This window comes from Oncorhynchus mykiss, chromosome 32 (assembly GCF_013265735.2).
Source record: "Oncorhynchus mykiss isolate Arlee chromosome 32, USDA_OmykA_1.1, whole genome shotgun sequence".
NCBI classification, from domain to species: domain Eukaryota; kingdom Metazoa; phylum Chordata; class Actinopteri; order Salmoniformes; family Salmonidae; genus Oncorhynchus; species Oncorhynchus mykiss.
Genome location: NC_050572.1, coordinates 39,393,407 through 39,449,431, shown reverse-complemented (window position 1 = coordinate 39,449,431; position 56,025 = coordinate 39,393,407). Strand labels below are relative to the sequence as shown.

The following is a 56,025-nucleotide window of genomic DNA, read 5'->3' as shown; positions in this document are numbered from 1 at the left end:
GTCTACGTCCTGAATGGCACTCTGTTCTCTGGTGCACTGCTTTTGACCAGAGCCATATGGGCCCAAATAGGATGTAGGGTACCATTTGGGACGTATCTTTAATCAAGGCAGTCCCCAGGTGGGACCAGGCGAGTACGGGCATCAATCACAGTCCGGAGCAGGTCTCTGCCTCTCACTCTTCTCTTCTCTCTCTTTTCTTTCTGTCTCTCTCACTCTGCTTCACATCAGCTCTATCGACCAGCGCTCCCGGCCGAATGGTAATTAAAAGGTATTGATCATCCGCACATCGGGAATATGGTCCGAGGGAAACAACAGAGCAAACTGTAGGGGTGGGGGGGTTCTGAGAGGCTGTATTTAAAAATAAAATAAAAATAAGGATGTGGACCTACAAGCCTTGTGTATTTATTCGGTGTGTGTAATGGATGTTTTTGTGCTATGTAAATGGTGTGTTTGTTGTGTGTTCAGTATTAACAGGTGTATGTCTGCCGCAGGCATGTGGTTGTCTCAAATCGAGCTGTAGGTTTTCATTCTGCCTTTGCTCTGCAGTAATGTAGATTTTAATGAAAAATTGCAGTGCCCATTCACACATACTCAAACAGTCTGAGGGGTAATGTTTCCAGCCGGGTACTCTTCAATTGGCCGCCTGGAGAAATGTCTCTTGGTGTGGAGAGTGCATTGGCTACGCACTTGCTCATTAACTGAGAGAGAGAGAATGAGCGAGAACTGGTTGATTCGAAGCATGCACATATGCATTCCTCTACACACACAAACAACAGCACGGGACACACACACTCCCCTTATCTACTCTCTTCTTTTTCCATCCGAGTGAACCCAGTAAATTTGAGAGCTGAGAGTGCCAACACTGCACATTGCCAACCCAAGAGCCTCTGAAAGAGGGAAAGTGAGAGGATCGAAAAGAGAGAATTACCCAGTCAGACAGGCCTACAGTACAAGAACAGCTGCTATAAGTATAGCCCCCCATCTGTCTGACACACTGAAGCTCAAACACTGACCACACACCCTGAGAGAGAGGGAGATGTACACACACACACACTACCGGTCAAAAGTTTCAGGACACCTTCTCATTCAGGGTTTTTCTTTATTTTCACTATGTTCTACATTGTAGAATAATACTGACGACATCAAAACTATGAAGTAACACATGGAATCATGTAGTAACCAAAAAAGTGTTAAACAAATCAAAATATATTTTAGATTTGAGATTCTTCAAATAGCCACCCTTTGCTTTGCACACTCTTGGCATTCTCTCAACCAGCTGGAATGCATTTCCAACAATCTTGAAGGTGTTCCCACATATGCTGAGCACTTGTTGGCTGCTTTTCCTTTCCTCTCCTGCAGTCTGACTCATCCCCAAACCATCTCAATTTGGTTGAGGTCGGGGGATTGTGGAGGCCAGGTCATCTGATGCAGCACTCCCTCATTCTCCTTCTTGGTAATATACCCTTACACAGCCGGGAGGTGTGTTAGGTCATTGTCCTGTTGAAGAACAAATGATAGTCCCACTAAGCCCAAACTAGATGGGATGGCTTATCGCTGCAGAATGTTGTGGTAGCCATGCTGGTTAAGTGTGCCTTGAATTCGAAATAAATCACAGACATGTCACCAGCAAAGCACCCCAACAACATAACACCACCACCTCCATGCATTACGGTGGGAACCACACATGCAGAGATCATCCGTTCACCCACACTGCGTCTCACAAAGGCAAGGCGGTAGTAACAAAAAATCTCACATTTGGAGTCACCACCAAAGGACAGATTTAGTCCGGTCTAATGTCCATTACTCCTGTTTCTTGGCCCAAGCAAGTCTCTTCTTATTATTGGTGTCCTTCAGTAGTGGTTTCTTTGCAGCAATCGACCATGAAGGCCTGATTCACAGTCTACTCTGATCAGTTTATGTTGATGTGTCTGTTACTTGAACTCTGAAGCATTTATTTGGGCTGCAATTTCTGAGGCTGGTAACTCTAATGCACTTATTCTCTGCAGCAGAGGTAACTCTGGGTCTTCCTTTCCTGTGGCAGTCCTTATGAGAGCGATTTTCATCATAGTGCTTGATGGTTTTTGCGACTGCACTTGAAGAGACTTTCAAAGTTCTTGAAATTTTCCGTATTGACTGACCTTCATGTCTTAAATTAATGATGGACTGTCGTTTATTTTTGCTTATTTGAGCTGTTCTTGCCATAATATGGATTTAGCCCTATTACTATAAGACCATCTTCCGTATACCCCCCTTGTCACTACACAACTGATTGCCTCAAACTCATTAAGGTAAGAAGTTCCACAAATTAACTTTTAACAAGGCACGCCTGTTAATTGAAATGCATTCCAGGTGACTACCTCATGAAGCTGTTTGAGATAATGCCAAGAGTGTGCAACGCTGTCAAGGCAACGGTTGGCTATTTGAAGAATCTCTAATATAAAATATATTTTGATTTGTTTAACGCTTTGTTGGTTACTACATGATTCTATATGTGTTATGTCATAGTTTTGATGTCTTAACTAATTTTCTACATTGTAGAATAATAGTGAACTGCAAAAAAGGGCTTCACCGGCAAGGATATTGCTGCCAGTAAGATTGCACCTAAATCAACCATTTATCGGATCATCAAGAACTTTAAGGACAGCGGTTCAATTGTTGTGAAGAAGGCTTCAGGGCGCCCAAGAAAGTCCAGCAAGCGCCAGGACCGTCTCCTAAAGTTGTTTCAGCTGCGGGATCGGGGCACCACCAGTACAGAGCTTGCTCAGGAATGGCAGCAGGCAGGTGTGAGTGCATCTGCACGCACAGTGAGGCAAAGACTTTTGGAGGAGGGCCTGGTGTCAAGTAATTTTCTCTGATTAATCCCCTTTCCGATTGTTTGGGGCATCCCGGAAAAAAGCTTGTCCGGGGAAGACAAGGTGAGCGCTACCATCAGTCCTGTGTCATGCCAACAGTAAAGCATCCTGAGACCATTCATGTGTGGGGTTGCCTCTCAGCCAAGGGAGTGGGCTCACTCACAATTTTGCCTAAGAACTCAGCCATGAATAATGAATGGTACCAACACATCCTCCGAGAGCAACTTCTCCCAACCATCCAGGAACAGTTTGGTGACGAACAATGCCTTTTCCAGCTTGGAGCACCTCTTGCCATAAGGCAAAAGTGATAACTAAGTGGCTCGGTACAAAACATCAATATTTTGGGTCCATGGCCAGGAAACTCCCCAGACCTTAATCCCATTGAGAACTTGTGGTCAATCCCCAAGAGGCAGGTGGACAAACAAAAACCCACAAATTCTGACAAACTCCAAGCATTGATTATGCAAGAATGGGCTGCCATCAGTCAGGAGGTGGCCCAGAAGTTAATTGACAGCATGCCAGGGCGGATTGCAGAGGTCTTGAAAAAGAAGGGTAAAACACTGCAAATATTGACTCTTTGCATCAACTTCATGTAATTGTCAATAAAAGCCTTTGACACTTATTAAATGCTTATGATTATACTTCAGTATTCCATAGTAACATCTGACAAAAATATCTAGACACTGAAGTAGCAAAGTTTGTGGAAATTAATATTTGTGTCATTCTCAAAACTTTCGGCCACAACTGTATATACCGAACAAAAATAAAACTGTAACGTGTTAGTCCCATGTTTCATGAGCTGAAATAAAAGACCCCGGAAATGTTCCATACGCAACTGTTTTTACATCCCTGTTTGTGAGCATTTCTCTTTTCCCAAAGATAATCCATCCACCTGACAGGTGTGGAATATCAAGAAGCTGATTGAACAGGTGCACCTTGTGCTGGGGAAATAAAAGGCCACTCTAAAATGTGCAGTTTTGTCACACACCATGCCACAGATTCTTCAAGTTTTGAGGGAGCGTGCAATTGGCATGTTGACAGCAGGATATATTCACCAGAGCTGTTGCCAGAGAATTTAATTTGAATTTCTCTATCATAAGCCACTTCCAACATCGTTTTTGAGATTTTAGCAGAACGGCCTCACAACCGCAGACCACGTGTAACCATGCCCGCCCAGGACCTCCACATCCAGCTTCTTCACCTGTGGGATCATCTGAGACCAGCCACCTGGACAGCTGAATGAACTGAGGAGTATTTCTGTCTGTATTAAAGCCCTTTTGTGGGGAAAAACTAATTCTAATTGGGTGGGCCTATGCCCTCCCCCACCCATGGCTGCGCCGTTGCCCAGTCATGTGAAATCCATAGATTCGGGACCTAATGTATTTATTTAATTGACTGATGTCCTTAAATTAACTGTAACTCAGTAAAATCATTGACATTTTGTTGCATGTTGCGTTTATATTTTTGCTCAGTTTAATTTCCTGCAACAAAATGTATTTTTGACATGGATAATGCTGTTCTTTTGCTCAAACAATAACAAAATGAATACTGCTAAATTAATTGGTTTTGAAATGTTCAATTCTCCCTGACTGTCTAGCTTTTATTTGGGTGATTTATTAGTTCTCAAAGTTTATATTATAAAAAATATATACGTCCCTTATGTTCTTTACATACTTTAAATCTGGTTTTAGTCGTTTTAAGTTTACCCTGTGTGGCATTAGGCGACCCCAAAATAACGCTTAGGTGACCCGCACTGTAATATACCACATATTTTGCATTGTGGTATATTGCAGTGTTTCCCAACCCTGGTCCTCGAGTACCCCCAACAGTACACAGTTTCGTTGTTGCCCTTGACAAACACAGCTCATTCAACTCATTGAGGGCTTGATGATTAGTTGACAAGTTGAATCAGGTGTGTTTGCCCTGGGTTACAATAAACATTTGTACTGTTGGGGGGGGGGGGTTACTCGAGGACCAGGGTTGGGAAGCACTAGTGTATTGTGTGACTTGAGTTATGCTTTGTCGAGCGGCTATCCCCCTGGTCCTTTCTCATAAATTCAGAGAATTACCGAGCATGACCTCTCTCCTCCGTTAACCTTCCTTCCCTTCCCTCTCTTCCTGGACGTGATCAATTAAAACCCTGTCCGCTGCGTGTCAGCACTTTCTCTGCCCCTCTGTCATTTTTCTCTTATGTATTACAGCACCGGTGTCCATTGAGGAAAGGAAGGCAAGGATAGTAATAAAAAAATAAAAATGTTATTTTATTTGGGGATGAGAAATATTTCTATACTTGTGTTTGTGCCGGAGAAAGTCAGTCCGCCTACTCCCAACTTGAAGTTTCCCTGAAGGGAGGAGATCTGTCAGTTTATAGAGAGAAAGAGATGGAGTGAGAGATCTTCCAGGAGCTCTGTGGTCTTAAAAATAACTGTAGGAAATATATTTTAGTAGCTATACGTTGAATTTGGAAAGAATTAAAATATTGAAAATGTTTAACTCCTATAAATGATCAACCATATTGTGTAATATAAAAATGACAATTGTGTCATTTAAATCAAGTCATTTGTGTGTTCATCTTGAGGTTTGAGGCTCACTCTTTCCTTCACGTTCCTCACATACAGTATATTATAGGAAAAATACTCAAACTATATTATGGTATTGTTTTCTACTGTTAATACAGCAACGAATGTTTTTGCATGTCAGCAGTCGACTTTTCAACATATTGGACTTTCAAGAAGCAAAGTGTCACTTGCCACATCATGATGATGTGACATTGCTTCTTGAAAATCCTATATCTTCAAAACTTGACTGCTGACAGTCTCAAAATGTTTTGCATATGTCAACAGTAGACTAATTAAAGATAATACCAAAAGACCACTTAAAAGTTTTTGAGTGGTATTTTCCTTTTAAGCTTTCACTTTGGAGCCAATGAGATGAGCCTTCTCTATTAGGACCTGCCAAATTCTATTAAGTGACTTTTTGATGGGTCATTATTGGATCAACCCTCCACTGTAACACAATTACTGACAATTACACTGATGATTACGCACTAATGCAGTTGCCCAATCACAAGCAGCCCTGCACACTGAAGGAGATTGGTAGACACTGGCAACCCACTGACAGATCAGGCCTGGGGAAGGAAGTGGGGCTTCATTTAGTGCTTCAATCGATCGAAAAATACCCCATGTTATTTAAGACCTTGCAATTTGATGCCCATGAAACAAACGAGACAGAATGAAAGATGAGATTATTTTTATTCCTCTCATCTGATGTGTTCTTCTGTTTTATCCTGGAGATCTAAGTGTTCACATTAACACTGCCCAGTTTAGTTTGTTGGACCTTCCCTCCTTCGCTGTCACCATAGAATACCTCTGTCTGTTCACACACTCATTCCTTGTTGTCTCTCCTTGTAAAAGTCAGTCTCTCCCCCTCCTTCCCGGTCCCCCCTTTCAGTAAATGATGCCGTCTTTCTTTGCCTTTTCTGGGACTTGAGAGTGAAGGGTTATCTTCTCTCTGCCAGTAAATCAAACAGCCCTATATATCTGTATGTTCCTCTCTGTTTCTCTCTGTAGGGACTGCAATCTTCCCAATCTCAGGTTGAATTATCCCATATTCCACTTTTCTTATTGCCCATCCTGCTCACCTTCACTTCTTATAGGTCTTTGAGAAAGCCTTATAGTTCAATACAATTGACTTCACCCTCTACAGTCCTTGAACCATGCCTTTTTTTAGTCTTCTCCCATAAACTCATCCCTCCCCATCCTGTTCCATTTCATCAGAGGTCCTTGATAGACTTCAATAGACCATCTTGAGATGTACTTTAGACATCTCCAAAGAACCCCCCTCATCTTGACACGAGAGTCTGTTGTGCCCGACAATAGCCCTCTTAGACTGAGCCCCAAATCATTCCACATCCTGCTCTTTCTCCCCTACTTCTCCTCTCACTCTTAATATCTCCTCCTCCTCTGCCCCATCCTATTCTTCCTCAGAAGAAGTCCTTGGAGGCGGCCTCCACAAAGTTGGGAGCGGACATGAGGATGGCGATGGTGCAGATGATGTTGAACACACTGAAGGCCACCAGGCAGAGCCGGTCGATGACTGCTGCCGCAAACTTCCACTGGTCGGCCACGCTCTCCGTCTCATCCTGCTCACGGAAGCGGTCCGCCATGTAACGCACTTCCTCCAGAATAGCCTGGAGCTGGGGGTCGCCTATACGCCCTGCTGAGTACTGTCCTCCACCCCCCATTCCGAAAACTCCGCCACTGGAAATGGTGCTAGGGCAGCCCACGGTGTCCGCGTTGGGGGTGGGGGGTGGCGGAGGGCTGCAGAATGGAGGGGGCAGATGGGGAGGGGGACTGCCTGCTACTCGAGGAGGCCCGGCCGAGATGCTGTAATTCTGGATGTGATCTGGGAGCAGTGGGGGGTCGTCCAGATTCTGGAAGCCAATGTAGAGCAGGTTTCCATTGTTGTTGGCGCTGGACTGGGTGTGAAGATGGGGATGACCCAAGTGCTGGGGGCCAGCCTGGAGAGGGACCAGGTTCTGGGGGTGGAGTTGGTGGAGTGTGGGGTCTGGAGGGTTAGCGATGCTACCGCTCTGGGAGCTTGAGGAGCAGCGCCGTAGGTGGGGGGCGCAGGGTGGTCGCTCTGGGTCATCACTCTCCCCTGGGCGCTTCATACGTAGGAACCATGCTACCCACTGCAGTAGGACCACATTAACCTGAAAGGAGAATCAATCAGAGAAGGGTGTTATAATATACACTGAGTGTACAAAACATTGAGAACACCTGCTCTTTCCATGACAGACTGACCAGGTGTAAGCTATGATCCGGTATTGATGTCACTTGTTAAATCCACTTCAACTCAATATTAGGAAGGTGTTCTTAATGTTTTGTACACTCATAGCAAGGGAGGTAAACACATCTAGTGAGGAATACACCTACACCTAAAAAGGGTAGTGCACTTGACAATACACTAGGGGAAAACCTTTCAGCTGGTAAAAGTTTGACTCAGTGGGTGGTGTGTGCAGATGCTGGTATGTTCAACTTGACCTTTTGTATTCAACGCTACTTTCATGAGCACAAGAATGAGAAAATCACCTAAGGCAGGAAACCTTTATATAAAGCTTCATTTAAATTCTAACCATGGAATTAAAGTTAGACACCGCCATTTGTCTCCCCCTTAGGTGTCTTTTATCCCTTTTATATCTAGACAAAAACCTGACTTTATACCGTCTTTTCTTTATATCTGAAAGCAGTAGGGGGTCAAAAATGTTGTACATTAAAACCCGCCAAGAGAAATAGTCATTGTTGAGGTATTTTCTTTAAAAATTCTGCCTACGGCTCTGTGAAAACCGGGACGTTCAACAAGTCCCAGCTTTGGGATGACGCTCACTTGGGTGAACCAATCACAAAACTTCAAAGTAATACTTTGGCATGTAATTCTCTCCATTCACTTGCTCTTCATCGCTTGATCATTTCACTAGCAATTTCTCCTCGCATGTTAAATCAGTTGGTGAAGACGTTTTCTAGCAAGCTATCAATGTGCATATAATACTTCCACAAGTGGAGAGAGGCTAGGGAAAAAAAGACGAAATGACGATCTTCGTTCTGAATGAGTTACAGCAGATCATCTGCCCACTGCAACTTTTGAGGACACAAACACACACAAGTCCACTGCTTCTGGTCTGCACTGCTATCTTGGTTTAACTATCTAAATGTAATAATGATTCAATTGGCTACATTTCTTTAAATTGACAATTCTGTGAATTGTCTGGTGCAAGTTTTAAATTGACACACTACCTGTTAGCAAAAGTGTCGGATTGAGATGATGTGCAGGAGCTTGTTAGAATTTGTAGTATTGCATGATGTCTACAGTGCATTCGGGAAGTATTCAGACCCCTTCACTTTTTCCAAAGTTTGTTACGTTACAGCGTTATTCTAAAATTGATGAGAAAAAACACAATTTAATCAGTATACACACAATACCCCATAATGACAGGGTAAAAACAGGATTTTAGACAATAAAAAACGGTAAATATATGTATTCAGACCCTTTACTCAGTACTTTGTTGAAGCACCTCTGGCAGCGATAACAGCCCAAGTCTTCTTGGGTATGGCGCTACAAGCTTGGCACATCTGTATGTCGGGAATTTCTCCTATTCTTCTCTGCAGATCCTCTCAAGCTCGGTCAGGTTGGATGGGGAGGGTCGCTGCACAGCTTTTTTCAGGTCTCTCCAGAGATGTTCGATCAGGTTCAAGTCCGGACTCTGGCTTGGCCACTCAAGGACATTCAGAGACTTGTCCTGAAGCCACTTGCATTGTCTTAGCTGTGTGCTTAGGGTAGTTCTCCTATTGGAATGTGAACCTTTACCCCAATCTGAGGTCCTAAGCGCTGTGGAGCAGGTTTTCATCAATGATCTCTCTGTACATTGCGATTCATTTTTCCCTCAAACCTGACTAGTCTCCCAGTCCCTGCTGCGGAAAAACATCCACACAGAATGAGTCTGCCACCACCATGCTTCATCATAGGGATGGTGCTAGGTTTCCTCCAGACGTGAAGATTAGCATTCAGGCAAAAGACTTCCATTTTGGTTTCATCAGACCAGAGAATCTTGTTTCTCATGGTCTGAGAGTCCGGTTTTCACTTTGTCATTGTGGGGTATTGTGTGTAGATTGATGATTGATTTTTATTTTAGTCCATTTTAGAATAAGGCTGTAACGTAACAAAATGTGGAAAAAGTGAAGTGGTCTGAATACTTTCCGAATGCACTGTACTTTGACGCTAAATAGCATTTTCGAATCTGAGAGTAAATAGAGCCGTGAATATATTGATAAAAGTCAACTCCGAGAGAGATTTACATGATTATCAAAACGCCAGGGTAAGCCTACATGAAACACAGCCCTTATTTTAAGTGTTTCTAAAATTCCCAATTGGAAAAATGAATGGCGGAAAAATGATTGGAATCATTTCCCCATTTGACCGCTAGGTTTTATGGGTATTATGACACCTCCACTGTGGGCCTCTATAGTGTCTGTTGTTGTTGTGCAATTATTAACATTGCCGTTCGATGCCCTTCTCTGAACCCCCATCATTTATGTTGCTAATTGGCCAGCTGACTACCCAAAGTGGGCCATTTATCAGTGGGAAGACCTTGCAGATTGCACCAATCTATAAAGCATCTTCAACCCATCCATTCTCCTTCACTAAACCCATTCTCTGAGTTGATGACATCAATAAATCTGTAAATGCTGTAGCTGCCAAACAGGGGAAGCTGAGAGATGCATTTGGAAAAGCTTCAAAGTATTGCACAAAGTGAGAGACTGAGATCTAGAATCTACGTCAGGCACAAGCCTACAGACCCAATGTATTATTGGGTCCAACCGAAAGGTATGGTACTGTTGATCTGAACTTGGACAGACTGCAAAGGAGTGAGGAGATGTATAGTGATTTGTTAGTATAAGTAGTTTAGAAGGACAAATACAGAGGGATGTGAAAATTAGAGATTGAAGGATGAAAAGATGGAGAAAACTATAGAAAGAGGCATTGAAAGAATAGTCTACTACAGTTGGAGTGAAGGGCAGATAAAGAGGGTAGCAATTAAGGGGTAGAAGGTAGCATGGCGGCAGGTATTGCATCAGGCATTTTTGATTTGCGCCTTACACCTTTGCGACCATAAAAAGAAAAACGCTTTAAAATGACAAATAGTTGCACATCACATCATTCTGTTTTTTAATTGAACTGTTTATCAATGATAAACCTCACTGCAAGTTCTTTATACTGCATAAAAATGTATGTTTATACATTGTTTGAAGCAAATTGTTTAAAGCAAATTGGCTTGTCCCACTAGTGATGAGTATAGTTGTAGTGACATGTTTTTGAGATTTAGAGATATCTATCGATTATTTAGAATGCTAGAAAGTAAATAAACGTAAAGTTTAAAAATGTTATGTCAATGTTACCTGCTTGTAAAACACTCATTACAAAGATATAAATGGACCTTAAGCATTCCCTCCCTTTAATGTCTTACATTTGAGGACTCCATTGATCATTTGGTGTGTCTAAATACAAAGCGTTATTGGTGTTACTCAATTTAAATGAAGAAAAATTATTAATCATATTACTTTGGTAACAACATTTAAGGGTTAATGACCTTGGATTTGAGCATCTGTGGCCTCCATTTAAGAAAATCCTCAATTACCTCAAATTTGTCAATGGTGTTACATCATCGTTGTTACTACTCCTACTGGTGGTAGTGTTATTATAGTGGTACAAATGATTTAAAGTCATTAAGCTACCACATTAGTTGATTTACAATGGGAAGATGTACCCAAATACATTTGAAATAAAATACAAATCTAGAAAAATTATTCCAAAATGCCATGCCCAAAATGCCACTGCAATTCAAGAACGAACCGTAAGTGTTTTGCTAGCTGCAGCAAAGAGGAAATGGCTATACCAAAGGAGGGTGGCAAACAAAAATAGTTGGCTTGTTAGCATTAACCGTAACGGGAAAAACTGTAGCATTGTGATATACCAGGAGACCAGCCACGGAGGGATTGGCAGGTGAGCGCATAGAGCGAAGCGTGACGTGTTTTCCAACGGGAAATGCTAAATAGTTTGTAATGACTGGTGGTAGGCTAGCGGTTAAGAGCGTTGGGCCAGTAACCAAAAGGTCTCTGGTTCGAATCCCTGAGCCGACTAGGTAAAAAAAATCTGTCTTTGCCCTTGAGCAAGGCACTTAACCCTAATTGCTCCTGTAAGTTTTTCTGGATAAGAGCGTCTGCTAAATGACTAAAATGTAACTGTCTTTGGCTGGAGTAGACTGCATGAGCTCTGGCCTTACCCATTTGGGCATCTGTCCTCCGTTTGGGTCATGGTGATGATACTGCAGCACCACCGTTGTAGCTATGACTGACATCCCAACAATGATCATAGTACTGGCAAAGTACTGTCCTGAAAGGTGGGCAAAAAAGGAGGAACGAGACAAAACAATTAGAGTAGAGAGAGGAAGCCATTTGTAATAACAATGCTAACAGTGGTTCTTGCTGATCATGACTTGGCATTTTTCTTGGGCTTCAGTGGACTGCATTTGTGTTTTAGTAGCCATCTGTCTGGCTACAGGGAGCTCACCGTACATAATTTCCAGCAGCGAATTTTTCAGATTTATTTAGCCAATTACATTTAAGGACAACCAGATGGTTAGATCACCAGGGCCTGACAAACATTTGGGACAATTATTTCAAGTGCACGTACACACACATTCTAGACTCTAACACGCATATAAGAACACACACCTATGAGAGGGATGGAATCTGAAGTGGCTGGCATGATCTCTGCCACCAGCAACATGAAGACAGTGAGAGAGAGCAGCACAGTGATACCTGAAAAGAGAGCGGAAGATATTAAAAATGTATAAAACAGTGAGTGGATGCTGAGCACCATCTCCATAACTGACTAGGCTCTTGGGTTTTGAAATACTCAGTGCAACTATAACACACACTACTTCCCCACGCTTCTCACACATTTATTAACATCAGTGCCTCAGTTTTGATCCCGGACAAGCCTACAGAAATCCACATTTGTAAAGATAAACTTTCTTATAGGCATCTCGTTTGACAAATACTTTATGGTCTCTACCAATCAAGCCAATGGTTATTCATTTCAATTGACTATGATTCGATTTGGTTCGATCTGATGCAAATTGCAAAGTGTGACAGAGTAATGTACCCAAAGTGAAATTACTTTACTACATTCCTATTCTTCAATTGCCCTTAGTAAAGCCTTACTTCTAACCCACACATATGCTTACCCTATATTAGCAATCCATCTGCCCCAGCTGTCTCTGTCCCCCCCCAACTCCCTCCCTTCTCCATCTTCATTCATCAGATTGAATCTTCATCTCCTCCCATTACCTCTGTCCCACTTTTTTTTTAAACCCACATTTTACAAGTGCTTTCTTGGCATAACTGGTACCGTCCAGAAGCAAGCCGATAAAACAAACGTCTGTCAAGTGAGTCAGTCCTGTTCGCTCTATAGATAAAAAAAACGAATGTCCCTTCAAGGGTTGAGAGGAAATCAGAAAATCACTTTTAGGAATGTCAAAGTAAGAAATGGACAGTGGCTTTCATTTAAGCAATATGCTTATCTTGGCTAGCCTGGTTGATACCAAACTCCCAAGTCTTCCTTACGTGAGCGGCTGGGGAGGCTCCTTTGATGTTGTTGGCACAATCAATGCGTTTCAAATGCCACCCTATTCCCCATACAGTGCACTTCTTTTGACCAGAGCCCTGGTCAAAAGTAGTAGACTATAAAGGTAATGAGATGCCATTTGGGATGCAGATAGAGCCTCAATAATGAAGGTTGCTGTGCTTTTACACTGGTTTGTTCCACTCCTACATCTCTCTCGCTGTAACACCCCCACACACAAATAGGCTGTGAGCGCTGACCCCTTGCTTTACAACTGCTCGTTTTCAAATCCAAATAGCAAGAGTTTTTAATGCCCCTCGGGTCATTTTTTGGGGGGTAATAACCAATCGGTGCCAAAGCACAAAACTGGGAGCATTTCTACCCTTATCATGAGACTCGATTTAGAGTTAAGAAAACAGCCTCTCCACACTACGATAGGTATTCGGTACATAGCTTGTGTTGTACAGCCTGGCTGATACCAGGCTATATTGTATCTTGGCACTTAATTCCTTAAAACCTGGTGTCAAGCTGAATTCCTAGAAGGCTGTGTGTATGCTCTCACTCCCTAATCAATTCCTGGGCTTAATTACATCAATATGTTAATTGGCTGTGGTGTGTAATACAATGCAGCGTAATGCAGCCTCAAATTAGGTTAAAATGTTTCACATCCCCAAAGTTCTTCTAGGTCTTCTTTGTTTTCCTCCACTTTTTTAGTTGTTTTTTTCTAGAATCAATCTACTCTCCCTCTCCTGTCATCTTTTCTTCCCCGTCACCATTATTCCCCCACGTCCTTTTCTTATTTCCGCCCTATACTTTCTAATGCATTTCCTCCTCTCCATGCTGCTGTCCACCATCCTCTCATCCTCTCCTCTCTGTGTTCCTTCTAGAAAAAATAAGGTTAGTCTATTCTATCACTCTTGGATCATGTTCTCCTCTCTGCTCACCCAGAGAGATCTTCTCTCCAGAGTCGGCAGGCAGTAGGAAGATGAGCAGGGTCATGGAGGATAGCAGCACACAGGGGATGAGCAAGTTTAGAGCGTAGTAGAGAGTGCGCCGGCGGATGGTTACAACGAACGTCACGTCAGGGTAGGGCTCCTTACAACAGTCATAGAACACCTCGCTACGAGTACCTGGCACTCCTTGAGAGAGTAAAAAAAGAGTAAAGGAGAGAATAAATATTTTTTTTATAAAAGTTGAAGTTGAGTTGACAATGAAGTTGAGAAATTGATAACAGAAATTTAGGAGGGCAATTCCAACCCCACTGACCCACTAGGTCCCACTCCCCGTTGGACATGTACCCGGAGATGTCGGCCTCATTCATTTGTAGGTCCATCAGCCAGCCATCGTACGTCCACGAGCCAAACTTCATCTCACACTTTTGGATGTCGAAGGGGAACCAACGTACGTCCACGTTACATGTGCTCATGAAAATCCCTAACAGACGTGGAAAGAGATTGATTAAAAGGGAGGCAAGAGTGAAGTATAAGAAATATAGACACTTTCCCGTGCACAGGGCGATTTGAAGAGAATGAGAGACATTTTACTTTTTGTCCACATATACTCTTTAAGAAAATATGTACTATGCATATACAGTCGTGGCCAAAAGTTTTGAGAATGGCACAAATTTTAATTTCCACAAAGTTTGCTGCTTCAGTGTCTTTAGATATTTTTGTTAGATGTTAAAATGGAATACTGAAGTATAATTACAAGCATTTCATAAGTGTCAAAGGCTTTTATTGACAATTAAATGAAGTTGATGCAAAGAGTCAATATTTGCAGTGTTGACCCTTCTTCTTCAAGACCTCTGCAATCCGCCCTGGCATGCTGTCAATTAACTTCTGGGCCACACTGATGGGTTTGTCAGAATTTGTGGGTTTTTGTTTGTCCACCCGCCTCTTGAGGATTGACCACAAGTTCTCAATGGGATTAAGGTCTGGGGAGTTTCCTGGCCATGGACCCAAAATATCGAGGTTATGTTCCCCGGCCACTTAGTTATCACTTTTGCCTTATGGCAAAGTGCTCCATTATGCTGGAAAAGTCCCCAAACTGTTCCTGGATGGTTGGGAGAAGTTGCTCTCAGAGGATGTGTTGGTACCATTCTTTATTCATGGCTGTGTTCTTAGGCAAAATTGTGAGTGAGCCCACTCCCTTGGCTGAGAAGCAACCCCACACATGAATGGTCTCAGGATGCTTTACTGTTGGCATGACACAGGACTGATGGTAGCGCTCACCTTGTCTTCTCCGAACAAGCTTTTTTCCGGATGCCCCAAGCAATCGGAAAGGGGATTCATCAGAGAAAATTACTTTACCCCAGTCCTCAGCAGTCCAATCCCTGTACCTTTTGCAGAATATCAGTCTGTCCCTGATGTTTTTCCTGGAGAGAAGTGGCTTCTTTGCTGCCCTTCTTGACACCAGGCCATCCTCCAAAAGACTTTGCCTCACTGTGCGTGCAGAGGCACTCACACCTCCCTGCTGCCATTCCTGAGCAAGCTCTGTACTGGTGGTGCCCCGATCCCGCAGCTGAATCAACTTTAGGAGACGGTCCTGGCTTGCTCGACTTTCTCCACCAATCTAATACTTTAAGATTTTTGGGAAGTAGTGAGGGGGAGAATCTCAATTGCACACTCCTCGGGTCCTCTCTCCTCGCCTCCTTCTCAAAACCCATTGGAGGAGAAGGTCAGATGGGCGGGACCTCTGGCTTTCTCATCCAATGGGTTTTGAAAATTAGGTGAGGAGAGAGGATGTGATATTCTCCCAATGAGTACACTTCAGGAGAACGGAAATATAGTGCGATATAGAGAGTGACACTGATCTCTACTCTGCAGTCAACATTTTCATTATACAGAAACACACACAAAGTACTACATTATTGATGCACACAGGGGGAAACACAGAGATGACACACCAAGTACTACACAGTTTAGATTGCTGGCAAACTTAAGCAAAGCAATTACTGAAATGACAAATCAATCCTATTGAGTTTTCCAGTAGAGCACAAAACCACAATGCCATAGTAGCCAAACAGCACTCAAAAACATTAATTATGAGACACAAGTCATGCAAATAAGGGACAGCCAGGTGGTTAGAAAAGCAATTTGAATGGGTTAGCTGATTTTCCGAAAATGCAACCAGAAGTTGACGATCAAACCAATACTAAATTAAATCCAGTATTGATTATAAAACGTAGTCATCACATAAACATAAAATGTCTAATACAAGATTTATTTGGGGGGGGAAATCACACATAATGTCATCTCCAGGGTAGAGATCAGTATTTTCTCTTTCTATGTTTTTAATAAATGTAATTTAACTAGGCAAGTCAGTTAAGAACAAATTCTTAATGACAATGACGGCCTACCGGGGAACAGTGGGTTAACTGTCTTGTTCAGGGGCAAAATGACAGATTTTTTACCTTGTCAGCTCGGCAATTATATCCAGCAACCTTTGGGTTACTGGCCCAATGCTCTAACCACTAGGCTACCTGTCGCCCCAGGTAACCTAGTGGTTAGATGGCACTCTCTGGGTGCGTACCAATATATATGGCTCTCTCTGGGTGCCTCCCAATATATCCCCTTTCTCCTGAACTATACAGTACTCATTGGGAGAATCTCAATTGCATACTCTGCTTGGTATGGCAACTGTTCAGCATCCGACCGCATCACCGCTTGGTGTGGCAACTGCTCGGCATCCGACCGCAAGGCGCTACAGAGGGTAGTGCGTACGGCAAAGCTTCCTGCCATTCAGGACCTCTATACAAAGCGGTGTCAGAGGAAGGCCCTAAAAATTGTCAAAGACTCTGGCCACCCAAGTCATGGACTGTTCTCTATGCTACCGCACAGAAAGTGGTACTGTAGCACCACATCTAGGTCCAAAAGGCTCCTTAATAGCTTCTATCCCCAAGCCATAAGACAGCTGAACAGTTAATCAATTGGCTATCCAGACTATTTGCATTGACCCCCTTTTTTATTCTGTTGCTGCTACTCGCTGTTTATTATCTATACATAGTCACTTTACCCCTACCTACATGTACATATTACCTCGACTAATCTGCACCCCCGCACATTGACTCGATCCTGTACCCCCTGTTATTGTTAATTATTTTTTTATGTAATTTTGTTTATTTAACTTTTTATTTTTTTAGCAAATATTTTCTTACTTACAAAAAAAACCTCTGCATTGTTGGTTCAGGGCTTGTAAGTAAGCATTTCACGGTAAGGTCTACACTTGTTGTATTCAGCGCAAGTGACAAATACAATTTGATTTGATTTATAGTTTCCCGCTGAGCCATAAAGGCATGTGACAAGGAAATTGTCAACAATGAACAGTCCAAAACACAACTTACAACTCTCCAAAACTCATGCAATTTACTTACAACTGCACCTCTTTGCTCTGTGGCAAGGCCATTGTAATAACTCATTATTTTCTCTAAATTCATTAAACCTAAAACTAAACTGATTAGCTAAAAGCTACACTTACCTCCATTTTCAATTCACTGCTCTCCTGCAGCCCTGTAACAGGTCCTCTAAGCTAACAATTAGGTTACTCTAAAAGCTGATCCGACAAGCAACATTCCTTGACACAAAATATCCTCAAACTGCAACTTGTCGAAAAATATATCTTAAAACTCCCTTGAAAAACAATCTCTACACAGGAAACAAGATGGATCACCCCAGCCTTCAAAAACCTATTTCCTTCCTTTCCCTTAGTGTTTGTCCCAAACGGCAGCCTATTTCCTTTATAGTGCACTACTTTTGGGGTCTGGTCAAAAGTAGTGCACTATGTAGGGCAGGGGTAAGCAACCCTGTTACTAGAGTACTGCAAGTTTTTGTTCCAACTAAATCAAATCAAATTGTAATTGTCACATGCCAAATACAGCAGGTGTAGGTAGACCTTACAGTGAAATACAGTGATGTCGGCGCCATCTCCGCAAGATGGCGCCGACAGAGATGGTCGCCTCTCTTCGAGTCCTTAGGAAACTATATAGTATTTTTATTTTTTTTATGTATTATTTCTTACATTGTTACTCCAGGAAATTTTAAGTCTTATTACATAGAGCTGGGAAGAACTATTGGATATAAGAGCGATGTCAATTTACCAACATTACAACCAGGAATACAACTTTTCCGAAGCGGATTCTCTGTTTGACCACCACCCAGGACAATGGATCTAATCCCAGAAACCAACCCAAAACAACAGCACCGCAAAAGGGGCAGACAGAGCGGCCTCCTGGTCAGATTCCATAGATGTGCACTTCCCCCACCGCTCCCAAGTATACTACTCGCCAATGTCCAGTCTCTTGACAACAAGGTAGATGAAATTCGAGCAAGGGTTGCCTTCCAGAGAGACATCAGAGATTGTAACATTATATGTTTCACGGAAACATGGCTCTCGGGATATGTTGTCGAAATCGGTTCAGCCACCGGGCTTCTCCATGCATCGCACCAACAGAAATGAACACCTCTCTGGGAAGAGGAAGGGTGGGGGTGTATGTGTCATAATTAACGTCTCATGGTGTAATCGTAACAACATACAGGAATTCAAGTCCTTCTTCTCATCCGAACTAGAATTCCTTACAATCAAATGCCGGCCATATTACCTCCCAAGAGAATTCTCGTCAGTTATCATCACAGCTTTGTACATTCCCCCTCAAGCAGACACCAAGACGGCCCTCAAGGAACTTCACTGGACTCTATGTAAACTGGAGACCATATATCCTGAGACTGCATTTATTGTAGCTGGGGATATTAACAAAGCAAATTTGAGAACCAGGCTACCTAAATTCTATCAGCATATTGATTGCTCTACTCGCGGAGGTAATGCACTCGATCACTGCTACTCTAACTTCCGTGATGCATGCCCTCCCTTGCGCAAATCCCACCACTACGTCATCTTGCTTCTACTGTCTTATAGGCAGAAACTCAAACAGGATGTACCAGTGACTTGAACCATTCAGTGCTGGTCTGACCAATCAGAATCCACGCTTCAAGATTGTTTTGATCACGCGGACTGGGATATAGTCCAGTCAGCCTCAGAGAACAACGTCAATCTATATGCTGACTCAGTAAGTGAGTTTATAAAGAAGTATATTGGAGATGTGGACCCACTGTGACTATTAAAACCTACCCTAACCAGAAACCGTGGATCGATGGTGGCATTCGCGCAAAACTGAAAGTGCGAACCACCGCATTTCACCATGGAATGAGGTCTGGGAATATGGCTGAATATAAACAGTGTAGTTATTCCCTCCGCAAGGCAATCAAACAAGCGAAATGCCGGTACAGGGACAAAGTGGAGTTGCAATTCAACGGCTCAGACACAAGATGTATGCCACAGGAAATCACGGACTACAAAAAGAAAACCAGCCACGTCACGGACACCAACGTCACGCTTCCAGACAAACTGAACGCCTGCTTTTCCCGCTTTGAGGATAATACAGTGCCACCGTCGCGGCCTGCTTACAAGTACTGCACCCCACCCCCTCCCTCTCCTCCATGGCCAACGTGAGTAAAACATTTAAATGTGTTAACCCTCACAGGGCTGCTGGCCCAGACAGCATCCCTAACCGTGTCCTCAGACCATGCGCAGACCAGCTGGCTGGTGTGTTTACAGACATATTCAATCGCTCCCTATCCCAGTCTGCTGTCCCCACATGCTTCAAGATGGCCACCATTGTTCCTGTACCCAAGAAGGCAAAGATAACTGAACTAAACGACAACCTCCCCATAGCACTCATTTCGGTCATCATGAAGTGCTTTGAGAGGCTAGTCAAGGATCATATCACCTCCACCTGACCGGCCACCCTAGACCCACTTCAGTTTGCATACCGACAGGTCCACAGACGATGCAATCGCCATCACACTGCACACTGCCCTATCCCATCTGGACAAGAGGAATACCTATGTAAGAATGCTGTTCATTGACTACAGCTCAACATTCAACACCATAGTACCCTCCAAGCTCATAATCAAGCTGGTGACCCTAGGTCTCAACCCCGCCCTGTGCAATTGAGTCCTGGACTTTCTGACTGGCCGCCATCAAATCAAAGTTTATTTGTCACGTGCGCCGAATACAACAGGTGTAGTAGACCTTACAGTGAAATGCTTACTTACAGGCTCTAACCAATAGTGCAAAAAAAGGTATTAGGTGAACAATAGGTAAGTAAAGAAATAAAACAACAGTAAAAAAAAACAGGCTATATACAGAAGCGAGGCGGTAAAAGTAGCCAGGCTACATAGACACCAGTTAGTCAGGCTGATTAAGGTGGTATGTACATGTAGATATGGTTAAAGTGACTATGCATATATGATGAACAGAGAGTAGCAGTATTGTAAAAGAGGGGTTGGCGGGTGGCGGGACACAATGCAGATAGCCCGGTTAGCCAATGTGCCTGACACCTGCCAGTTGGTCAGCACATGCCCGGAGCGTCCTGCTAATCCGTGTGGCCCCGCAGCCTTGTGTATGTTGACCTGTTTAAAGGTCTTACTCATGTCGGCTACTGAGAGTGTGTTCGCACAGTCGTCCGGAACAGCTGATGCTCTCATGCATGCCTCAGTGTTGCTTTCCTCGAAGCGAGCATAGAAATGGTTTAGCTCGTCTGGTAGGCTCGTGTCACTGGGCAGCTCGTGGCTGTGCTTCCATTTGTAGTCTGTAATAGTTTGCAAGCCCTGCCACATAAAACGAGCGTCGGAGCCGGTGTAGTATGATTCAATTTTAGCCCTGTTTGATGGTTCGTCGCAGGGCATAGCAGGATTTCTTGTAAGCTTCCGGGTTAGAATCTCGCACCTAGAAAGCGGCAGCTCTACCCTTTAGCTCAGTGCGAATATTGCCTGTAATCCATGGCTTCTGGTTGTGGTATGTACGTACAGTCACTGTGGGGACGATGTCCTCAATGCACCTATTGATAAAGCCAGTGACTGATGTGGTGTACTCCTCAATGCCATCGGAAGAATCCCGGAACATGTTCCAGACTGTGATAGCAAAACATTCCTGTAGTTTGGCATTTGCTTCATCTGACCACGTTTTTATAGACCACAGGGCGCCAGTGGCGAATTTGCCAATCTTGGTGTTCTCTGGCAAATGCCAAACGTCCTGCACGGGGTTGGGCTGTAAGCACAACCCCCACCTGTGGACGTTGGGCCCTCTACCACCCTCATGGAGTCTGTTTCTGACCGTTTGAGCAGACACATGCACAAAGGCGGAGGTAGCGGTCCTGCTGCTGGGTTGTTGCCCTCCTGCGGCCTCCTCCATGTCTCCTGATGTACTGGCCTGTCTCCTGGTAGCGCCTCCATGCTCTGGACACTACGCTGACAGACACAGCCAACCTTCTTGCCACAGCTCACATTGATGTGTCATCCTGGATGAGCTGCACTACCTGAGCCACTTGTGTGAGTTGTAGACTCCGCCTCATGCTATCACTAGAGTGAAAGCACCGCCAGCATTCAGAAGTGACCAAAACATCAGCCAGGAAGCATAGGAACTGAGAAGTGGTCTGTGGTTATCACCTGCAGAACCACTCCTTTGTTGGGGGTGTCTTGCTAATTGCCTATAATTTCCACCTGTTGTCTATTCCATTTGCACAACAGCATGTGAAATTTATTGTCAATCAGTGTTGCTTCCTAAGTGGACAGTTTGATTTCACAGAAGTGTGATTGACTTGGAGTTGCATTGTGTTGTTTAAGTGTTCCCTTTATTTTCTTGAGCAGTGTATATATATATATATATATATATAGGCAGTTGAATATATATATATAGGCAGTTGAAATCAGAAGTTCACATACACCTTAGCCAAATACATTTAAACTCAGTTTTTCACAATTCCTGACATTTAATCCAAGTAAAAATCCACTGTATTAGGTCAGTTAGGATCACCACTTTATTTGAAGAATGTGAAATGTCAGAATAATTGTTGAGAGAAGGATTTATTTCAGCTTCTATTTCTTTCATCACATTCCCAGTTGGTCAGAAGTTTACATACAATTAATTCGTATTTGGTAGCATTGCCTTTAAAATGTTTAACTTGGGTGAAACGTTTTTGGTAGCCTTCCACAAGCTTCCCACAATAAGTTGGGTGAATTTTGGCTCATTCCTCCTGACAGAGCTGGTGTAACTGAGTCAGGTTTGTAGGCCTCCTTGCTCGCACACGCTTTTTCAGTTCTGCCCACAAATGTTCTATGGGATTGAGGTCAGGGTTTTGTGATGGCCTACCTTGACTTTGTTGTCATTAAGCTATTTTGCCACAACTTTGGAAGTATGCTTGGGGTCATTGTCCATTTGGAAGACCCATTTGCGACCAAGCTTTAACTTCCTGACTGATGTCTTGAGATGTTGCTTCAATATGTCCACATTGTTTTCCTCCCTCATGAAGCCATCTATTTTGTTAAGTGCTCCAGTCCCTCTTGCAGCAAAGCTTCCCCACAACATGATGCTGCCACCCCCGTGCTTCACGATTGGGATGGTGTTCTTCGGCTTGCAAGCCTCCCCCTTTTTTCTCCAAACACAACGATGGTCATTATGGCCAAACAGTTATATTTTTGTTTCATCAGACCAGAGGACATTTCTCCAAAAAGTACGATCTTTGTCCCCATGTGCAGTGGCTTTTTTTTATGGCGGTTTTGGAGCAGTGACTTATTCCTTGCTGAGCGGCCTTTCAGGTTATGCCGATATAGGACTCGTTTTACTGTGGATATAGATACTTTTGTACCTGTTTCCTCCAGCATCTTCACAAGATCCTTTGCTGTTGTTCTGGGATTGATTTGCACTTTTCGCACCAAATTACGTTAATCTCTAGGAGACAGAATGCGTGTCCTTCCTGAGCGGTATGACGGCTGCGTGGTCCCATGGTGTTTATACTTGCGTACTATTGTTTATACAGATGAACGTGGTACCTTTAGGCATTTGGAAATTGCTCCCAAGGATGAACCAGACTTGTGGAGGTCTACAATTTTCTTTCTGAGGTCTTGGGTGATTTCTTTTGATTTCCCCATGATGTCAAGGAAAGAGGCACTGAGTTTGAAGGTAGGCCTTGAAATACATCCACAGGTACACCTCCAATTGACTCAAAATATGTCAATTAGCCAATCAGAAGCTTTTAAAGCCATGACATAATTTTCTGGAATTTTCCAAGCTTTTTAAAGGCACAGTCAGCTTAGTGTATGTAAACTTCTGACCCACTGAAATTGTGATACAGTGAATTAGAAGTGAATGAATCTGTCTGTAAACAATTGTTGGTAAAATTACTTGTGTCATGCACAAAGTAGATGTCCTAACCAATTTACCAAAACTATAGTTTGTTAACAAGAAATTTGTGGAGTGGTTGAAAAACGAGTTTTAATGACTCCAACCTAAGTGTATGTAAACTTCCGACTTCAACTGTGTGTATATATATATATATATATATATATATATATATATATATATATATATATATATATATATATATATATATATATACACATAATATATATATATATATATACATAATATATATATATAAAAAAAAACAGAGTGGGAAAGAGAAAAAGAGACTCACCTGGAGGGAGATACTCTGCGAAGCCACTGGAGTTAACCAGCACATTGGTCTTAAAGGTAGAGTCAAAGTCATCGTCTGCACTGAGAAAGGAGAGAGGAAAGGGTGGATCGATCTCTAAACTGTAGTGTTTAAAGCAGAAAACGCATGCATGTAAATGTGATGCATGACGACGTGATATGGCTATACAGTGCCTTGCGAAAGTATTCGGCCCCCTTGAACTTTGCGACCTTTTGCCACATTTCAGGCTTCAAACATAAAGATATAAAACTGTATTTTTTTGTGAAGAATCAACAACAAGTGGGACACAATCATGAAGTGGAACGACATTTATTGGATATTTCAAACTTTTTTAACAAATCAAAAACTGAAAAATTGGGCGTGCAAAATTATTCAGCCCCCTTAAGTTAATACTTTGTAGCGCCACCTTTTGCTGCGATTACAGCTGTAAGTCGCTTGGGGTATGTCTCTATCAGTTTTGCACATCGAAAGACTGACATTTTTTCCCATTCCTCCTTGCAAATCAGCTCGAGCTCAGTGAGGTTCGATGGAGAGCATTTGTGAACAGCAGTTTTCAGTTCTTTCCACAGATTCTCGATTGGATTCAGGTCTGGACTTTGACTTGGCCATTCTAACACCTGGATATGTTTATTTTTGAACCATTCCATTGTAGAATTTGCTTTATGTTTTGGATCATTGTCTTGTTGGAAGACAAATCTCCGTCCCAGTCTCAGGTCTTTTGCAGACTCATCAGGTTTTCTTCCAGAATGGTCCTGTATTTGGCTCCATCCATCTTCCCATCAATTTTAACCATCTTCCCTGTCCCTGCTGAAGAAAAGCAGGCCCAAACCATGATGCTGCCACCACCATGTTTGACAGTGGGGATGGTGTGTTCAGCTGTGTTGCTTTTACGCCAAACATAACGTTTTGCATTGTTGCCAAAAAGTTCAATTTTGGTTTCATCTGACCAGAGCACCTTCTTCCACATGTTTGGTGTGTCTCCCAGGTGGCTTGTGGCAAACTTTAAATGACACTTTTTATGGATATCTTTAAGAAATGGCTTTCTTCTTGCCACTCTTCCATAAAGGCCAGATTTGTGCAATATACGACTGATTGTTGTCCTATGGACAGAGTCTCCCACCTCAGCTGTAGATCTCTGCAGTTCATCCAGAGTGATCATGGGCCTCTTGGCTGCATCTCTGATCAGTCTTCTCCTTGTACGAGTTGAAAGTTTAGAGGGACGGCCAGGTCTTGGTAGATTTGCAGTGGTCTGATACTCCTTCCATTTCAATATTATCGCTTGCACAGTGCTCCTTGGGATGTTTAAAGCTTGGGAAATCTTTTTGTATCCAAATCCGGCTTTAAACTTCTTCACAACAGTATCTCGGACCTGCCTGGTGTGTTCCTTGTTCTTCATGATGCTCTCTGCGCTTTTAACGGACCTCTGAGACTATCACAGTGCAGGTGCATTTATACGGAGACTTGATTACACACAGGTGGATTGTATTTATCATCATTAGTCATTTAGGTCAACATTGGATCATTCAGAGATCCTCACTGAACTTCTGGAGAGAGTTTGCTGCACTGAAAGTAAAGGGGCTGAATAATTTTGCACGCCCAATTTTTCAGTTTTTGATTTGTTAAAAAAGTTTGAAATATCCAATAAATGTCGTTCCACTTCATGATTGTGTCCCACTTGTTGTTGATTCTTCACAAAAAAATACAGTTTTATATCTTTATGTTTGAAGCCTGAAATGTGGCAAAAGGTCGCAAAGTTCAAGGGGGCCGAATACTTTCGCAAGGCACTGTGGGTGTATTACCTGTTATAGAGGAGGATGTCTGGCGTCCACACCTGGTCAGTTGTAAACCGAAGGTTTTTCACTCCAGGGTATTCAGATTGGTTCCACTGAAGATAATGATCAAACCAGCTCTGGAAGACAGACTCAAACTGGATATATTGGACAAGGCAATTGATTTCAACGTGAACAGAAAATACACTGAGTGTACAAAACATTAAGGACACCTTTCTAATATTGAGTTGCACCCCCTATTTTTGCCCTCGGAACAACCTCAATTCATTGGGGCATGGACTCTACAAGGTGTCGAAAGCATTCCACAGGGCTGCTGACCTATGTTAACTCCAATGCTTCCCACAATTGTGTCAAGTTGGCTGGACATCCTTTGGGTGGTGGACCACTTGATATTGATGGGAAACTGTTGATCATGAAAAACACAGCAGCGTTGCAGTTCTTGATACAAACCAGTATGCCTGGCACTTACTACCATACCACGTTCAAAGGCACTTAAATCTTGTGTCTTGCCCAATCACCGTCTGAATGGCACACATACACAATCCATGTCTCAAATCTTAAAAATCCTCTCCTCACCTTCATCTACACTGATTGAAGTTGATTTAACAAGTGACCTCAATAAGGGATCACCTTATTTCACCTGGATTCACCTGGTCAGTCTATGTCATGTCAAGAGCAGGTGTCCTTAATGTTTTGTTCACTCAGTGTATAACAGAAGGTCCCCTGAGATACATTTACTCTGACTTCGACAGCTGTATACTCTTACTTGAAGCTGTGCCGTGCTTACCATCCGAAGCCAGATGTTAGTGGTGACGACCTGATTCTTCTCATCCTGTAAGATGTGAACCTTTTTTAAGTAAATTCTTATTCTGAGGACCTAGTGTATATTGAGAGACTTAACTCAAAGAATTGTGTATAAAAAATTTAAAAATAAATAGGTGCAGTGGATGATTTACTTTTACAGACAGGCAGGTGGGCACAGGTATTGCCGAAGGCGCAGACCGATAAAATAACGTAAATGTAATCTGAACATTGATCCCTACCACATCCATGATCTGCATCAGACTGATAGAGAAGAAGACGGTGAGGGAGTGTGAATCGTTGCCCACCGGCCTCTCCATACGATTGTAGTCCTTCAGTAGGTTCTTCAACAGGGTCCTCTGGTGAGGGCCCTGCACCGACACTGAGAGAAGAACGGAGGAGAGGGAGATGGAAGGAAAAGGAGAGCAGGGGATTTCAGAAGAGAGGTGACAGAAATAAAAGGTATCAAAAAGCTGCATACAAGTAACCTATTCCAGACTGGTCTGCACATTTTAAAGTTTGAATGGCATTTCTAGCTTAAACGGTTGAAGACTACTGTAGTAGCGAACCGGAATTTTTCCCATTCAAGTCTATGGCTCCTGAAATGCATTTAGATTTATGCAAATATGATTGTAGTGGGAAAAGTCTCATTAGTATCGAAATGTTTTTTTCAAGCAACAGTACCAGGACCAGTCTGCATGCTATAAAGTAGTTTTGGTGTTGGTAGCTTTAACGTTTGCGTATCCAAATACTTCCCATTCAAGCTTATTGAGCTTTTATGCACATTTGAAACAGTTATAGTTCAAAAAGTGTAAATTGTATCAAAAAGCTGTTGACAAGCACACCATTCCAGGCTGGTCAGCGCATTTTAAAGTTTGAACGATGCAAACTTTTACGTTGTGGCCATTGAAATGCATGGCCATTGAAATGCATTGGGATGCAAATGTTGTTGTGGTGTGAAAAGTATTGGTAGTATCAACAAGTTTCTTTCAAGCACACTGCGGACAGTCAGCCTGCACGTTGTAAAGTTGTTTTGGTATTGGTAGCTTTTATGGGAGCGGAAGGAGAATAATAATAAGTATGAACAGTTTCTAAAGTTGTGCTTTGCTTTCAGCAAGCACACCTAATTAATGAATAATAAAGCAGTTTTGTGTAAAACCCCTGAAGCACTAAAAATGTATGTAGTGTGAATCATTAAATAAGGCAGGCTAAGGATTTGTTTCAAGAAAGTGTTGCGTGACTCATTTAGAAATGTAGAATTTTACTGACGATTATATCTTCGATGCGTTTCTGTTTTATTACTCAAATTAGGAGGACGAGCTGAACGTAATGGTGGGAATGGAATTCATGGAATGGTATCGAACACATCAAACATGGTTTCCATCAGTTTGATTCCATTGACTCCATTCCAGCCATTATTATGAGCCGTCCTCCCCTCAGTAGCCTCCTGTGCATTCAACTACTGTAGGACCACCATCTTGCACTGCATTAGAACGTGCGTTATGATGTATTACTGCTGTGTATGCTTCTAACTCAAGTCTGTGGGTATTAAATATTTTTTGAGGTCGACTTAGCATCTTTTGGCAGCTTCTAGCTGTTGTGAATGGTTTTGGCAGCTGTATTTGCTGTTAGCTTTTAACCTCATAGGCCCATAACCGTAGTTGTTATGTTCTCCCGATATGTGTGTTGCTGTTGTGTGTCGTTTCAGATCCATTTGGTGTACAAATGGACGTTAAGAGCGCTTTCAGTGGTCTGTGTACTTCTAGCTGTCGCTATTATCCTTTACCACTGTGTGTCAATAGCCAAAGGAGAATCGGGTATCACCGGGAAAGTATCAAGAATCTCTACAAAAGGTTGCGGTCTGGAAATTATTTACGATTTTGCACTGAGAGGAAAGTTCACTGTCTCTTTATCTAATTCCAGGGTAAGCAGCCTCTGATATACTGTAGTAATACCTTTAATTTCCCTTAGTAACCTATCTCTTCCTCTGCTTACAGCGCATCTACTCTCTCTACTACAGAAACATGTCCATAACAGCATAACAAGGGAGCAAGATCGAACCAGATCTATAATGGTGTTCAATTGAAATGACACCATTCAATTGACGTGAACACCACTGACAGTTGTCTGTTCCCTGCTGGTTCAATCCTATAAATACTGCACTTTCTGTCAACAGAGAAAATAGAGGGGGGAGAGTGAGGGATCAAGGTTTTTACATTTACGATTGCAGCATAAAATCCTTCCCTAGTAAAGCATTTATCCCCATCTCTCTCAATTTATAAACCGACTCTCTTTCTTTTTATGTCTGTCCCTGCGATAAACATGTATTTTACATTGAGCACCACGTCACATCAGGCTCTGAATAACAGATGTAGACTACTGTATTAACTATGCACACAGGTAGGCATGTACACGCAGACAAACATAAAACAAGAGCACAAACACTGACCGAACACAACAAACTCACACAAAAATACACCGACACTTCTCATTCGTCCTCTCCTCCTTTACAGTGATATTTTCCTAGTCTTTCCCTCTGGCTTTGTAACTCTATTCTTTCAATGTAGTCAGAGAGAGTAGATAGAGAGGCAGACCTACCCTGGACCAAAGCAGAGAATCCACAGACAACCAGAACCACAGAGCACCACATTTCTAATGGATAGGAATCGGAGAAGAGTGCAGCTGAGACAGGGATAAGAGGAGAAGAGGCACGGACAGGAGGGTTGGATTCAGAGGCTGGAATATCCCTGATTTGCATCCACAAAGCATCAGAAGGAATTAATAATTGAATCAGAGAGAGAAAGACAGAGATATGGGTGGCAGGCAGTGAGGTACGGAGCCTAAGTTTGCACACGCCGTCTGGAAAAATGCAGTGAATGAGTGGAGGAAAAAAACAACTGATTCTACACAAGCCAGCCCCCCCCCCTCTCTTTCTCTGTTGCTCTCTCTCCTTATACCCCCTCCCTTACCGTGTCCCTCTGCTTCCCTGGGAGGTGGAGTCTAGAAGGAAACCGTGAGAGGAAATGAGGGATGTGGAAGAGTGGAAAAAGAGAGGGGGAGCCTCAACTGACCTTTTTGAGAAAAATAGTCCGACCTGATTGATTTGTGTCAACATCTTAATTGACAACATTACAGAATATTTGTATCTATTCCATTAGTTCCGTGTGTGTGTACAAACATTCCTCTTGGGTCCAATCTCCAGATTTGTCTGTGCTGCACAGTGATATACACAGTCTACTGGAGCAGAGAACTGATGGAGAGGAGAACTATCCTGTGTGAGTGAGCGAGGTGATAGATAGGTGAGTGATTTGGCTGGGTTGTGTGTGATGTGGTGGAGAAGTAGCTCTGTCAATGAGGGGGACAGGGGGAGTTGAATCAGCAGGAGGGATGGACTTGTATAATTGAGAAAGTGCTGGGCTCTGCATGGGGGCCCAGTAATGTGCATAGTTGGACTCCACTCCTCACTCGTCCTCATGTAGTGCTGATGCAGGGAAGAGGAGAGAAACCGAGGGGGAAAGAAAGATAGGGACTGTAGAATAGAATATCCTATTACTTCTGCTGCTTTTCGCTATCCATGGCTTATGGGGAGTTGTCAGGCCTCTCCTGTGCCCTAGAGGCACATATTCACGCATGGGTGCACACAATAATGAATGGCCCGTAGAATGGGGGGAGGAAAGCATCGGTATCGGTTAAGTAAAGAAAACTGCACCAAGCATGAAACAACAAGGATATACAGGTAACTGCCAAAATAAAGGAAACGCCAACATAATAGGGCGTTGGGCCATGACGAGCCACCAGAACAGCTTCAATGCACCTTGGCATAGATTCTACAAGTGTCTTAAACCATACGACACCATTCTTCCACAAAATAAATCCATAATTTGGTGTTTTGGTGGTGGAAAACGCTGTCTCAGACACCCCTCCAGAATCTCCCGTAAGTGTTTCAATTGGGTTGAGATCTGATGACTGAGACATACACACACACACACCCTTTAAACCCCCTATGCTCTTTTGAGACCCCTCTTTCAAAGTTACTGAGATCTCTTCTTCTAGCCATGGCATCCAAAAATAATGGGCAACAGGGCATTTTTGAGATGTTTACATTTGAATTGCTTAATTAACTTAGGAACCACACCTGTGTGGAAGCACCTGCTTTCAATATACCTTGTATCCCTGATGTTGTCAAGTATTTCCTTTATTTTAGCAGTTACCTGTATGGTGCAAAACTGTAATAGGCTATGTAAGAAGATTCATGTTGAATCTACATACCTCCATCATTAGAATGTGTACAGAATTAACTAAAGTCTGATTCAAATATGGTGTCAAATATGGTGCCTGTCCTATTACGCACTATTGTATTGTGCCAAAATCAAAACCAGGATGCCTCATAAAAATATGCGTGTCAGCCACTAGGGTGTGGGTGACATCTGGTGGTTTGTACAAGAACTACATTCAGGGTAAAGATAAATATTTCTGACCAACCGGTAATGAGGTGAGGGGAGAGGAGAGGAGGAGGGTAATGAGGAGGAGAAGATCAAGAGAATGATAAAGAATATGAAAACAATGAGTAGTGGCTTTTGTAAAACAATTGCTCATGAAAACAATTGATTTGGAAGCTGAATAAATAAAATAATTTTCATTATGAAGATTACGTGGATGCTGCTGGCGATGATTTCACTAGGGAAGAATAGTTAATCCCATTGAATACCTGAGTGCTACCCGGCCTCTCACAATGGAACCATGGCTACATCTCAAATTGCACCCCAATTCCCCAATGTAGTGCACTACGTTTCACCAGGGCCCATAGGGCTCTGGTCAAAATAGTGCACAATACAGGGAATAGGGTGCCGTTTGGGGACGCACATAATTAGTCATTGTGCTGTGTGTTTTTAATTACTCTCTTGATTGGATTAGGGCATTATACTACGCTGACGACTCCCACTTAATAGGGTATTATTAATAACAAGTATATAATCATACAGTTGAAGTCGGAAGTTTACATACACTTAGGTTGGAGTCATTAAAACTTGTTTTTCAACCACTCCACAAATTTATTTTTAACAAACTATAGTTCTGACAAGTCTCTTAGGACATCTACTTTGTGCATGACACAAGTCATTTTTCCAACAATTGTTTACAGACAGATTCATTCACTGTATCACAATTCCAGTGGATCAGAAGTTTGCATACACTAAGCTGACTGTGCCTTTAAACAGCTTGGAAAATTCCAGAAAATTATGTCATGGCTTTAGAAGCTTCTGATAGGCTAATTTACATAATTTGAGTCAATTGGAGGTGTACCTGTGGATGTATTTCAAGGCCTACCTTCAAACTCAGTGCCTCTTTGCTTGAGATCATGGAAAATAAAAAGAAGTCAGCCAAGACCTCAGGAATAAACTGTAAACCTCCACAAGTCTGGTTCATCATTGGGAGCAATTTCCAAACGCCTGAAGGTACCACGTTCATCTGTACAAACAATAGTATGCAAGTATAAACACCATGGGACCACGCAGCCATCATACGTCTAAGGAAGGAGACGTGTTCTGTCTCCTAGAGATGAACGTACTTTGGTGCGAAAAGTGCAAAATCAGTCCCAAAACGACAGCAAAGGACCTTGTGAAGATCCTGGAGGAAACAGATACAAAAGTATCTATATCCACAGTAAAACGAGTCCTATATCAACATAACCTGAAAGGTCGCTCAGCAAGGAAGAAGCCACCGCTCCAAAACCACCAATAAAAAAGCCAGACTCCAGTTTGCAACAGCACATAGGGACAAAGATCGTACTTTTTGGAGAAATGTCCTCTGGTCTGATGAAACAAAAATAGAACTGTTTGGCCATAATGACCATCGTTATGTTTGGAGGAAAAAGGGGGAGGCTTGCAAGCCGAAGAACACCATCCCAACCGTGAAGCACAGGGGTGGCAGCATCATGCTGTGGGGGTGCTTTGCTGCCAGAGCGACTGGTGCACTTCACAAAATAGATGGCATCATGAGGGAGGACAATTATGTGGATATATTGAAGCAACAGCTCAACACATCAGTCAGGAAGTTAAAGCTTGGTCGCAAATGGGTCTCCCAAATGGACAATGACCCCAAGCATACTTCCAAAGTTGTGGCAAAATGGCTTAAGGACAACAAAGTCAAGGTATTGGAGTGGCCATAACAAAGCCCTGATCTCAATCGTATAGAAGGAAGGCGAGCAGGACGGGCTACAAACCTGACTCAGCTACACCAGCTCCGTGGAAGGCTACCCAAAATGTTTGACCCAAGTGAAACAATTTAAAGGCAATGCTACCAAATACTAATTGAGTGTATGTAAACTTCTGACCCACTGGGAATGTGATGAAAGAAATAAAAGCTGAAGTGAATCATTCTCTCTACTATTATTCTGACATTTCACATTCTTAAAATAAAGTGATGATCCTAACTGACCTAAGACAGGGAATTTTTACTAGGATTAAATGTCAGGAATTGTGAAAAACTGAGTTTAAATGTATTTGGCTAAGGTGTATGTAAACTTCTGACTTCAACTGTATCTACGGCATTTTCAAAGTAGCCTTTTCCTGATAGAACATTTTTGACGAATGCCTTTCACCTGTCTCATTGCATACTTCTAGTAGGCTACTATCTCGATTTGAGAATGTGTTGTATTTTGATTTTACAATACCTGTCTTTATCCTCCTCTCTCCAACCCTCCTTGACTTCCTCTGTTAACTGGAGCCCCATCTGTCAAGTATTAATAGATGGAATTAAATGTTGGTGAATGTCATTGTTATGACTTTAATTCCAAAACCATTTCCCTCTCCACATTGTCAGGCTAAAGGGTGACATATTTCATTAGCCCGTAAGTATCAGATCTCTGACTCTCAAACCAATTTGATTAATCTGTCATATTTCTATAATCTCCTCCCCTGCATTCATACACAGGACCATCACGCACTCTCTTAGATTAAATGGGAAAGGATCCAAATTGCCAGCTTGGCGAGCTCCCATGACCATAATAAAAATAAAACCCAATAAAATAGTCATTCTTATCACTCAATAAAACTAATTGTCAACTATTCTTCCCTTATTCAACACACACACACACACACACACACACACACACACACACACACACACACACACACACACACACACACACACACACACACACACACACACACACACACACACACACACACACACACACACACACACACACACACACACACAAAAGGAGAAACAGGAGAAAGAACTGTCAAACTTGATGAATTATTCTGTCAGATGACATATACTTTGCCATGCAACCGGGGGGACAACTGAAACTGTGGATCTTAGTCAGTCATAAGCCTAGTTTAAATGAATATGTCATGATGGACATAACTTAAGTGGAAAATAATTAAATAAAGGAGTCATAATACAATTGATATCCATGGACATATGGTTCATATGCTGCTATATGGATTATAGTTCATAACCTTTACTTGTGTCTGTGGGAGGGGAGCTGGATTGATAGAAAGTTATTTCTGAGAGACTAGAGAAACTGAATATATTTTTGTAGTTTTGTCACCTAATTATCCTTAGGTAATATCCAGGATATATTTAACTGATGCTTCAATTCCTTTGTGTTGACTTTGAGGATATTGACTAAAGGACAATTTAAGGAATTTAAAAAGAACAGGGGCATTCTTATCCAACAACGGTGGAATTGAAAACTTATTTGGAAGTAACTGAAATACGTGGAAAGGTAAGACTGAGCGGAAACAACTAGGTTTTAATAGTAATTTGGCAAGAATATTGATGATTGACATGGTAAGATTACCAGGTGCTGCAATAACTTCAATAATTCTAGTGTTTCTAGATAAGTTTTTCCAACAGGTTTCCATTGTCTTATCATATTATCTTCAATGGAAACCGCATAGAGAAATGTCAATATATTGTCAACCATTATCACAGAGGAAGATTTGTGTTCATGTTTACATGTGAACTGTGAATGGTATGAATGTCTTCTGTGAATCTCTTAGCATTCCGCAGGCATATCACCTCAGATTTCTTTTACAATAGAGTTTGTGTTTTTATATGCTTCCCTCTTATACATTTTTACTGTTTTCACTCCGACTGGCTGCATTAACTCACTTTTGTCTCTTTCCAAACCCCATAAAATATTTCAATATGTATCAATCCCTAGATGGAGCCCTCTCCCTCTATGAACTTGACAATGCAGAATGAGGAGGATCAACATCCCCTCCTTCAATCAAAAGTGGTCCCTCTCCCTCCTGTTTTTGGCAACCAGTGCAGAAGGAACCACTCATGTCAAAGAGGGGAAGATCACTCAGTGTGGCTCGATGGAACCCAGTCACCACCCACCCTCCAATATTACAATGGCTGCCAATATGTCCCACCCTCACCCCGAAGGGGAGACGATAAGGAACAGGTTAGGGGGAAGGAGGTGCGCAAGGAAAAGAGAGGCGAGAAGCCAGCAGGAAATGAACAGAATGCTGGGCACAAGGAACGGATTTGGGGTAGTAAAACCAAAAAGGCAAGCCCACAGAGGCGCCAGCAGGACATGAAATCCACTCAGTCACCCTACAACAGAGTCCGCATGTCTCGTATGGACTTAAGGGAGACAGAAAGTGGGCCACCCAGTGAAGGAGGTCAAAGGCTAGAGCCCACATCAATGGAGATGCAAGTCCGCCAGAGTCTACCTGAGATTATCATTACAACCAAAGACGACTACCAGCCAAAGGACTCCAATCAAACATCCAGCTCTGACAAGAATCACACCAAATCTGAGGCCAAGGGCACCTATGGTGGAGGTGAGGAGAGCAGTGGTGCAGAGCCCAAGGATGGTCCTCATGACTGCCCTCACAAGAAGACCCAGAGCATCGGTCATAGGCTGGTCCGGCGAAGGGCGCTGTTTGAGAGGAGGCAGAGGCTGAATGACTGTGCGCTCGCTGTGGGGATGTTTGGAGTGGTGGTCATGGTCACCGAGACAGAGCTCTCCTGGAGCGTCTACAGTAAGGTCAGTCTTTGGGTACAGATCTGGGTTCCAATGCTTAATTTTTTTTCTGTATACTTTGAGCATTTGCTTGAGTCTGCCTGGAGTGCCAGATGGGAGGGGTTTGCAGTTTTGGGTCTTTTCTGTAGGTTAACTAAGCCAGGCAAGTTCAACCAGGCACAGATCACATTTTTGAAATACGGGGGACACCTGGGTAATTAATGAGAAATAATGAGTTCTAACTCAGAGAAATGTATTTGAAGGTCTTCAGTGTTTGTTGCTGAAGATGGCATATTTGAATGAAGGTTACTGTGGCCAAGATGCAGTCTGAGGCGCGTTGTACTGTAGAGCGCTGTGGACAACATGCCTTTTAATGTTCCCATGTTCGCGAAGATTGTATCAATCTGAAATGTCAAGCGCGCTACAATGCACTATGATTGAATCCCAGCTGTATGTTAAAAGAAGGCATATTTGCCCAATGTATGTTAAGATGAGTGAGTCCACTACATGTGTTCCCCTACAGAGCTCCATATACTCCGTGGCTATGAAGTCTATTATCAGCTTGTCTTCTCTTATCCTGCTGGGCCTGATCATTGCCTACCACATCTGTGAGGTGCAGGTAATTTCACCTCTCTGACTACTAAATATACTGCCCATATCTCCCTATTTTAAACAAGCTATGATCCCTTGGCTTTAATTATTTTCAGTCATTCTACTCTTCAATTTTTTTGTTATATGCCAGACTATAGTATAGTAGAGGCTCTATTGCTAACCTGGAAAGAAGATGGTGACAGAGGGCAACCTTGTCTGGTACCTCTCGTTATATCATTTATTACACTTTGACTACACTCTCAGTGACACTGTACTACGTCTATGCTCTAACTCGGATATGGTTTTGTACCCATACTCTCATCACTGAAAGCTCTACATCCACGATAACGGAGCAGAGGACTGGCGAATCGCCATGACAATGGAACGAGTGACTCTAATTGCCCTGGAGCTGTTTGTAGCGGTGGTGCATCCGTTCCCGGTGGGTCTCCCATTGTCATGGCAAGCCATGTCCCCCACGCTGTCAGAGACGGAGCTCGAGATTGTGCTGGCTCTGCCCATGTTCCTGCGACTCTACCTCCTCGGTCGTGCCTTGATGCTGCACAGCCGACTCTACACAGACACGGCCTCGCGGAGCATTGGCGCCCTCAACAAGGTCAGGGGTCAACATTGGTCACCATGCAAGTGGTGCAACCTCTCCCTCAAATCTTAGTTACTTGGTTTAATGGACTTGTACACACTCAGTTTGTACATTAGCCAAAATGATTTTGACTTGAAGTTCAGTAGCAAGTACCATGATACGATGCTAAAGCTGCCCATTGGATTCCACAACACTTCCAGCAGATACTCACCCCATTGCTAGGTGTTGCATTTTCATGGAATCCAATGGTCTGCTTTAGCATTGGCTAGCTGAGCATGTTAACAGAAAAGGCAATTTAATAACAACCAAAAGTATTTAAATCTTCTCGATATGTGATAATTAGAAGTAAAGCTACACCTTCCATCCTTGGATTGAGATACTGTACGTTTTCAAGCCATATCCCAAATTCCACTTGAATGAGAAGATACTTACTACTGATGTCGAGATTTTGTAGGCACAAAAATGTTTACACAACCGTTGTGCAGTATCTCCACAATGCTTTTGTAATTATTTTACTTTTTTTTTGTACAACTTGAGTTTGTTGGGGACACTACTATGACAGTGACACTACATTCTGCTTTGTCCCGCAACCCGCCTCCCTCTCCCACTCTCCTGAGTCTCTACCAAATCCTCCCACTGTAATTCCTTCCCATGTTATTGCTTTTTTAACACTGATCAAACTGATGACCTTGAACTTCCCGCTTGGCTTTGCAAACCTCTCCATTCTTACTGTGGATATGAATATTATTATTACTTGTATCCAGATCCACTTCAACAGCCGTTTTGTGGTCAAAGCGCTGATGACCATCTACCCTGGCACTGTGTTGATGATCTTCAGCGTCTCTCTGTGGCTCATCGCTGCATGGGGCCTTCATGTCTGTGAGAGGTGAGTGACTAACATGGAACCTGAACCGGCTGCGTGCGTACGCCATCGTGTATAAATGTATTTTGTCCCCCCACACCAAACACAATCACGACACGCAGGTTAAAATATCAAAACAAACTCTGAACCGATTATATTAATTTGGGGACCGGTCGAAAAAGCATTAAACATGTATGGCAATTTAGCTAGCTAGCTTGCACTTGCTAGCTAATTTGTCCTATTTAGCTAGCTAATTTGTCCTGGGATATAAACATTGAGTTGTTATTTTACCTGAAATGCATAAGGTCCTCTACTCCGACAATTAATTCACACATAAAACAGTCAACCGAATCCTTTCTAGTTCTCTCTCCTCCTTCCAGGCTTTTTCGCCACTGACCTCGTTCATCTTTCAGTCACCCACGTGGGTATAACCAATGAGGAGATGGCATGTGGGTACCTGCTTCTATAAACCAATGAGGGGATGGAAGAGGCAGGACTTGCAGCTCGATCTGCGTCAGAAATAGAACTTACTTACAGTGCCTTGCGAAAGTATTCGGCCCCCTTGAACTTTGCGACCTTTTGCCACATTTCAGGCTTCAAACATAAAGATATAAAACTGTATTATTTTGTGATGAATCAACAACAAGTGGGACACAATCATGAAGTGGAACGACATTTATTGGATATTTCAAACTTTTTTAACAAATCAAAAACTGAAAAATTGGGCGTGCAAAATTATTCAGCCCCTTTACTTTCAGTGCAGCAAACTCTCTCCAGAAGTTCAGTGAGGATCTCTGAATGATCCAATGTTGACCTAAATGACTAATGATGATAAATACAATCCACCTGTGTGTAATCAAGTCTCCGTATAAATGCACCTGCACTGTGATAGTCTCAGAGGTCCGTTAAAAGCGCAGAGAGCATCATGAAGAACAAGGAACACACCAGGCAGGTCCGAGATACTGTTGTGAAGAAGTTTAAAGCCGGATTTGGATACAAAAAGATTTCCCAAGCTTTAAACATCCCAAGGAGCACTGTGCAAGCGATAATATTGAAATGGAAGGAGTATCAGACCACTGCAAATCTACCAAGACCTGGCCGTCCCTCTAAACTTTCAGCTCATACAAGAAGAAGACTGATCATAGATGCAGCCAAGAGGCCCATGATCACTCTGGATGAACTGCAGAGATCTATAGCTGAGGTGGGAGACTCTGTCCATAGGACAACAATCAGTCGTATATTGCACAAATCTGGCCTTTATGGAAGAGTGGCAAAAAGAAAGCCATTTCTTAAAGATATCCATAAAAAGTGTTGTTTAAAGTTTGCCACAAGCCACCTGGGAGACACACCAAACATGTGGAAGAAGGTGCTCTGGTCAGATGAAACCAAAATTGAACTTTTTGGCAACAATGCAAGATGTTATGTTTGGCGTAAAAGCAACACAGCTCATCACCCTGAACACACCATCCCCACTGTCAAACATGGTGGAGGCAGCATCATGGTTTGGGCCTGCTTTTCTTCAGCAGGGACAGGGAAGATGGTTAAAATTGATGGGAAGATGGATGGAGCCAAATACAGGACCATTCTGGAAGAAAACCTGTTGGAGTCTGCAAAAGACCTGAGACTGGGACGGAGATTTGTCTTCCAACAAGAGAATGATCCAAAACATAAAGCAAAATCTACAATGGAATGGTTCAAAAATAAACATATCCAGGTGTTAGAATGGCCAAGTCAAAGTCCAGACCTGAATCCAATCGAGAATCTGTGGAAAGAACTGAAAACTGCTGTTCACAAATGCTCTCCATCCAACCTCACTGAGCTCGAGCTGTTTTGCAAGGAGGAATGGGAAAAAAATGTCAGTCTCTCGATGTGCAAAACTGATAGAGACATACCCCAAGCGACTTACAGCTGTAATCGCAGCAAAAGGTGGCGCTACAAAGTATTAACTTAAGGGGGCTGAATAATTTTGCACGCCCAATTTTTCAGTTTTTGATTTGTTAAAAAAGTTTGAAATATCCAATAAATGTCGTTCCACTTCATGATTGTGTCCCACTTGTTGTTGATTCTTCACAAAAAAATACAGTTTTATATCTTTATGTTTGAAGCCTGAAATGTGGCAAAAGGTCGCAAAGTTCAAGGGGGCCGAATACTTTCGCAAGGCACTGTATATTTTAGCCCTTGGCAATGCATCGTTGGCACGCACGCGGGCAGTGTGGATGCAATAATTGAATAACATAGATTTCTACATTTATTTTGCAACGCTAGCGATGTAGTCAGCCTGTAAGAAGGGAAAGGAGGAGATTGAGGAGGAGTGACATATGCAATAGACTTTTCCCGGGATTCATTCAGTGGTGTTAATTTCATCAACAAAAACAGTGACTAAAATATTATTCAAAAACCTATTTTTCAGTGTCAATTAATGAGACTATAACTGACTAAATAGACCCAGAAAAAAATATAACTAAACAAATACATATATATTTTCAGTTTACAAAATTATCCCTGTGACTAAAATCTGACTACTAAATGGACTAGACAATATTTTTTGGAGATTAGCCACTAGGCTACCCTGCCGCCCCATCCTTGAGATGTTTCTACAACTTGATTGGAGTCCACCTGTGGTAAATTCAATTGATTGGAAATAATTTGAAAAGGCACACACCTGTCTATTTAAGGTTCCACAGTTGACAGTGCATGTCAGAGCAACAACCAAGCAATGACGTCGAAGGAATTGTCCGTAGAGCTCTGACACAGAAGCACAGATCTGGGGAAGGGTATCAAAACATTTCTGCAGCATTGAAGGTCCCCAAGAACACAATGGCCTCCATCATTCTTAAATGTATGAAGTTTGGAACCACTAACACTCTTCCTAGAGCTGGCCACCTGGGCCAAACTGAGCAATCGGGGGGAGAAGGGCCTTGGTCAGGGAGGTGACCAAGAACCGAATGGTCATTCTGACAGAGATCCAGAGTTCCTCTGTGAAGATGGGAGAACCTTCCAGAAGGACAAACATCTTTGCAGCACTCCACCAATCAAGCCTTTATGGTAGAGTGGCCAGACGGAAGCCACTCCTCAGTAAAAGGCACATGACAGCCCTCTTGGAGTTTGCCAAAAGGCACCTAAAGGACTCTCAAACCATGACAAACAAGATTCTCTGGTCTGATGAAACCAAGATTGAAGTCTGGCCTGAATGCCTAGCGTCACATCTGGAGGAAACCTGGCACCATCCCTACGGTGAAGCATGGTGGTGGCAGCATCATGGTGTGGGGATGTTTTTCAGAGACTGGGAGACTAGTCAGGATCGAGAGAATGATGAACGAAGCAGAGAGCTTCTTGATGAAAACCTGCTCCAGAGCGCTCAGGAACTCAGACCTGGGTGAAGGTTCACATTCCAACAGGACAATGACACTAAGCACACAGCCAAGACAACGCAGTTGTGGCTTCGAAACAAGTCTCTGAATGTCCCTGAGTGGCCCAGCCAGAGCCCAGAATTGAACTAGATCGAACATCTCTGGAGAGACCTGAAAATAGCTGCGCTGCGATGCTCCCCATCCAAGCTGAAAAGTTTGAGAAGATCTGCAGAAAAGAATGGGAAAAACTCCCTAAATACAGGTGTGCCAAGCTTGTAGCATCATACCCAAGAAGACTCGAGGCTAAATTGCTGCCAAATGTGCTTCAACAAAGTACTGAGTAAACGGTCTGAAAACGAATGTAAATGTGATATTTCATTTTTTTTTTTTTAAACAGTGGGGCAAAAAAAGTATTTAGTCAGCAACCAATTGTGCAAGTTCTCCGACCTAAAAAGATGAGAGAGGCCTGTAATTTTCATCACACTTCAACTATGACAGACAAAATGAGAAAACAATCCAGATAATCACATTGTAGGATTTTTAATGAATTTATTTGCAAATTATGGTGGAAAATAAGTATTTGGTCAATAACAAAAGTTCATCTCAATACTTTGTTATATACCATTTGTTGGCAATGACAGAGATCAAACGTTTTCTGTAAGTCTTCACAAGGTTTTCACACACTGTTGCTGGTATTTTGGCCCATTCCTCCATGCAGATCTCCTCTAGAGCAGTGATGTTTTGGGGCTGTTACTGGGCAACACAGACTTTCAACTCCCTCCAAAGATTTTCTATGGGGTTGAGATCTGGAGACTAGCTAGGCCACTCCTTCGTCGCCCGGGCGGTGTGTTTGGGATCATTGTCATGCTGAAAGACCCAGCCACGTTTCATCTACAATGCCCTTGCTGATGGAAGGAGGTTTTCAGTCAAAATCTCACGATACATGGCCCTATTCATTCTTTCCTTTACACGGATCAGTCGTCCTGGTCCCTTTGCAGAAAAACAGCCCCAAAGCATGATGTTTCCACCCCCATGCTTCACAGTAGGTATGGTGTTCTTTGGATGCAACTCAGCATTCTTTGTCCTCCAAACACAACGAATTGAGTTTTTACCAAAAAGTTATATTGTGGTTTCATCTGCCCATATGACATTCTGCCAATCTTCTTCTGGATCATCCAAATGCTCTCTAGCAAACTTCAGACGGGCCTGGACATGTGCTGGCTTAAGCAGGGGGACACGTCTGGCACTGCAGGGTTTGAGTCCCTGGCGGCGTAGTGTGTTACTGATGGTAGGCTTTGTTACTTTGGTCCCAGCTCTCTGCAGTTCATTCACTAGGTCCCCCTGTGTGGTTCTTGGATTTTTGCTCACCGTTCTTGTGAACATTTTGACCCCACGGGGTGAGATCTTGCGTGGAGCCCCAGGTCGAGGGAGATTATCTGTGATCTTGTATGTCTTCCATTTCCTAATAATTGCTCCCACAGTTGATTTCTTCAAACCAAGCTGCTTACCTATTGCAGATTCAGTCTTCCCAGCCTGGTGCAGGTCTACAATTTTGTTTCTGGTGTCCTTTGACAGCTCTTTGGTCTTGGCCATAGTGGAGTTTTAGTGTGACTGTTTGAGGTTGTGGACAGGTGTCTTTTAAATTGATAACAAGTTCAAACAGATGCCATTAATACAGGTAACGAGTGGAGGACAGAGGAGCCTCTTAAAGAAGAAGTTACAGGTCTGTGAGAGCCAGAAATCTTGCTTGTTTGTAGGTGACCAAATACTTATTTTCCACCATAATTTGCAAATAAATAAACTAAAAATCCTACAATGTGATTTTCTGGATTTTTTTCTTCTCATTTTGTCTGTCATAGTTGAAGTGTACCTATGATGAAAATTACAGGCCTCTCATCTTTTTAAGTGGGAGAACTTGCACAATTGGTGGCTGACTAAATACTTTTTCCCCCCACATTTGCAAACATTTCTAAAAACCTGTTTTTGGTTTGTTATTATGGGATATTGTGTGTAGATTTATGTGGGGGAATAAAACAAATTAATTTTAGAATAAGGCTGTAACGTAACAAAATTTGGAAAAAGTCAAGGGGTCTGAATACTCTCCAAATGCACTGTATAGCCTAATAAGCAACTAACTCTAAAACACTGAGAAATGTCTAATTTTCATGAATTAGAAATTACATGACCCTCCCCTGGACTAGATTAAATACTAAACCCTCCCCTTGACCAAAATTGAAAAAGCATGACCCTCCAGCTACCATTCCTTAAATTTCGATCCATCCTTACTAACTATTGTTTGTTTGTTTTTTGATTTGGACATTCTTGAAAACGAGATGGTGCATCTCAAGAGATTTCATCCTGATAAATTTCTAGTAAATAAATACATTTGCTGGCACAGAAAGAACAGAAAGAAAAGAAAAGAAAAGGGATAGCAAACTATTTATTGACTAAATTCCTCTTGCACTACACTATATCTGACTGGGTAAAGAACTTTATTTTGAGTTAAAGCTGCAATATGTAACTTTTTGGGCAACCCAAACAAATTCATATAGAAACGTAAGTTATAGATCTGTCATGCTCATTGTAAGCAAGTCTAAGAAGCGGTAGATCTGTTCTATGTGCACTATTTCTTTTGGTTTTGTACACCAGCTTCAAATGGCTGAAAATACAATATTTGTGGTTATGGAAAATATATTTCACAAAGGCCATCAAATCAAAGGTTATAAAAGTATATATAAAGTTGTTTTTGACAAAAATGAAAACATGTTAGTTTGTCACTTTCACGAGGTTGGAGTAATAACATGTTCAACTACTTAAGACATTGGCTCGATTCTAGGTTGTGCCTTTAGATGTAGAGAAAATGGAATAAGAGTCACATCTGGAGGCAACCAGTCACGGCTCATCACCTGCCCAATACTATCCCTACGGTGAAGCATGGTGGTGGCAGCATCATGCTGTGGGGATGTTTTTCAGTAGCAGGGAGACTAGTCAGGATCGAAGGGAAAGATGAACGGAGCAAAGTACATTGATCCTTGATGAAATCCTGCTCCAGAGTGCTCAGGACCTAGGACTGGGGCGAAGGTTCCCCTTCCAACAGGACAACGACACTAAGCACACAGCCAAGACAATGTCCTTGAGTGGCCCAGCCAGAGCCCAGACTTGAACCTGATCTAACATCTCTGGAGAGACCTGAAAATAGCTGTGCAGCTGTGCACCTTCCAACCGGACAGAGCTTGAGAGGATCTGCAGAGAACAATAGGAGAAGCTCCTCAAATACAGGTGCGCCAAGCTTGTAGCGTCATATCCAAGAAGACTGAAGGCTGTCATTTCTGCCAAAGGTAATTCAACAAAGTACTGAGTAAATGAATACACACAGTTGAAGTTGGAAGTTTACATACACTTAGGTTGGAGTCATTAAAACTCGTTTTTCAACCACGCCACAAATATCTTGTTAGCAAACTATAGTTTTGGCAAGACGGTTAGGACATCTACTTTGTGCGTGACACAAGTAATTCTTCCAACAATTGTTTGCAGACAGATTATTTCACTTATAATTCACGGTATCACAATTCCAGTGGGTCAGAAGTTTACATAACCTAAGTTGACTGTGCCTTTAAACAGCTTAGAAAATTCCAGAAAATGATGTCATGGCTTTAGAAGCTTCTGATAGTTTAATTGACATAATTTGAGTCAATTGGAGGTGTACCTGTGGATGTATTTCAAGGCGTACCTTCAAACTCAGCGCCTCTTTGCTTGACATCATGGGGAAGTCAAAAGAAATCAGCCAAGACCTCAGAAAAAAATTGTAGACCTCCAGAAGTTTGGTTCAGAGATTAATGTACTTTGGTGCGAAAAGTGCAATTAAATTCCAGAACGACAGCAAAGGACCTTGTGAAGAGGCTGGAGGAAACAGGTACAAAAGTATCTATATCTACAGTAAAACGAGCCTGAAAGGCTGCTCGGCAAGGAAGAAGCCACCGCTCCAAAACCTCCATAAAAAAAAGCCAGACCACAGTTTGCAACTGCACATGGGGACAAATATCTTACTTTTTGGAGAAATGTCCTCTGGTCTGATGAAACAAAAATATAACTGTTTGGCCATAATGACCATCGTTATGTTTGGAGGAAAAAGGGGGAGGCTTGCAAGCCGAAGAACACCATCCCAACCGTGAAGCACGGGGGTGGCAGCATCATGTTGTGGGGGTGCTTTGCTGCAAGAGGGACTGGTGCACTTCACAAAATAGATGGCTACATGAGGAAGGAAAATTATGTGGATATATTGAAGCAACATCTCAAGACATCAGTCAGGAAGTTACAGCTTGGTCGCAAATGGGTCTTCCAGATGGACATTGACCGCAAGCATACTTCCAAAGTTGTGGCAAAATGGCTTAAGGACAACAAAGTCAAGGTATTGGGGTGGCCATAACAAAGCCCTGACCTCAATCCTATAGAAAATGTGTGCGCAGAACTGAAAAAGTGTGTGCGAGCAAGGAGGCCTTACAAACCTGACTCAGTTACAACAGCTCTGTCAGGAGGAATGGGCCAATATTCATCCAACTTATTGTGGGAAGCTTTTGGAAGGCTACCCAAAATGGTTGACCCAAGTTAAACAATTTCAAGGCAATGCTACCAAATACTAATTGAGTGTATGTAAACTTCTGACCCACTGGGAATGTGATGAAAGAAATAAAAGTCTACTATTATTCTGACATTTCACATTCTTAAAATAAAGTGGTGGTCCTAACTTACCTAAGACAGGGAATTTTTACTAGGATTAAATGCCAGGAATTGTGAAAAACTGAGTTTAAACTGTATGTAAATGTAAAATTTCTGCTTTTTTTATTTTATAAATGTAACAAAAAGTCTAGAAACCCGTTTTTGCTTTGTCATTATGGGGTATTGTGTGCATATTGATTAAGAATATATTTTTAATCCATTTTAACAAAATATGGGAAAAGTAAAGGGGTCTGAATACTTTCTGAATACCCTATGTGTGTATTAAAATGTGACTAAAATTAAAGGGCATTTAATTGACTAAAACGTTTTTTTCATTTTGATTAACTAGGCTAAATCATGATTTAAATGACAAATGTGACTTAAGTAATTTTGACAAATATATCCTTGTCTAAAACTAGACTACATTTAAAAAAAGGGCCAAAATTAACACTGATTCAAAGGCACTACACTACACTACACTACAATCGAAGGCACGTCCCAACACTACAGATAATGCGCCTTTTAAAGGTAATTTGATACTTCAGCCGACGTCCGTAGCATTTACCATTGCAAACGTCGGGGAAATGGCATTTTAAAAGACGCATTGTCTGTAGTGCTGGGACGTGCCTTCGATTTAATCCCGGCCTTAGTGACTACAGTGGGGCAAAAAAGTATTTAGTCAGCCACCAATTGTGCAAGTTCTCCAACTTAAAAAGATGACAGAGGCCTGTAATTTTCATCATAGGTACACTTCAACTATGACAGACAAAATGAGAAGGAAAAAAATCCAGAAAATCACATTGTAGGATTTTTAATGAATTTATTTGCAAATTATGGTGGAAAATAAGTATTTGGTCACCTACAAACAAGCAAGATTTCTGGCTCTCACAGACCTGTAACTTCTTCTTTAAGAGGCTCCTCTGTCCTCCACTCGTTACCTGTATTAATGGCACCTGTTTGAACTTGTTATCAGTATAAAAGACACCTGTCCACAACCTCAAACAGTCACACTCCAAACTCCACTATGGCCAAGACCAAAGAGCTGTCAAAGGACACCAGAAACAAAATTGTAGACCTGCACCAGGCTGGGAAGACTGAATCTGCAATAGGTAAGCAGCTTGGTTTGAAGAAATCAACTGTGGGAGCAATTATTAGGAAATGGAAGACATACAAGATCACTGATAATCTCCCTCGATCTGGGGCTCCACGCAAGATCTCACCCCGTGGGGTCAAAATGTTCACAAGAACAGTGAGCAAAAATCCCAGAACCACACAGGGGGACCTAGTGAATGACCTGCAGAGAGCTGGGACCAAAGTAACAAAGCCTACCATCAGTAACACACTACGCCGCCAGGGACTCAAATCCTGCAGTGCCAGACGTGTCCCCCTGCTTAAGCCAGTACATGTCCAGGCCCGTCTGAAGTTTGCTAGAGAGCATTTGGATGATCCAGAAGAAGATTGGGAGAATGTCATATGGTAACATGATGAAACCAAAATATAACTTTTTGGTAAAAACTCAACTCGTCGTGTTTGGAGGACAAAGAATGCTGAGTTGCATCCAAAGAAAACCATACCTACTGTGAAGCATGGGGGTGGAAACATCATGCTTTGGGGCTGTTTTTCTGCAAAGGGACCAGGACGACTGATCCGTGTAAAGAATGAATGGGGCCATGTATCGTGAGATTTTGAGTGAAAACATCCTTCCATCAGCAAGGGCATTGAAGATGAAACGTGGCTGGGTCTTTCAGCATGACAATGATCCCAAACACACCGCCCGGGCAACGAAAGAGTGGCTTCGTAAGAAGCATTTCAAGGTCCTGGAGTGGCCTAGCCAGTCTCCAGATCTCAACCCCATAGAAAATCTTTGGAGGGAGTTGAAAGTCCGTGTTGCCCAGCAACAGCCCCAAAACCTCACTGCTCTAGAGGAGATATGCATGGAGGAATGGGCCAAAATACCAGCAACAGTGTGTGAAGACTTACAGAAAACGTTTGATCTCTGTCATTGCCAACAAAGGGTATATAACAAAGTATTGAGATAAACTTTTGTTATTGACCAAATACTTATTTTCCACCATTATTTGCAAATAAATTCATTAAAAATCCTACAATGTGATTTTTTTGATTTTTTTTCTCATTTTGTCTGTCATAGTTGAAGTGTACCTATGATGAAAATTACAGGCCTCTCTCATCTTTTTAAGTGGGAGAACTTGCACAATTGTTGGCTGACTAAATACTTTTTTGCCCCACTGTATATTACTTGGACCAACCTGTACTGTGACTAATATCAGATGGGCCCATCATAAGCTCAGTCAGTCATATAAAAAATACAGTCAAATATCACACTCCTAGACAGAAACTAGTTTTTTGTTAAATGTTAATATGGTAAGAGTGGACAAGACAGAGGAAAATCTGAACCATCATCCCTCCCTTGTCCTCTAGACACCACAACTATAAGGACCTGAGCAGTAACTACATGGAGGCCCTGTGGATGGTCTCGGTCACCTTCTTGTCCATTGGTTATGGGGATGTTGTTCCCCACACCTACTGTGGCCGCAGCATCTGTCTACTCACTGGGATCATGGTAAGCAGCTTCGGCGAAATAGGAAAGGCAATCGCACAGCTGAGTTGGCTTGTTGCCGGTGCCTTGGAATAATTTGATGAAATCTTTAAAAGAGAAGGTGGTGGGAATCATTGTAATTGTGGTCATTAGCATACTGTCTTCTTTTCCTTAAAGACCCAATGCAGCCATTTTTATCTCAATATCAAATCATTTCTGGTTAACAATTAAGTACCCTACTGTGATTGTTCTCAATTAAAATAGTGAAAATTTAACAAAATTGACTTCTTAGCAAGACCAATATCCCAAGCAAGAATTTAGCTAGGACTGTCTGGCAGTAGTCTGAGTGGGGAGGGGAAAACTGAAAACTAGCTGTTATTGGTTTGGAAATCTCTTTCTTATTGGTCTATTAACTCATTTACCGCCTGGTGGTGTCACCGGGTAGGCCAAAACTCCATCCCACCAAAACAGGCTAAAATTTCAGGCGGTCTTTTCAAATAGCTCCTACACTAAAAGGGCATTATCATAATTTTCACAATTTCATAGTTCTATTCCAACTCCTAGTATGGAAATAAAACAGGACCATCTAGATTTTGATTGCGCTGGGCCTTTAACCTTTTTTGTTTTGTTTATTTCTCTCTCTGTCATACACACACAAGGGGGCTGGTTGCACAGTGCTGGTGGTTGCCGTGGTTGCCAGGAAACTGGAGCTGACCAGGGCAGAGAAACACGTCCACAACTTCATGATGGATTCCCACTTTACAAAAGGGGTAAAACTCACCTGACTTAATTAGCATGTGAATGTATTCAATAGTGGTCTTTGGAACCTTGACTTAACATATGTGAGACATTCAATGTTGACCTGTAAAGTTGTATGAATCATGGACTGTCTCACAAATGGCAACCTATTCCATATATAGTGCACCGGTAATAGGGTGCCATTTGGGATGCACACATTGAAAACTGAGTGTTGGATGAGGAAGCAATTGTTCTCTTCCAGATAAAAATTGCTGCAGCAAATGTACTGAGAGAGACCTGGATGATCTACAAACACACCAAGCTGGCCAGGGAGAGAGACCACTGCAGAGTGCGCATGCACCAGAGGAAGCTGCTGCTCGCAATCCACCGGTAAAGCACCATTCAAAACACACTTCCCCAAGTAACCCACCAATCAGCTTAGATATTCCCCTCTGAAAAGCCAATGAGGTTACACTTTACACCACATGCACAGAGGTGTTAGAACTCTAGAACTTGTGAAAGCCTCGACTGTAATACAGAAATGGTCATTCTGTTTATCGTGAATTATATTTTCAATTTGTTTTACCTGTCCTGTGATTATGTCTGAATGTTAGAAATCTTCCTCTGTGTTCACCCCAGGCTGCGTGATGTGAAGATGGAAAGGAGGAAATTAGCTGACCAGGCCAACACGCTGGTGGATCTCTGCAAGGTGAGAGACAGGCACGGTTACCCATTAGGTTCACCCACTACTGTTGCAACAACCAAATATGACCAATATTCTAGTTGCCACTACTAGCCTGGACCCATATCTGTTTGTGCTATCATGTCAACTCCTTGTCATGCCAAATGAGTGACGAGGAGTTGACATGGTAGCACAAACAGATCTGAGTCCAGGCTAGGCCACTACTGTTGCAATAACCAAATATGACCAATATTCTAGAGAAGGGAGCAATCGACAATCTTCTAAACATTATCACATTCTCAGACCACTCTGCACCTTTTCCCCCATGTAGATGCAGAATCTGATGTATGACGTGCTGTCAGAGGTGAGTGGATGCCGAGGGGACCTGGAAAAACACACAAACAGTCTGCAGCAGAATGTGGAGGAGCTGAGAGAAGGCTTTAGGACCCTAATGCCCCTCCTCTCTAGCACCCTCGCCACACAAAATGCTTCCATCCGCCACCTGCTCAGGGAGAGGGAGGAGCAGGCAGTGACATGGAGCATGGCAGGACAGGATAAGTAAGATGGCAAGAGGTATGCAATGTGTATTGTTACAGGGAAAGGTAGAAAGAAATTGATGGGCTGAGTTGGGATGAGGATCTTCAAAAGATACTTTATAGGAATAACTGTTCAAAGTGTACGTAAAGAATGTGTCAAAGCAATAAGGGATGGATTTTTATTTTTTATTAGAATTACGATGAGCCAACATCCAGACTATATGCAGTACTGATAAGTGACCCATACTGGCCAAAAAAAAACCTTGGTGATACTAGTCTTGATTTTAACATTCTCAGAATTAAACAAAAAATGTGTTGTTAGCCAGCATGTGCACTGAATGTTCTGCGCGTCACAACTAATGTATTGTCATGGTAGTATGTGGTGTACAGTATAAAACCATGTCCAGTAATAACCAAATCTGTTTTACTGAATTGTATAATTTACAGTAAACATTAATAAAGTTACATCTTTCTTGTCACGAGTCAGTTAATTACATATTGTTCCTTATGTATTTTCTTGAAAAAACAAACACTCGCTTTACTGTAACAGGCTATGAACACATGCCAGTGGTCGAGTTCCTGCCCAACTACATGCGCAGGTGTTGCGTGCCACGTCGTACAGTTGGGAATCAGATTGCTTAATCATGTGTTCAGCAGATATCTTAAATACGGATCCCGGCGTTGTAATTTCTGGCATACGTCTGCAATGAAGTCAGACAACTGTGCTATAGAACAGTGTTTCCATGCCATCATAGGCAAAAATGGAAAAGGGAACAAAAGTTCAAACCACCCCAATTCTTTAGCCAAAACAATATTTTATTAAGAGACTGGTTGGAGGGTTGAGTTACAGCAACCAAGTGGACTATCACAGAGTGCGTCCAGATGTCATGAGCACTTCTAGATCAATCCGCTGTTTCTTGGATGCAGGGACTGCTGTGTCAAGGCTGGAGTCGCTGAAATCAACCTGTCCAACCCCTCTCCCTTACATCTCTACCAGGGCATCGGGGGTACAACTAATGCTGCTTCCTCCTGAATGAGCACCCTGATGGAAAGAGAAAAGGACAGTCAGGCCACAGACAATGGGGGCATTACCACTACAATCTGAATGATTAGAGAGTAGCGGGACAGTGTTCATTCATTTGGTTGCATATTTACAGCATCTAGTGCTAAACAGTCTACATGGCACGAAAGCATTCACTGCCAAAACAATAATTTAAGATCTGCTAAAGCAATGTTGGAATCCAGTGTACTGCAACACCTAAATAATAAGTAGCACCATAGCATAACTTGCATCTTGTTCTCAGCCTTCGAAAGGGGAGAGCCAGTGGTCTAGCCCTACCCTTCTGCAAACTGAGATCTATCATCTGGCACTGGAATGAGACAGTACAACCATTGGGGTGGCAGTCCAGTCACTTGACAGTGCAGTTAGGTAATTTGATAAAGATATGAGCCATTAACATCTACAGTGAATGTGACAAGTCTGAATTAATCTGTGCCAATATCAGCCAGTCAAATTACTATTCATTAACATAGGACCAACTACATCAATAAATATTGACATGATGTACTTAACAGCTACTACTGAGTTTTTCCACAGATATTAAATTAGACTATCCACTCTCCAACATGAGTTGGAAAACCCAGGGGGTGACAGAATGCTGAGACTACTGACCCTCTGTGAGACGTGCTTTGCCGCCAGTGGGCTGACACAGAACTGTGGAGCAACCCACACACAGCACAACCGTCTGAGCGTGGCTGAACACAGTTGTGATCTTGTAGCATCCTGAGGGAAAGAGAAAAATAAAAAATATTAAACACACAATCTGAAGATCAACGTCATTAGTGCCTGGAGGTGTATTCATAGTGTACATAGTAGCAAAGAAACTAAAACGAGTGTTTCTTATTGGACAAATACTAATAGGCCCCTCCCCATTTGCTTCCTAATGAATACAATGTAAGTACTGAATCATTTAGCTACTGCATTCAGATAGACAAGGTGGCCCCTTCAAACATGAGTCCAATGAAGGAAAGAGCTGGATCTACCTGGGCACTTAACATCCATGAAATAGGAGTTAGGGCTCTGGACGAGACGCTTCTTCTTGTGGCTCCTCTTCTCCTCCTCAGGGGATGGGTGCAACAAGTCTTTTGCGAGCTGCAGAAGAGTGGACAAAAGACTGCTTAAAACATTATTTAGTTTGAGTAGTTAGGACTTCTGTTTACAAACGACAGACCGTGCATTTAACATTTGTCAATAGCAGACCCCCCTATCCAGAGAAAGCTACATCGCGGTATCAGCCATTAGTTATGTCAGATACACAACCCACAATGGGTGTTGGTTCACAGCCAGTTGAATTACATTGAAATCGAATCACATATAAACCACTCAAGCTTTGTTGAAATTGACATCAAAATAGGAAAATTGCTGCGAGTGATACTGCCAAGGAACTGTAATGAATTTGCGATCCAAAACCTCATAGCTACCACAACTCTTGCTCACTGGATTACGTAACGTCAACGCTGACCATTGTTCCGAGGCAAAATAATAACATGTTCACTTGGGATTTGAGCAGTAACTGGCACTACATAAATCTACTAGTACACAAGGCAACTACTGTATGTTTAACAGCGGCCGCTATTGCACGTGTATATATTTAGACAATGTTTCATTTTCAGGTGACTCTTTCTCCATGTTTGCGATATGCAGGCCGCCATCTTGTATCACAATGCGCGAGTATGTGAATGATTATAATAGCAACACATCGGCACTGAATAGGCCGACAGAGCTAAAACACACAACAGTCAGTACTCGCATTATTATGCATTACTGACTCCAGTATTGGCATCTAAAGCCCCATATGAACGGTTAAAATCGCAATTATGTCAGGCTCCAGTACTCACTGGCATGTTGGCGAGGAAATAGCCGCTGCCGGAAAGGAGGCATTGCCGGAAACAGGGGGTTCATATTGACGCTCATTTTGTGCACCGACAGGAAGTGAGTGAATTAGAGGAGGTTGGTGGACATATTTGTAAGGTCAAAACACGTAAACTGTGTTCGAATACTCATACTAACCGTACTTTTTCGGACGTGAATTGAGTATCTAGTATAGTTATCGATCGTAGTATGGATATAGTTAGTATGCCAAAAGTTCCCGGATGTCAGACGTAATTCGCAAAAATTCGAAGTATACACGAGGTAGACACTATTTCCGTACTTTTAAGGCCCATAAGACAATTCTTCGGAAGTGGGCGTGGCTTCACAACGTTTTCAGAGTTGAAGAAAATGGCAGAAAATATGCAGCTGAAATCCAACGAGAGCGGATACAAATTGATTTCTTAAATTAGTTTTGACAAATGTTAAGAAAATGTTAAGCAATGCAATAAAATAACTGTTCAAATAGGTTGTTGTATGTGTCGAATTGCTACGCTTTATCTTGGCCAGGTCGCAGTTGCAAATGAGAACTTGTTCTCAACTAGCCTACCTGGTTAAATAAAGGTGAAATAAATAAATATACAACTTTATTCTTGAAATGTTGGTGATGTAACAATAGAGTAACAATAGAGTGCCGCCAACAGTTCCCTATGAAATGAACCGCTGTAAACAAGCAAAAAAGAGCAGTGAATTTAATTTATTGATTTATATCCAAGTCTTTACTGTGTTGTAGTGTCAACAAATTGTATATCTGACATCTTCATATGTTTAGAAAACTATCAGATATAAACAGCACAACTCGGAAGCGTTAATTATCACTTAGCAATGGCTATGCGCCTAACTCTTTATACACACTCAGTGGCCAGTTTATTAGGTACACCACAAAAATGGTTTGCTCCTATAGACAGTGAGTCATGTAGCTGTGACTTGCTATATAAAGCAGCCAGACAGACATTGAGGCATTCAGATACTGTTCGACTGAATGTTAGATTGGGAGAAACGAGTGACCTAAGCGACTTTGAGCATGGTATGATAGTTGTTGTCGGGCGCGCCTGTTCCAGCATCTGAGAAACGTCCACTCTCCTGAGTTTTTCATCCACAACAGTGTCTAGGGTTTACCGAGAATGGCGTGACAAATAAAAAACATCCAGTCAGTGTCAGTCCTATGGGCGAAAACTGCTCATTGATGAGAGGTCGAAGGAGAATGGCAAGAATCATGCATGCTACCAGGCGGGCCACAAACAGGCAAATAATGGCGCAGTACGCCAGTAGTGTGCAGAACGGCATCTCAAAATGCACAACGGGTCAATCCTAGTCACGGATGGGCTATTGTAGCAGATGACCACACTGGGTTCAACTCCTATCACCTAAAAACAAGATGTGGCTCCAGTGGGCATGCAATCACCAACACTGGACAATTGAGCAGTGGAAAAGCATCGCCTGGTCCGACAAATCCTGATTCCTGGAGCAGCATACTGATGGCAGAGCCAGAATTTGGCGTAAGCAGCATGAATCCATGGCCCCATTCTGCCTGGTGTCTACAGTACAGGCAAGTGGCGGTGGTGTAATGGTGTGTGGAATGTTTTCCTGGCACACGTTAGGTCTGTTGATACCAATTGAGCAATGTTTCCATGCCATGAAGAATGCAGGCTGTTCTGGAGACCCACTAGATGGGTGTACCTAATAAACTTTCCACTGAGAGTACATGGCTCTGATTGTGAGTGATCACAATGAGTGATTGTGACACTGATTGTTCTGTTTACATCCCTAAATATGAAAATGTATTAAAACAGCAAATCTATGTGGTGGAACACTTTGCATTTCCGTCTTCTGTAATTTCTTTCTACATCTATCCAATATATCAACATATGAGGCATTTCTGAAATCCTCAAGATGTTTCCTAATCACACAAAAATGACTAATGTTGATGATATATTCACAGAAGGCATTATACACCCATTTGTGTATGTAGCCGATGCAAAATGGCTAGCTAGTTAGCGGTGGTGCGCGCTGGTAGTGGTTCCCCTTGCTCTGCAAGGACCGTGGATTTTGTGGAGCGATGGGTAACGATGCTTCGAGGGTGACTGTTGATGTGTGCAGAGTGTCCCTGGTTCGCGCCCAGGTTGGGGCGAGAGGACGGACGTAATATCTGTACACTAAGCCAAAACCATATTTTCAGTTGGTGTTTGGTAAATCGGGATAGCAGGTTAGATAAACTGGGACACCATTATTATAGTCATAATAATGGCTAAATATCTACCTTAATTGAATACGGGTGTAATCTGTCAATCAATCAATGACAATTGTACTAAAACTAGAATCTGTCAATACAGTGTTCTGTTCCTAAAACTAGAATCTGAATCCCACTCCAATTCGCATACCGCCCCAAGAGATACACAAATGAAGCAATATCAATCGCGCTCTACACTGCCCTTTCCCACCTGTACAAAAGAAACACCTACATGAGAATGCTGTTCATTGACGACAACTCAGCGTTCATCACCATAGTGCCCACGAAGCTCATCACTAAGCTAAGGACCCTGGGTCTAAACACCTCCCTCTACAACTGGATCCTAGACTTCCTGACAGGCCGCCCCCAGGAGGTAAGGGTAGGCAACCTGCCCAGGAACTGCGGTTGAAAATGAGCCGGCTGGCTAAAACCAGCACTTTTACTGAAATGTTGATTAATGTGCACTGTCCCTGTAAAAATAAAATCAACTCAACAACACATCTGCCACGCTGATCCTCAACACTGGGGCCTCTCAGGGGTGTGTGCTTAGTCCCCTCCTGTACTCCCTGTTCACCCACAGCTGCATAGCCAAGCACGACTCTAACACCCTCATTAAGTTTGCTAACATCACAACAGTGGTAGGCCTGATCACTGACAACAATGAGCCTAGAGGGAGGAGGTCAGAGACATGGCAGTGTGGTGCAAGGACAACAACCTCTCCCTCAATGTGAGCAAGACAAAGGAGTTGATCGTGGACCACAGGAAAAGGAGGGCCGAACAGGCCCCCATTTACATCGACGGGGCTGTAGTGGAGCGGGTCGAGAGTTTCAAGTTCCTTGGTGTCCACATCACCAACAAACTATGATGTTCCAAACACACCAAGACATTCACGAAGATGGCACGACAACACCTTTCCCCCTCAGGAGACTGAAAAGATTTGGCATGGGTCCCCAGATCCTCAAAAAGTTCTACAGCTGTACCATCGAGAGCATCCTGACCGGTTGCATTACCGCCTGGTATGGCAACTGCTCGACATCTGAATTTAAGGTGCTATAGAGGGTAGTACGTACGCCCAGTACATC

At 42.5% G+C, this 56,025-nt stretch overlaps 3 protein-coding genes and 1 non-coding gene across 4 annotated transcripts; 1 reads left to right on the top strand and 3 right to left on the bottom strand.

Annotated features, from left to right (window-relative positions):
• Positions 1-6,086: 6,086 nt before the first annotated feature.
• On the bottom strand, positions 6,087-29,070 carry chrna11 (cholinergic receptor, nicotinic, alpha 11). Its single transcript, XM_036971524.1, has 10 exons — positions 28,770-29,070; positions 26,414-26,553; positions 26,158-26,202; positions 25,380-25,489; positions 23,563-23,642; positions 14,301-14,468; positions 13,979-14,173; positions 12,143-12,229; positions 11,692-11,801; positions 6,087-7,566 (listed from the first exon to the last, which is right to left on the bottom strand). Exons 1-10 carry the CDS (start codon positions 28,927-28,929, stop codon positions 6,835-6,837), a joined length of 1,827 nt encoding a protein of 608 aa, XP_036827419.1. The 5' UTR covers positions 28,930-29,070; the 3' UTR covers positions 6,087-6,834.
• Positions 29,071-37,076: 8,006 nt separating this feature from the next.
• LOC110487680 (small conductance calcium-activated potassium channel protein 3-like) lies at positions 37,077-50,705 on the top strand. Its single transcript, XM_036971235.1, has 6 exons — positions 37,077-37,229; positions 47,711-47,852; positions 48,488-48,598; positions 48,829-48,956; positions 49,206-49,275; positions 49,580-50,705. The coding sequence occupies exons 1-6, from the start codon at positions 37,081-37,083 to the stop codon at positions 49,808-49,810; spliced, it is 831 nt and encodes a 276-aa protein (XP_036827130.1). The 5' UTR covers positions 37,077-37,080; the 3' UTR covers positions 49,811-50,705.
• On the bottom strand, positions 50,580-52,801 carry rps27.1 (ribosomal protein S27). The gene is made up of 4 exons (XM_021560747.2): positions 52,683-52,801; positions 51,828-51,936; positions 51,457-51,567; positions 50,580-50,826 (listed from the first exon to the last, which is right to left on the bottom strand). Exons 1-4 carry the CDS (start codon positions 52,686-52,688, stop codon positions 50,798-50,800), a joined length of 255 nt encoding a protein of 84 aa, XP_021416422.1. The 5' UTR covers positions 52,689-52,801; the 3' UTR covers positions 50,580-50,797.
• LOC118946554 lies at positions 51,077-51,209 on the bottom strand. The gene has a single exon (XR_005041425.1). It is a non-coding gene; the product is annotated as a small nucleolar RNA SNORA35 (small nucleolar RNA).
• Positions 52,802-56,025: the final 3,224 nt, after the last annotated feature.

Excerpts from the sequence above, each read along its gene's own strand:
- LOC110487680 (XM_036971235.1), top strand. The coding sequence starts at position 37,081 with ATGAATATTATTATTACTTGTATCCAGATCCACTTCAACAGCCGTTTT. Across the intron at positions 37,230-47,710 it reads GGCCTTCATGTCTGTGAGAG|ACACCACAACTATAAGGACC; the intron begins GTGAGTGACTAA and ends CTTGTCCTCTAG. Across the intron at positions 49,276-49,579 it reads CGCTGGTGGATCTCTGCAAG|ATGCAGAATCTGATGTATGA; the intron begins GTGAGAGACAGG and ends TCCCCCATGTAG.
- chrna11 (XM_036971524.1), bottom strand. The coding sequence starts at position 28,929 with ATGCAAATCAGGGATATTCCAGCCTCTGAATCCAACCCTCCTGTCCGT. Across the intron at positions 25,490-26,157 it reads CTAACATCTGGCTTCGGATG|AGCTGGTTTGATCATTATCT; the intron begins GTAAGCACGGCA and ends TCTGTCTTCCAG. Across the intron at positions 12,230-13,978 it reads TGGAGAGAAGATCTCTCTGG|GTATCACTGTGCTGCTCTCT; the intron begins GTGAGCAGAGAG and ends CTCTCTTTTCAG.
- rps27.1 (XM_021560747.2), bottom strand. Across the intron at positions 51,568-51,827 it reads CATGGATGTTAAGTGCCCAG|GATGCTACAAGATCACAACT; the intron begins GTAGATCCAGCT and ends TCTTTCCCTCAG. Across the intron at positions 50,827-51,456 it reads CAAAGCACGTCTCACAGAGG|GGTGCTCATTCAGGAGGAAG; the intron begins GTCAGTAGTCTC and ends TCTTTCCATCAG.